Genomic DNA, 71,931 nt, shown 5'->3' with positions numbered 1-71,931 from the left:
GCCTAACCAGAGCTCTGCACAGCTGGAAATAACTTCCAGCCTTTGTATTGCAGCCTCAAGCTCAAGGCCAACATTCCATTAGCTTTTTAATTATTGTTGTACCCATGCACGAGCTTTTAGTGATGTCTGGGCTTGAACCCCTAAATCTCTTTGCTCCTCCACAGTCTCTAGCTTCTCGCCATTTAGAAAATACTCTGGTCCATCTTTCTTAGCTCCAAAGTGGATGACCTCACACTTTCCACGTTGAACTCCATCTGCCCCAGTTTTGCCCACTCGCGTAATCTCTCAATGTCCCTTTGCAACTTTCTGCTCCCATCTGCCCTACTTACAGTACCACCTAACTCAGAGTCATCAGCAAACTTGGATAAGTGGCTCTCTATTCCTTTATCCAAGTCATGTTTACATATAGTGAGAAGCTTGGAAGATCCCTGGGGCCCTCACTAATCATACCCTGCCAATTTGAGAGCATGCCCATTATCTTACGCTCTGTCTCCTACCCTCGAACCAACTCCCTGTCCAAACTAGTAGGGTGCCTCCAGTTCCCTGCGGCTCAGTTTTGTTAAGTCTCTTATGTGGGAACTTGTTGAATGTCTTCTGGAATTCCATATCAATAACATTCACAGACACTCCCTCATCTACCACATTTGGAACCACTTCAAAAAAACGCAACTAGGTTCACTAGAAATGACGCACCCTTAACATGTCCGTGCTGGCTCTCTCTGATCAGCTCACACCTGTCCAAATGCTCAGTCACATTAAATCATGGAGTGACATTTCCATTGATGTACTTGGGCAGGTGAGTATTTGATGTACATTGAAACCAATCACCATGGTTAAGCGTCTCCAAACCAAACTGAGGAATCCACCCAGGCAGTTTCTGTGGGCCTGATATGGAGAGCACACACTCTACCTGTTAGGACACACCCCATTCACTCCAGTCCACAGAGCTGGGCGAAGGCTGGCAGGGCCGAGGCTTAAAGATCCCCAAGTGTGTGCAGGGATAATGCTGGAAGTCAACCAGTTAATGGTGCAACTCCCCAGCAGAGCACTGGCACCAATACTGCTGCTTGTCCAGCTAAGACCAGCCTAACCATTAGGGCAACGATTGAGAGGACTATCTGGAACCAAGTGGGCGAATGCCAGCATTGAGTGACAGGTTTACCACTCAAAGTCCCATTTACAGCCAGGCAGGCTGAACCATGGACCATTATCAGTTCGCTTGTCATGCAATAGATTCTGGGATCTTCCTGTACATTTGAGTTAAATACTGACTTTACCAAATGAGCCTTCCAGTGATCTCCAAGCTAAACTTTCGGTGCTGTATTTTGTTTGTTCCTCTGAGAATGTGAGTGGTTCTGAGAGATGCTGAATCGGCCCATTAACCTACACAGGATGTATGTAAAACGTGGCCTCTACTCATTTCCTCCTGATACCAACCAAAGCTGCAGTGACAGATTTACCAAAGGCCACTTCCTGTTGCAGCAGGACAAACCTCTGACTGTAATCTCCCGAGTGCTGTGGAAACTGACAGGAACAAACAGATATCCAACAAACATGTTCCGTGACGGAGGCCCAGTCAGGGTGTAAGAACTGAGACCAGACTAACCACATTGAGGGTGATTTCTGAATAAGTGCAGAATGAGAATGCAGGCCAGACTGGAACTGGTGGATTTTGAACACCACAGAAGTCAATGTGTAATGGACAAAGCCCCAGGCTAAGGTTTACGATTGAGGAATTGAGTGAATTTAATCAGGAAATGGCATTGTGGGATATGATGGGACATTGGTGCGAAGGAAAATGGGACATAAACCAGTCCTGAGGCAGTCTGTGCCGATGAAGCCTCCTGACTGGGTCAGCTGACCCGAGTCGATCGTGTGGGTGCGGGTAAACTGGAAAATGTGGCTATTAATGCTGTGCAGTGGGCTGTTTTGTCGTATGGCTGTCGATCGTGAACTCGGGCACCTGACGTGAGATTCGGTTACATGAGGAAACTTGAGGCTAAATAAATAATCAATTCTTCCCACAAACAGAGTGACTGCTGCCAACGACCAGAAGCTGCACCGAAGCGATTGCGCATCAATCTGAGACCGGAAACATCGGGTTTTTATTCCGCAGAGCCACCCCCCCCCCCCCCCACCGGGCACAAGGCCCCCCCCCCGCCCCCCACCCCGGCATTTCCCCAGAGCCACCCGCCCCCCCCGACACAGAGCACCACCCCCCACCCCGCCCCCCCCCAGGGCACAGAGCCCCCCCTGGGCACAGAGCCCCCCCTGGGCACAGAACCCCCCCCCCCCCAGGCACAGAGCCCCCAGAGCCCCCCCCCCCCCCCAGGGCACAAAGCCCCCCCAGGGCACAGAGCCCCCCCCGGGCACTGTGCGCACCCCCCGGGCACAGAGCCCCCCCTGGGCACAGAGCCCCCCACCAGGGCACAGAGCCCCCCCCCCCAGGCACAGAGCCCCCCCCCCAGGGCACAGAGCCCCCCCCTCAGGTACAGATCCTCCCTCCGGGCACTGTGCGCCCCCCCCCCCCCCCGGGCACAGAACCCCCCCTCCACCGGCATTTACCCAGAGCCCCCCCCCCGGGCACAGAGCTTCACCTTGGCACAGAGCCCCACCCCCGGCATTTAAAACGTTTTTTAATCAGCCCGCTCCCTCAATGAGCCGGAAGCGCACATACACAGAATGTTTCTACACAACTTCGAGTTCGTTGGCAGCAGTCGCATCCTTAAACCAATCTATTTATTGGTGTGGTGAACTGTACTTGAGTCCAAGACGGGAATTCCCTCTCCCTGGATAGTGAGAGGATCTGGTTCATCAGAGACAGCGGTCAGGAGGGAGGAACTTCAGTCAGAGGTTCTCGAGTTCCCAACCAATGCGTGACACTCACTACAACTGCCGCGCCCAGATAGCAAATTGTCGATTTTACCAACAATTGCTGCCGGTTGCAATCTTCCAATGTCAGGCAAGTCAAGTTAAAGCCAACTCGAGCCCAAATGGAACTTACTCGTAAAAGATTCTACAAGTATGTAAAAAGAAAGCGAGTAACAAAAGTAAGCGTTGGTCCCGTAGAGGCTGGGACAGTGAAATTATATTGGTGAATAAAAAAATGGCAGAGACTTCAAACAAATAATTTGTATCTTTCTTCACAGTCAAAGACACAAAAAGCAGACCCAAAATAATGGGAACCAAGGGGCTAATAAGAGTGAGGAACTTAAAGTAATTACTATCAGTAGAGAAAAAGTACATGAGAAACTATTGAGACTAAACACCAACAAATCCCCTGGACCTGACGGCCTACATCCTAGGGTTCTAGAAGAGGAGGCTGCAGAGATAGTGATGCATTGGTTGTGATCTTCCAAAATTCCCTGGATTCTAGAACAGTCCCAGCAGATTGGAAGGGAGCAAACATAACACCGCTATTCAAGAAAGGAGAGAGAGTGAATGCAGGGAACTGTAGCACAGTTAGCCTGACATCAGTCATAGGGAAAATGGTGGAATCCATTATAAGGAAGTGACAACAGGGCAGTTAGAAAATCATGGTATGATCAGGCAGAATCAACAAAGGTTTTTGAAAGGGAAATCTTCTTTTCAAAATTCTTAGTGTTTTTTGAGGCTGTAATTCGCAGGGTAGATAAAGGAGAACTAGTGGATGTAGTTTGTTTGGATTTCGAAAAGGCATTTGATAAAAGGTTGCTACGCAATATTAGGGCTCATGGGGTTGGGGGTAATATATTAGCATGGATATAAGTTTGGTTAATCGACAGAAAAGAGAGTATGGATAAACTGGTCATTTTCTAGTTGGCAGGCTGTAACTAGTGGGATGCTGCAAGGATCAGTGCTTGGGCCTCAGCTATTTACAGTCTATATTAATGACTTGGGCCCAGTGCAATGTATCCCAGTTTGCTTAAGATACAAAGCTAGGTGGGACAGTAAGCTGTGAGGAGGATATGTTGCCTGGACTGATAAATTTTGGCTATGAAGAAAGCTTGGAAATGCTGAGTCTGTATTCTTAGCAACAGATGAGGCAAATGGGAGACCTGATTGAGGTGTATAAAATTATGAGGGGTCTGGATAGAGTGGATAGGAAGGACCTGTTTCCCTTGGCAGAGGGGTCAACAACCAGGGCGCATAGATTTAAAGTAATTGGGTGGAGGTTGAGAGGAGATATGAGGGGAAATTTCTTTACCCAGAGGATGGTGGTAGTCTAGAACTCACTGCCTATAAGGTTACTGCACAAGATAAAAGTTCATGAGGTTGGGGGTAATATATTAGCATGGATAGAGGATTGGCTAACTAACAGAAAACAGAGAGTTGGGATAAATGGGTCATTTTCCGGTTGGCAAACAGTAACTAGTGGGGTGCCGCAGGGATCAGTGCTGGGGTCTCAACTATTTACAATTTATATTAATGACTTGGATGAAGGGACTGAGTGTAATGTAGCCAAGTTTGCTGATGATTCAAAGATGGGTGGGAAAGCAGATTGTGAGGAGGACACAAAAAATCTCTGTGCCCTGGGGGGAGTGGGCTGTGTCCTGGGGTGGGGGGGCTCTGTGCCCTGGGGGGGGGGGGGGGGGGCAAACTAATTGGGTGGGCAAAAATTTGGCAGATGGAGTATAATGTGGATAATTTGGCAGAAAAAATAGAAAAACAAATTATAATTTAAATGGAGAAAAATTGCAAAGTGCTGCAGTAGAGAGGGATCTGGGGGTCCTTGTGCATGAAACACAAAAAGTGAGTATGCAAGTACAGCAAGTAATCAGGAAGCAAATGGAATGTTGGCCTTTATTGCAAGGGGGATAGATTATAAAAGCAGAGAAGTCCTGCTACAACTGTACAGGGTATTGGTGAGGTGAAACCTGGAGTACTAAGTACAGTTTTGGTCTCCGTATTTAAGGTGGAATATACTTGCATTGGAGACTGTTCAGAGAAGGTTCACTAGGTTAATTCCAGAGTTGGCTTATGGAGAGAGGTTGAGTAGATTGGGCCTATACTCATTGGAGTTCAGAAGAATGAGAAGTGATCTTATCGAAACATATAAGATAATGAGGGAGCTCGATAAGGTGGATGCAGAGAAGATATTTTCATTCATAGGGGAAACTAAAACGAAAGAACATAGTCTCAGAATAAGGGGCCACACTTTTAAAACTGAGAGGGAATTTCTTCTCTAAGAAGGTTGTAAATCTTTGGAATTCTCTGCCCCACAGGGCTGTGGATGCTGAGTCGTTGAGTATATTCAAGGCTGAGATAGACAGATTTTTGGACTCTAGGCGAATCAAGGGATCTAGGGATCGGGCAGGAAAGTAGAGTTGAGGATGTAAACCAGCCGTGATCTTATTGAACAGTGGAGCAGGCTCGATGGGCTGTATGACCTTCTCCTGCTCCTTATGTTCTTATATTGTTAAGATAGTCACTAGCTGGTGATTGGACACTGAGAAGCGTGGGCTTCAGCCCTCGCTGGGCAAACAGCCGATAACAGGAGCTCGGTGCGAGCGTCAGTTAACAGCAGAACTCACTATGATCGGTGTGAATGCACGTTACAGTCGTGTGGGCCCACATCACACCCACCAGTTGGGAGTGACGGAGCGTCAGCATTTAACTGCTTGCCTCTGAAACTGGCCATTCTCAGAGGACCATTCTTCAAGCAGCAGCCCCCGAGTTTCATTCATTGCATGAAGCAGGTGGAATGGCCCCACACACGAGCTTGCAATGTGCCAGCCAGCTTGGGATGTTGGAGACATCAAGTCCAATGCCACATTCCCAGCTTTACTCTTCACCAAATGCTCAATCCAATCCTCAGGTCCGGGGCTTTGATAAAGAGACACGGCTGCCGTGAGGCTGACTTCCCCCTGCAGGATACCAAGAAGCCGAGCCGGACTCAGCCCTCCCCTGATGTCCTCCCCACACCAGTGACCACGCACCTTCTGCTCACCTTTAATCATTGAGCTTCCATTCAACAAACCTTCCGCTTTCTGCTCCCATCTCCACTGTTTACTGTGTCTCCTAACTTAGTGTGGTCAGCAAAGCTGGATATACCGCTCTCTGTTCCTTCATCCAAGTCATTTATAAATGGAAATTTAACACTGACTGAGTCTTTGTTCCTGCCCTAGTTTAATGACACGAGGCCATGTGGAACTCACCGACAACACATCAGGCCAGTTACACTTTACCCACTGAGCCATGGGGAGGGACTTAAGTAACTTCCAACACAAGAGCTGACTTTAATGTGAACACATACTGTGAGCACTTGCTGGTGCTGACAGGGTCACTGGAACCCGGAGCTCCAATCACCCACCATAAACCACACCAACCCCGAGGAGAATTTTACATAACGCTGTAAACTGACCATTACTGTGTAGTTTAAGATGCTGCTGCACAAACGTAATGGCCCCCAGCACAGACAGACGGTTCACTCGAGATTGGATGTTTGAGGCAGTGATAAACTCATCTGTCAACATCTTTGCTGCTGGTGAGATCTGGTCTTTGGGAGGAATGATGAGTGAAATCAGACTGGTGCCGTTCCTAAAGAAACAAGCAGCTGTCAGTAATATTGAACTGGCAGAAACATTCTTTAACACAGGGGGCCCAGTCTACTACTTCATGGCAGGAATGTGGATGGTCAGCCCTGGCGATCCGGCCCATGAAGCCCAGCCACTGTGTGGGCTAGTGTTTCTCATTGACTGTGTTGTAATGTGTGAATGATGTGGGCCGGGGCTGGAAAGGGCTGTTCTCAGCACTGCTGCCTTGTTGGTGGATAAATCTTAACCCACAACCTCTGGATCCGAGAGCACCAGCGACATTTACTGAGAGCAGAGACTTCACTACATTTGTGCCTCCCGCCCCCAAGGTTCCATGGTGTGCAGCCTCGCGGCCCAATTAGAGCCAGAGCTCGGACACTCAGACTTTAACATGTGGAAAGTTGGGGAGCTCGGGACAGAACAATCGGGCACTCGGTGAAGTGGGACTGCACGGTAAAAGGACACTCGAGGTGTAGGGAGGGGGATTCTTGGTCATAATATCCCTCATTGTGTAGTGAACAGAAACGTGAGGGGTACAATCTGAGCTGTAAAGTTCTATTGTGTCAACAGCTGCTGGCACAGGCAGGATGGGCCGAATGGCTTTGTGTACTGTATGATTCTGTGATACAACTTCAGCAGCGGGTCAGGAGGAATTGGAATTGGCCACGAGGGCCTTCTTCATAAGCTACTGTTGGCAGATACCACAGTCACACTGCAGAAGGCCATCTCTGTGAGCCAGTCATTCACAACCTCGACCTGCGGCTCCAGGCAGATGTCTTACCCTCAGGACTCAAACCCAGTAGGTACTGTGCACAGAATGGCGCCGTTTAGAGGCTGGACTGTAGAGCGCAAACCCTCTCAGGGAAGAGAGAACAGGCTCCCGAGTCCGCCGAGGGGGCTAATCGAGTAGCACCATGCTGGTGTTGCGGAGGGAATCACAGGGCTCACCAGTGTCATTTTATAGACTATGTATGCAAAGGCTGTAGCACAAAGGGCCACCTCCAGCGAATGTGTAAAAGAAATATGACTCACTGTGTTGATGAAGAGTCTGCAGATGGCCATGAATCCAGCATGGATTATGAATCGATAGTCAGAGAGGCAACCCTGTCCCACGGGGAGGTACATAGCATGTTTACCTGCACCACCGAGTGTTCCCCGCTGAAGATGGAAGTCGAGATAGAGGGAGTTCCAGTCTTCATGGAAGTGGACATGGGGGTGAGCCAGTCAGTGATGAACCAAGGAGCCTTTGAGAGGCTATGGGACAATCAGGCTGAACGACCCGAGCTGGTCCCGGTTCAGGCAAAGCTGCGCACCTACACCGATGAAATTATTCCAGTCGTTGGTAGTGCAAATGTAAATGTACTCCATGATGGCACGGTGCACAAGTTACCCCTGTGGATTGTTGCAGGTGATGGACCAACTCTGCTCAGCAAAAGATGGATGGAGAAGATCCATTGGAAATGCGAAGACTTCACCCCTCTACCGATCGACGTCCTATGCGCTCAGAAACAAAGCAAGCCCTCACCTCAGGGTGGACCCGGCACCGGAGAGCAGACCAGCACGGCACCCAAGGCACGGACCACTCAGCACGACTGCGGGGAGATGATCCAGCTGAGACGACCCGAACGCACCTTCCAGGCTCCAGTGTCAGGACTCCGGAGGAAGAAAATCGGATCCAAAGGCGACTTCCCAGTTTCAGAGGCAGAACCTGGGGAGAAGAGGATCACTGCAGTCGACATTGTGGATGGAGCAAAGATGGTGCCCAAACCACGAGGTGAGGCGCTAAAGACAAAGATGGCCGCGGTCAGACCACGGGGTGCAGCGCTGATGGAGCAACATGTGGCACCAAACGGAGAAGCGGATTGGGGTAAAAAAAAAGCAAGGCTCTCTTAAAGGAGGCCTGCAACCCACTGCAACTAAAGGGACAGTTCCACATACTGAAGCGATGTAACAGTAATTGTAAGTCAGAGGAAAAAATGTAATTGATTATGTAAAATGTGTAATTGAACTGAACTGTGCACATACAACCAGCGAGAAAAAGTCGCGCGATCGCATTCGGACCCATAAAGTGCCCAGCAGAAGTACCGAAAAGTTGTGCGATACAGAGTTTCAACTGTACGCAGCCAATGCAGCGGGTAGACACCCATCGGGAGCACACAGGTCCAGCGAGCTACCCGATGCTGTAGCCTGTGTCCCGGGGACCAGAGTCATGCACCATGGAGTGTGGCCACAAACAGCCGACACACACGAGCTGCAGAGCAAGTGACCTCAGCAGGGCAATGGCACCGGTATCGATACCCTGCCCCTGATCGGCTCCATCTCTCCGGCACCCGATGGCACCAACTGCCACGAGCCGGAAGGAGCAGACTGTAGCAAGGCGCAGTCCCCAGAACACATCGCCACCAAGGCCACACTCATAGATGGAGGGTCACCCGCCACTGTTCCCCCAACGTTATCCTTCCAAGGGTACCTACAATTCTTTCTCCACTGCCCATTTTTCCCTCACCCAAAGCAGATATGTTTGGTGTTGGAAGAGATACTCCCTTCCTGGTGCCATTCCCCCTTTGCTTGGTGGGGCCTTAACTCAAGTACCGTCCCCTTGGGTGGGTTCTCCTCTGTCCCTCGGCCGCTCCTAAAAGCCAGGGTTAGTTGCCTAATCACTGACTCCTCGGTGGTGTTGGGATCCCTAGGATCGAATCACAGCTCGGCTTTGGCCCTTACTCATGGCAAGCTGTTTGCCACCAGGCTCCGGAACCAGTGTGCCCTCTCATCCCAGGTCAAGTGATCATGGTTGAGTGTCCCACTGCAGGCACTCTTGTAGACAGGCCACAGCCTGTCTGAGAAAGCTTGTGGGGTTTCCCCTGCCTGTTGCATTGTCTTCTCCATTCGGGAGAAGGGACGACCATCGTTGAGGCCCATAGCCTCCACGATTTCTTCCTGGATGGCCGCAGATGTACTTTGCCCCCTATTGGTGTTTGTGGAGAGAGACTGGTACAATCTACTGTCGAGGGAGAATAGGAGCATTTTTGCCGTTTTGGAGTCGTCGCACTCTTTGATGCCTGCCGCTTGGTCTATTTCCATAAAGTGAACCGAAGGGTCCCCTTTATGGGTGAGCTTGTCCAGGTGGGCTACCATGGTTCGAAGCTGCTGGGTGCTGTGGGGACCACGAAGTTACTTTCGAGGGGCCCTGCTGCCCCACCGAGAGTGGGCGCACCGTACTTCTGCTGCTGTACCGGGCACATCGGCCCTGGTCCCGGCCCTTGTTGTACTGGTGTCACTCCCACCTCTCCCTGCTGCCAAGCCGAGTCACAACCCGACGCCACAGGTGGTGGTGCGCTGTCCCCATCTACCCCACAAACTGTTCACCCTCCTGCTGCCTGACTGGGCTAAGCCCCAGGGCCACAGGTACTGGGTGAATGTCTCTCTCCGTTCTCCCCTCCTGCTGTCTGACCGGGCTAAGCCCCAGGGCCACAGGTACTGGGTGAATGTCCCTCTCCGTTCTCCCCTCCTGCTGCCTGACCGGGCTAAGCCCCGGGGCCACAGGTACTGGGTGAATGTCCCTCTCCGTTCTCCCCTCCTGCTGCCGGACTGGGCTAAGCCCCGGGGCCACAGGTACTGGGTGAATGTCCCTCTCCATTCTCCCCTCCTGCTGCCTGACTGGGCTAAGCCCCGGGGCCACAGGTACTGGGTGAATGTCCCTCTCCGTTCTCCCCTCCTGCTGCCTGACTGGGCTAAGCCCCAGGGCCACAGGTACTGGGTGAATGTCCCTCTCCGTTCTCCCCTCCTGCTGCCTGACTGGGCTAAGCCCCGGGGCCACAGGTCCTGGGTGAATGTCCCTCTCCGTTCTCCTCTCCTGCTGCCTTACTGGGCTAAGCCCCGGGGCCACAGGTACTGGGTGAATGTCCCTCTCCGTTCTCCCCTCCTGCTGCCTGACCGGGCTAAGCCCCGGGGCCACAGGTACTGGGTGAATGTCCCTCTCCGTTCTCCCCTCCTGCTGTCTGACTGGGCTAAGCCCCGGGGCCACAGGTACTGGGTGAATGTCCCTCTCCGTTCTCCTCTCCTGCTGCCTGACTGGGCTAAGCCCCGGGGCCACAGGTACTGGGTGAATGTCCCTCTCCGTTCTCCCATCCTGCTGCCTGACCGGGCTAAGCCCCAGGGCCACAGGTACTGGGTGAATGTCCCTCTCCATTCTCCTCTCCTGCTGCCTGACCGGGCTAAGCCCCAGGGCCACAAGTACTGGGTGAATGTCCCTCTCCGTTCTCCTCTCCTGCTGCCTGACCGGGCTAAGCCCCGGGGCCACAGGTACTGGGTGAATGTCCCTCTCTGTTCTCCTCTCCTGCTGCCTGACCGGGCTAAGCCCCGGGGCCACAGGTACTGGGTGAATGTCCCTCTCCGTTCTCCTCTCCTGCTGCCTGACCGGGCTACGCCCCGGGGCCACATGTACTGGGTGAATGTCCCTCTCCGTTCTCCCCTCCTGCTGCCTGACCGGGCTAAGCCCCGGGGCCACAGGTACTGGGTGAATGTCCCTCTCCGTTCTCCCCTCCTGCTGCCTGACTGGGCTAAGCCCCGGGGCCACAGGTACTGGGTGAATGTCCCTCTCCGTTCTCCCCTCCTGCTGCCTGACCGGGCTAAGCCCCAGGGCCACAGGTACTGGGTGAATGTCCCTCTCCGTTCTCCCCTCCTGCTGCCTGACTGGGCTAAGCCCCGGGGCCACAGGTACTGGGTGAATGTCCCTCTCCGTTCTCCCCTCCTGCTGCCTGACCGGGCTAAGACCCGGGGCCACAGGTACTGGGAGAATGTCCCTCTCCGTTCTCCCCTCCTGCTGCCTGACCGGGCTAAGCCCCAGGGCCACAGGTACTGGGTGAATGTCCCTCTCCGTTCTCCCCTCCTGCTGCCTGACTGGGCTAAGCCCCAGGGCCACAGGTACTGGGTGAATGTCCCTCTCCGTTCTCCTCTCCTGCTGCCTGACCGGGCTAAGCCCCGGGGCCACAGGTACTGGGTGAATGTCCCTCTCCGTTCTCCCCTCCTGCTGCCTGACTGGGCTAAGCCCCGGGGCCACAGGTACTGGGTGAATGTCCCTCTCCGTTCTCCTCTCCTGCTGCCTGACTGGGCTAAGCCCCGGGGCCACAGGTACTGGGTGAATGTCCCTCTCCATTCTCCCCTCCTGCTGCCTGACCGGGCTAAGCCCCAGGGCCACAGGTACTGGGTGAACGTCCCTCTCCATTCTCCTCTCCTGCTGCCTGACCGGGCTAAGCCCCGGGGCCACAGGTACTGGCTGAATATCCCTCTCCGTTCTCCTCTCCTGCTGCCTGACCGGGCTAAGCCCCGGGGCCACAGGTACTGGGTGAATGTCCCTCTCCGTTCTCCCCTCCTGCTGCCTGACCGGGCTAAGCCCCGGGGCCACAGGTACTGGGTGAATGTCCCTCTCCGTTCTCCCCTCCTGCTGCCTGAACGGGCTAAGCCCCAGGGCCACAGGTACTGGGTGAATGTCCCTCTCCGTTCTCCCCTCCTGCTGCCTAACTGGGCTAAGCCCCAGGGCCACAGGTACTGGGTGAATGTCCCTCTCCATTCTCCCCTCCTGCTGCCTGACCGGGCTAAGCCCCGGGGCCACAGGTACTGGGTGAATGTCCCTCTCCGTTCTCCCCTCCTGCTGCCTGACTGGGCTAAGCCCCGGGGCCACAGGTACTGGGTGAATGTCCCTCTCCGTTCTCCTCTCCTGCTGCCTGACTGGGCTAAGCCCCGGGGCCACAGGTACTGGGTGAATGTCCCTCTCCGTTCTCCCCTCCTGCTGCCTGACCGGGCTAAGCCCCAGGGCCACAGGTACTGGGTGAATGTCCCTCTCCATTCTCCTCTCCTGCTGCCTGACCGGGCTAAGCCCCGGGGCCACAGGTACTGGGTGAATGTCCCTCTCCGTTCTCCTCTCCTGCTGCCTGACCGGGCTAAGCCCCGGGGCCACAGGTACTGGGTGAATGTCCCTCTCCGTTCTCCCCTCCTGCTGCCTGACTGGGCTAAGCCCCGGGGCCACAGGTACTGGGTGAATGTCCCTCTCCGTTCTCCTCTCCTGCTGCCTGACCGGGCTAAGCCCCGGGGCCACAGGTACTGGGTGAATGTCCCTCTCCGTTCTCCCCTCCTGCTGCCTGACCGGGCTACGCCCCGGGGCCACAGGTACTGGGTGAATGTCCCTCTCCGTTCTCCCCTCCTGCTGCCTGACCGGGCTAAGCCCCGGGGCCACAGGTACTGGGTGAATGTCCCTCTCCGTTCTCCCCTCCTGCTGCCTGACCGGGCTAAGCTCCGGGGCCACAGGTACTGGGTGAATGTCCCTCTCCGTTCTCCCCTCCTGCTGCCTGACCGGGCTAAGCCCCGGGGCCACAGGTACTGGGTGAATGTCCCTCTCCGTTCTCCCCTCCTGCTGCCTGACCGGGCTACGCCCCGGGGCCACAGGTACTGGGTGAATGTCCCTCTCCGTTCTCCCCTCCTGCTGCCTGACCGGGCTAAGCCCCGGGGCCACAGGTACTGGGTGAATGTCCCTCTCCGTTCTCCCCTCCTGCTGCCTGACCGGGCTAAGCTCCGGGGCCACAGGTACTGGGTGAATGTCCCTCTCCGTTCTCCCCTCCTGCTGCCTGACCGGGCTAAGCTCCGGGGCCACAGGTACTGGGTGAATGTCCCTCTCCGTTCTCCCCTCCTGCTGCCTGACTGGGCTAAGCCCCGGGGCCACAGGTACTGGGTGATAGTCCCTCTCCGTTCTCCTCTCCTGCTGCCTGACCGGGCTATGCCCCGGGGCCACAGGTACTGGGTGAATGTCCCTCTCCGTTCTCCCCTCCTGCTGCATGAGCGGGCTAAGCCCCGGGGCCACAGGTACTGGGTGAATGTCCCTCTCCGTTCTCTCCTCCTGCTGCCTGACTGGGCTAAGCCCCGGGGCCACAGGTACTGGGTGAATGTCCCTCTCCGTTCTCCTCTCCTGCTGCCTGACCGGGCTAAGCCCCGGGGCCACAGGTACTGGGTGAATGTCCCTCTCCGTTCTCCTCTCCTGCTGCCTGACCGGGCTAAGCCCCGGGGCCACAGGTACTGGGTGAATGTCCCTCTCCGTTCTCCCCTCCTGCTGCCTGACTGGGCTGAGCCCCAGGGCCACAGGTACTGGGTGAATGTCCCTCTCCGTTCTAAACATAGAAACATAGAAAATAGGTGCAGGAGCAGGCCATTCAGCCCTTCTAGCCTGCACCGCCATTCAATGAGTTCATGGCTGAACATGAAACTTCAGTACCCCCTTCCTGCTTTCTCGCCATAACCCTTGATCCCCCGAGTAGTGAGGACTTCATCTAACTCCCTTTTGAATATATTTAGTGAATTGGCCTCAACTACTTTCTGTGGTAGAGAATTCCACAGGTTCACCACTCTCTGGGTGAAGAAGTTTCTCCTCATCTCGGTCCTAAATGGCTTACCCCTTATCCTCAGACTGTGACCCCTGGTTCTGGACTTCCCCAACATTGGGAACATTCTTTCTGCATCTAACCTGTCTAAACCCGTCAGAATTTTAAACGTTTCTATGAGGTCCCCTCTCATTCTTCTGAACTCCAGTGAATACAAGCCCAATTGATCCAATCTTTCTTGATAGGTCAGTCCCGCCATCCCGGGAATCAGTCTGGTGAACCTTCGCTGCACTCCCTCAATAGCAAGAATGTCCTTCCTCAAGTTAGGAGACCAAAACTGTACACAATACTCCAGGTGTGGCCTCACCAAGGCCCTGTACAACTGTAGCAACACCTCCCTGCCCCTGTATTCAAATCCCCTCGCTATGAAGGCCAACATGCCATTTGCTTTCTTAACCGCCTGCTGTACCTGCATGCCAACCTTCAATGACTGATGTACCATGACACCCAGGTCTTGTTGCACCTTCCCTTTTCCTAATCTGTCACCATTCAGATAATAGTCTGTCTCTCTGTTTTTACCACCAAAGTGGATAACCTCACATTTATCCACATTATACTTCATCTGCCATGCATTTGCCCACTCACCTAACCTATCCAAGTCACTCTGCAGCCTAATAGCATCCTCCTCGCAGCTCACACTGCCACCCAACTTAGTATCATCCGCAAATTTGGAGATACTGCATTTAATCCCCTCGTCTAAATCATTAATGTACAATGTAAACAGCTGGGGCCCCAGCACAGAACCTTGCGGCACTCCACTAGTCACTGCCTGCCATTCTGAAAAGTACCCGTTTACTCCTACTCTTTGCTTCCTGTCTGACAACCAGTTCTCAATCCACGTCAGCACACTACCCCCAATCCCATGTGCTTTAACTTTGCACATTAATCTCTTGTGTGGGACCTTGTCGAAAGCCTTCTGAAAGTCCAAATATACCACATCAACTGGTTCTCCTTTGTCCACTTTACTGGAAACATCCTCAAAAAATTCCAGAAGATTTGTCAAGCATGATTTCCCTTTCACAAATCCATGCTGACTTGGACCTATCATGTCACCATTTTCCAGATGCACTGCTATGACATCCTTAATAATTGATTCCATCATTTTACCCACTACTGAGGTCAGGCTGACCGGTCTATAATTCCCTGTTTTCTCTCTCCCTCCTTTTTTAAAAAGTGGGGTTACATTGGCTACCCTCCACTCCATAGGAACTGATCCAGAGTCAATGGAATGTTGGAAAATGACTGTCAATGCATCCGCTATTTCCAAGGCCACCTCCTTAAGTACTCTAGGATGCAGGCCATCAGGCCCTGGGGATTTATCTGCCTTCAATCCCATCAATTTCCCCAACACAATTTCCCGACTAATAAAGATTTCCCTCAGTTCCTCTTCCTTACTAGACCCTCTGACCCCTTTTATATCCGGAAGGTTGTTTGTATCCTCCTTAGTGAATACCAAACCAAAGTACTTGTTCAATTGATCCGCCATTTCTTTGTTCCCCGTTATGACTTCCCCTGATTCTGACTGCAGGGGACCTACGTTTGTCTTCACCAACCTTTTTCTCTTTACATACCTATAGAAACTTTTGCAATCCGCCTTAATGTTCCCTGCAAGCTTCTTCTCGTACTCCATTTTCCCTGTCCTAATCAAACCCTTTGTCCTCCTCTGCTGAGTTCTAAATTTCTCCCAGTCCCCAGGTTCGCTGCTATTTCTGGCCAATTTGTATGCCACTTCCTTGGCTTTAATACTATCCCTGATTTCCCTAGATAGCCACGGTTGAGCCACCTTCCCCTTTTTATTTTTACGCCAGACAGGAATGTACAATTGTTGTACTTCATCCATGCGGTCTCTAAATGTCTGCCATTGCCCATCCACAGTCAACCCCCTAAGTATCATTCGCCAATCTATCCTAGCCAATTCACGCCTCATACCTTCAAAGTTACCCTTCTTTAAGTTCTGGACCATGGTCTCTGAAATTACTGTTTCATTCTCCATCCTAATGCAGAATTCCACCATATTATGGTCACTCTTCCCCAAGGGGCCTCGCACAATGAGATTGCTAATTAATCCTCTCTCATTACACAACACCCAGTCTAAGATGGCCTCCCCCCTAGTTGGTTCCTCAACATATTGGTCTAGAAAACCATCCCTTATGCACTCCAGGAAATCCTCCTCCACCGTATTGCTTCCAGTTTGGCTAGCCCAATCTATGTGCATATTAAAGTCACCCATTATAACTGCTACACCTTTATTGCATGCACCCCTAATTTCCTGTTTGATGCCCTCCCCAACATCCCTATTACTGTTTGGAGGTCTGTACACAACTCCTACTAACGTTTTTTGCCCTTTGGTGTTCTGCAGCTCTACCCATATAGATTCCACATCATCCAAGCTAATGTCTTTCCTAACTATTGCATTAATCTCCTCTTTAACCAGCAATGCTACCCCACCTCCTTTTCCTTTTATTCTATCCTTCCTGAATGTTGAATACCCCTGAATGTTGAGTTCCCAGCCCTGATCATCCTGGAGCCACGTCTCCGTAATCCCAATCACATCATATTTGTTAACATCTATTTGCACAATTAATTCATCCACCTTATTGCGGATACTCCTTGCATTAAGACACAAAGCCTTCAGGCTTGTTTTATTAACACCCTTTGTCCTTTTAGAATTTTGCTGTACAGTGGCCCTTTTTGTTCTTTGCCTTGGGTTTCTCTGCCCTACACTTTTCCTCATCTCCTTTCTGTCTTTTGCTTTTGGCTCCTTTTTGTTTCCCTCTGTCTCCTCTCCTGCTGCCTGACCGGGCTGAGCCCCGGGGCCACAGGTACTGGGTGAATGTCCCTCTCCGTTCTCCCCTCCTGCTGCCTGACCGGGCTAAGCCCCGGGGCCACAGGTACTGGGTGAATGTCCCTCTCCGTTCTCCCCTCCTGCTGCCTGACCGGGCTAAGCCCCAGGGCCACAGGTACTGGGTGAATGTCCCTCTCCATTCTCCTCTCCTGCTGCCTGACCGGGCTAAGCCCCGGGGCCACAGGTACTGGGTGAATGTCCCTCTCCGTTCTCCCCTCCTGCTGCCTGACCGGGCTAAGCCCCGGGGCCACAGGTACTGGGTGAATGTCCCTCTCCGTTCTCCCCTCCTGCTGCCTGACCGGGCTAAGCCCCGGGGCCACAGGTACTGGGTGAATGTCCCTCTCCGTTCTCCTCTCCTGCTGCCTGACCGGGCTGAGCCCCGAGGCCACAGGTACTGGGTGAATGTCCCTCTCCGTTCTCCCCTCCTGCTGCCTGACTGGGCTAAGCCCCGGGGCCACAGGTACTGGTCGAACGGTTCCCCCCTGCTTTTCCAGGTCTGCCCGAGGCGTACTCAGGTTTATTAGGCAGAACATGCCTTTGGCCTTTGAAAGAGCAAGGTTCAGTCTCTCAATTTGCTTTTGGCAGGGACTGTGGTCTCTAGTCTCGAACCCTCTGCTGCTTGCTACTTTATAAGTGGCCTGTACATCCCATACCTTCTCCTCCTGCTCTTTAATTATCCTGGTGAGACAGGTGTTTTCCTCCCGCAACACCAGTTCTTGACCCTTCGCTTCGGTGACCTGGCACTGAAGGTAATCCTGGCGGCTTTTATGTGTTTCCACTAACCGTAGTTTCCCTTGTTTTTGCTTGCCTAACTCCTCAAATAATCTCTCCCCTATGACAGCGACTCGACTTTCTTGTTCAATTTCAGGACCTGTCGGTGTAGGCAGACTAACCATATTGCTTTCTCCACAGAGCGCTTATGGTCCTTACTCTCAGTCCATTTGGCTGCAGCGTCCACAGGATACCATGCCCCTGGTCAGCTCCACCTCTCAGGCACCCGATGGCACCAACTTCTACGAGCCTGAAGGAGCAGACTGTACCAATGCACAGTCCCCAGACCCCATCGCCACCAAGGCCATACCCATAGATGTGGGGCCCCCGCCACTGTTTCCCCAACGTAAACAGGCACCAGCCAGGATCCCAAACAAAACGACGCTCAGGCCAGCAAGTCAGCAGTTCCCTGTGTACTGCTAGATGACAGTTTCTCAGGGAGCAGCAGCGACCCGGGGCGCAGAGAAAGGACAGGGAGGTCACAGGCATCTGTGAACCGGCCCGACGCTAGGGACCACGGCAACAGCCCCGAGAGCAGGCTAGGCGAGCCAACCGGGTTCCCACTCCCAGCACTGGGCACTGAGTCACCACCAGACTGCAGGGACACAACCCAGCCGCTCTGGAACTAGCTTGTCCTCATGCACTGGTCACTGCATCAACAAGGCACCTAACGTACTTGTCGAACCACAGAACCACAAAAGAAAAATGCAAAACTCACTTTCCTGAACTTGAATGTACATGAAGGCTAGGAGACCCCATCATAATCGATGTGGGGGGGTGGGGTGGGGGTGGGGAGCGGGGAGGGGGGAGGAGAATGGAGTGGTCAGGAACACACACACACAAACAGCAACCACCAGCATGCTACTGCACCAACTACTCACCAAGTGACCCACCAAGGGTCAACCAGACAGAGCCCACATAGAGCTCAGCCCAGAGCACAGTCAATGCAGAGGCGATTTGCACTGAAAGCTCAGAGGGGAGTGATGTCTTGTATCCTACATGGCTACTGTTGGACTATCACGAGGTGTGCCACCAGAGGGCACAGCAGTGGGAGACTCATAGGTTACCTGTACAGGTGTGCCTGGCCTAGTATAAAAGGCAGGCCACCAGGTTTGATCCTCACTCTTGGAGTTAACTAATAAAGGACTAAGGTCACTACAGTTCAAGTATAACACATTGCCTCGTGGAGTCATTACTAGAGCATCTAAGGACACTACATGGGATTTTTGGCTAAGATCAATGAAGCCCTGTTTGGAAAGGGAGATTGGATTCTGTTGAGAACTTCACACAGTGCTCGAGGTGGGACTGACCGGAACTAGACACAGGACTCGAGGTGGGACTGACCTGAACTGGACACAGTACTCGAGGTGGTCTGACCAGAACTGGACACAGTACTCGAGGTGGTCTGACCAGAACTGGACACAGTACTCGAGGTGGGACTGACCAGAACTGGACACAGTACTCGAGGTGGGACTGACCAGAACTGGACACAGTACTCGAGGTGGGACTGACCAGAACTGGACACAGTACTCGAGGTGGGACTGACCTGAACTGGACACAGTACTCGAGGTGGGACTGACCTGAACTGGACACAGTACTCGAGGTGGGACTGACCAGAACTGGACACAGTACTGGAGGTGGGACTGTCCAGAATTGGACACAGCACTCGAGGTGGGACTGACCTGAACTGGACACAGTACTCGAGGTGGGACTGACCAGAACTGGACACAGCACTCGAGGTGGGACTGACCAGAACTGGACACAGTACTGGAGGTGGGACTGTCCAGAATTGGACACAGCACTCGAGGTGGGACTGACCTGAACTGGACACAGTACTCGAGGTGGTCTGACCAGAACTGGACACAGTTATAGGGGGTCGTGTGCGGGGTCAGTTTGCCTTCCCTGACCAGAGCGGTTGCGAGTCGCTCCCACTCCCTGGTTTTATTAATCAGGGTGTGATAAAGTGCAGCAGACAACTGTTTTATACAAAGAAGGTATGGATTTTATTCAAGAAAGCAAATAACACAAATACACTCCAGTAAATCTTACAAAAGGTTCTAAACAAAGGGGAATACTTTGTTACAGGTAATAAACACAACAGAAATATTTCCCACCTCCCACTTACTCTCTAGCTAAGTTAGATTCTCGGGCAGCAGGGATAATGCTCACCAGATCCTTCCTTTGACCATTAGGGCTGTTTCACGTTTTCGGGGTTCTTTGGTTATAACCTGTTTGCCTTGCCGTACCCCGGACGTGGCAGAAGACCTCTGCTGCGTATTGAAGCCAGTTGGGGCGAGTTCTTTTCTCCGATGTCGCGATGTTTCTTCCTGCGTTTTCTTGCCGTGTGCTCTCGATCTTGTTGTTCCGAAGTGCTTGGTCAGAAAAGTTATTTCTGTGATGGTCAGAATGGAGATAGCTCTCTTGGTACAATAGGCTCTTAATTATACTCGGAGAGCATGTTTAATCTTCGCACCAAATCTAATGTTTCTTTTGTTTCAGTTTTGCTGCCCAGCTAACTGAAACTTGATTAAGTTTTAATCTGGCATTGATAGACTTTTCTGAGTTGATGAGCTCTTGTCCATTGTGATAGCACTGCTTTTTGTTGCTTCCAGAAGTCTGGCCTGAGCCAGATATTTCTATGCCTGTTGAAAAGGTGTTGGAATATTTATGTGACATTTGGGTCCTCTGGGTGGGGTGGATAATGTTTCTTCTGTGGTCGATTGTTAAAATGTAAATGTCTTCTCGGGGCAGGTTTCGGGGGTAAACAGTACCGAGACAATTTGATTAGCTCCAAACTGGCCTTTTAGAGATTGACCCCACCCCTTTTCTTGCAGACCCAACATTCACCTTTTAAAAATCCCAAACTTTGTTAAAACGCGTAGATTTCTTCCATAAGCATTTTATGATCCCAAACTTTCTGTTTGATAGTCCCAAATTGAAATTCCTTTTCAATGAGTCTAAACACTGAGGGGTGTCCATGAATTTTGCAATCCTACAGTCCCCTCTGTGATACTCTACATGCTAGAGTGTTAGCTAGGTGAGCAAAATTCCTGATTCCCGAGGGTCAACCTTCCCCTGTAATTTACTTAGCTAAACCCAAACGTACATTCCCCTTTGAAATGTATTACTGTTTACAGGTAAATTCAGTCATAAGTTACATTACAGTATAGAGGGGGTCCAACGCCCCTCCATTACTCCAGTTTCACAAAAATACACAGTAAAACACACACAGTAAAAACCTTTTAATACTTGACCTCTGCGTTTTTTTTTATAGCAGGTGGAATCTAAACCGCACCTCACCGGGTGACTGCGAATTTTCTGCAGTGTCCTATCATATTTTGTGTTTTCTTCCCTGATACAACCCTTAAGTTCAGCTCAGGCTCGTCCAGCGCCCTCTAGTGCCGGGACCGACAACCTCTGCCTCTCACCCTGCAGGTAGTACACCATAGATAAAGAATCGTCGCGAGTTGGCAAACAGCTAAAACATGGGAAGCTATTCTGATCCCGGCAGGGACCTCTGTATTTCTGAAAATATCCCACCAGGGTGGAACTGTGATTTCCGAAATCTCGCACCCTTTCTCAATTGTTTTTTGTTCTAAAGTATAGAAATGTTTCTGTGATACTTCTACAGCTTTCAGTAGGGCGGTAAGATGTTTGGGTAGAGGGGGGATTTTATATCCGAAATATGCAATATGGTCTTGCAGGTTTGTTATGTTGTCACTTACAGTGAGGTGAACAGTAGAGGGGTCAGGAATGGGGACAATCCGTTCCTGGGCCACTTCAACTTCTACCTCAGGTTTAAAACAGAAACTACTGTCACTCACCGGACACCAGATGTGCTGTCCATGCTAGTAGTGGGGCGCACTTGTGGTGACACAATATGTCCCACCTCCTGTACATGCTACCTGTGGAGGAACATGGTCTTGTGCCATCACTTCCATGGTGCAATTGATAGGACCCACGCCTGCAGAAGCAAACCCAAATTCTGATCGAGCAAAACCATTCAAGTGCTGGGACACAGTATTACATGTGCACCCTGGCTCTGGCATCCGGAGAGGTCAATGCCTGTCATAGCATGCTCCCACTTTATGACATACGGCGGGACTGCTTTAAAACAAACATGCACTCCTCCGCGAATGACCCCGATATTCTCAACCCTGGCTGGGGTGACCCGCCCATTACCGGCATCCTTCATCTGGAGTTGTACATCATCCATGCTATTAACAATACCCGTTCCGTACTGAACACTGTGGCTGTATCGTTCCAGATCCCTATTCTCTGCCTCCTGGACCCCACACTATTCCCAATATTCAGATCACAAAGCTGTTCTTTATCTGCATTTCCATAGTCCAGTCCTTATGATTCCTGAAACATCATTTTTAACAGAGCTTCATAAAGCTTCTCCGTCTTCTTCGGGCACCACACAGGCAGGTGGACTTCAGTCAGGTTCAGGATCACGGATGCCACGGAGTAGTGCACGTTCTGAAACAAAACTTTGTCAGTGGAGATTAACACCAACCCATTCTCCAGACCCTTGGTGGTGATGGGACATCTATCTACAGCTGTCTGTACCATCGGGGCTCTGGGCAGGGGCTTCCTGGTGTATGAGATGAGCTCTGTGGCGTTGATGGTGTTCGGGGGATTTGGGATCACACAGACATTAGGCCTCAAACCCACACAGACAAGACAGACAAAACATGACATGGATCCCTTGTTTCTCCTTCCACTACCTTTCTCAACACAATCTTGTATCACAGGTCCTTCTCCAGTTATTCACATTTTTTCATCTTTAAATCAATTTAGCTAAGTTAAATGTCCAGCCTGATACGTCCTTACTACACAGTATAATTGCACATGAGGCCCATACTTGAGAGAAGGTCACTCTGTGACCAGTTACCTTTCTTACCCAGGCCTCAAGTGATGAAGGTGGGTGGAGCTTCCCCTTTTATGCCTGAAAATCCAGGTTAGGAGTGTCTCCCACAAGTTCACCCCCTTGTGGTCAATGTTCTCAAGGTGTACAACTTAGGTCAGCTTATACATGGGCTACACTGATAGTTGAATACATGACATCACTTCCCCCGCAAAGTCTTATTGGGATCACAGGTTAAGTCTCTCTGGTGGTTTACGCTCCCTTGTAGAGCGCCTGAATTGGGGCTCCGGTTGTTGGGCGCTGGCTTGAGTGTCTGCTGTTTACGGTGTCACAGTGACTGGGCTCTCCTCCACTTGGTTCTGGTGTTCGGTCACCTGTGGTGGAGTAATCTCTACGTCGTGTTCTTCCTCTGCTTCTTCTATGGGGTTTCTGAACCTCATTTTTGTTTGATTCACGTGTTTGTGGCAGATTTCTCCATTGGTAAGTTTAACGACCAAAACCCTATTCCCCTCTTTGGCAATCACAGTGCCTGCAAACCATTTGGGCCCTGCAGCGTAATTAAGGACAAAAACAGGGTGATTGACATCAATACATTACGCCCTCGCATTCCTGTCATGGTAGTCACATTGTGATTGATGCCTACTCTCAACAATTTCTTTCATAGTGGGGTGTATAAGGGATAACCTGGTTTTGAGCATCCTTTTCATTAGCAGCTCTGCGGGTGGAACCCCTGTGAGTGAGTGTGGTCGGGATCTATTGGCCAAAAGGAGGCATGATAAGCGGCTTTGTAGGGAACCCCCTTAGATTCTGAGCATCCCCTGTTTGATTATCTACACTGCTCGTTCTGCCTGGCCGTTTGAGGCAGGCGTGAACGGTGCCGTTCTGACATGGTTGATTCCATTGCCTGCCATGAAGTCCTGAAATTCAGTGCTAGTGAAGCACGGGCCATTGTCGCTGACCAAGACATCCGGTAGACCGTGGGCGGCGAACATTGTCCGTAGATTTTCTACCATGGCAGAGGATGTGCTTGAATCTAAAATGGTACACTCAATCCATTTGGAGTAGGCGTCTACTACAACCAAAAACATTTTTCCCATGAAAGGACCTACGTAGTCCACATGGATGTGTGACCATGGCTTGGCAGGCCAGGACCAGGGGCTAAGGGGGGGCTTCTCTGGGCGCGTTGCCCAGCTGAGCACACGTGTTGCACCTGCGAACACAAAGTTCCAGGTCTGCATCTATCCCTGGCCACCAAACGTGTGACCTGGCAATTGCCTTCATCATGACAGTGCCCGGGTGCTCATTGTGAAGTTCTCTGATAAACACCTCTCTGCCCTTCTGGGGCATGACTACTCGGTTTCCCCACAGTAGGCAATCGGCCTGAATCGAGAGTTCATCCTTGCGCCTGTAAAATGGTTTAAATTTCTCAGGGTATGCCCCATACGTGGCTGCCCAGTCCCCAGTCAGGACACATTTCTTAACTAAAGACAGTAGCGGGTCTTTATTTGTCCAGACTTTAACCTGACGGGCTGTCACAGGTGAGCCTTCGCTTTCGAAAGCTTCAACAGCCATGACCATCTCAGCAGCATGCTCGGTTGCCCCCTCAGTGGTGGCTGGTGGGAGCCTGCTGAGTGCAACGGCGCAGTTTTCAGTGCCCGGTCTGTGCCGAATTGTGTAGTCATAGGCGGCTAACGTGAGTGCCCACCTCTGTATGCGGGCTGATGAATTCGCATTTATGGCCTTGTTGTCGGCCAAGAGGGATGTTAGGGGTTTGTGATCTGTCTCCAGATCTCCAAATTTCCTGCCAAACAGGTACTGGTGCATTTTTTTTTACTGCATATACACATGCTAGTGCGTCCTTTTCTGCCATCCCATAGCCCCTTTCTGCCTGGGACAGACTTCTGGAGGCATAAGCTACCGGCTGTAACTGACCATTGGCATTGACATGCTGCAACACACACCCGACCCCATAGGATGACGCATCGCACGTTAAAACAAGTTTCTTACACGGATCATATAACGTTATAAGTTTGTTGGAGCATCACAAATTACGTGCTCTATCAAAAGCCCTTTCCTGGCTGTCCCCCCAGAAAACAATCACGACCTTTGCGTAGGAGCACGTGTAGCGGCTCTAACAGCGTGCTCAATTTGGAAAGAAAGTTGCCAAAATAGTTCAGGAGCCGCAGGAACGAACACAGCTCCGTCATGTTACGGGGTCTGGGTGCTCTCTGGATCGCTTCGTTTTGGACGTAGTGGGTCTGATCCCATTTGCTGCTACCCTCCTCCCCAGGAATTCTACCTCTGGAGCTAAGAAGACGCACTTCGCCTTTTTCAGTCGCAGCCCTACCCGGTCCAGTCTGCGTAGCACCTCCTCCAGGTTGTGGAGGTGTTCTTCAGTATCTTCGACCCGTGATGAGGATGTCGTGTTGAAAAACCACCGTAGTTGGAATTGACTTGAGGAGGCTTTCCATATTTCGCTGAAAGATCGCAGCGGCAGAACGAATCCCGAACGGACATCTGTGAAACTCAAACAACCCCTTGTGTGTCGTGATGGTGGTCAGCTTCTTCGACTCACTCGCCAGCTCCTGGGACATGTAAGCTGAGGTCAGGTCCAATTTTGAAAAACGTTTGCCACCGGATAGCATCGCAAAGATGTCCTCCGCTCTTGGTAGCGGGTACTGGTCTTGGAGTGATACCCGATTGATGGTGGCCTTGTAATCACCACATATCCTGACCGACCCATCCACCTTGAGCACCGGCAGATCGGGCTCGCCCAGTCACTGAATTTGACTGATGAGATGATGCCTTCCCTCAGCAGGCGGTCCAATTCGCATTCTATCTTTTCCCGCATCATGTACGGCACCGCTCTGGCCTTGTAACGTACTGGCCTGGCGTCCGGGTTTATGTGTATCACTACCTTGGCCCCCATGAAAGTGCCGATGCCGGGTTGAAATAATGAGTCAAATTTGTCCAGGACCTGTGAGCATGATACTCGCTCCACAGAAGAAATTGCATTGACATCACCCCATTTCCAGTTCATGACAACAAGCCAACTCCTCCCAGTAGTGCGGGACCGTCCCCCGGGGCTATCCAGAATGGCAATCTGTTCTCCGAATCTTTGTGTGTCACGACTACCGTGGCGCTGCCTAGCACCGGATTGATCTCCTTTGTATATGTCCGTAGCTGTGTGTCAATCGGCGATAATTTTGGCCTCCTGGCCTTGGACACCCACAACCTTTCGAACTGTTTGATACTCATCAGGGACTGGCTGGCCCCCATGTCTAGCTCCATTGATACTGGGATGCCATTGAGGTCACTTTCATCATTATCGGTGGCGTCCTGATATATGAACTGTATGTGTGCTCCACATGAACTCGCTGAACTTCAGCTTCCAGCGATTTCGCACAGTATTCATTTGGCCTCGAAGGGCTTACATCGGGCCCGTCCTCCTCGTACATCAACCTGGCTGCAGGCTTCCTGCACATACACACCACGTAACTGCTGATGTTGCAGTTTCTGCAAGTATATTGCTGATACCTGCAGGTTCTGGCTGGGTGCTTGCCTCCACATCTCCAGCATGAGCTGGAGGCCCTGTGGTTGGAAACAAAAGGTCCATTACCCATCGATCGTCTCTGACTGTCTCTGTAACTGTCCTTAAGCGCACCATTAACAGGTGTTGATGGCCCCATTACTGGCCACATTGTCTATTGCGATGGCATGAATCACCGTTCAGCTAGCCATTGTCTCTGTTGAATTCCCTCTTTGGGTTCGACTACATGCTGGGGCATGTCCGATTGCCCTTGTCTGCCTAGAGAACTGTGTGCCGTGTTAACAATGTTGACTCCCTGGTCGTTTGCTGCATTTGAGCCAAGATTTTCGGCATACATCATTCTGGTCTCTTCCTCCCCTGAGATAAATGTCTGGGCTATCAGAGCCGCCGCTTCCAAGGTCAAGTCTTTGGTCTCAATCAGTTTCCTGAAAACCCCAGCGTGCCCGATGCCCTCAATAAAAAAGTCTCGCAACATCTCTGCTCTGCATGCATCTGGGAACTTACATAGGCTCGCCATTCGCCGGAGATCTGCCACGAAGTCTGGAACGCTTTGTCATTCACGCCGCCGGTGCGTGTAAAACCGGTGTCTCGCCATGTGCATGCTGCTCGCCGGTTTAAGGTGTTCCCCGATCAACTTACTGAGCTCTTCGAACGTCTTGTCCGCCGGTTTCTCTGACACTAGTAGGTCCTTCATCAGGGAGTACCTTCTGGATCCACAAACCATCAGGAGATGAGCCCTACATTTGTCGGCCGAATCCTGTCCCAACCATTGCTTAGTGACAAAACTTTGCTGTCGTCTCTCAATAAAGTCGTCCCAATCATCACCAACACAGTACCTCTCTTCTGTGCTGCTAGTGGCCATGCTCGCGTGGTTTAAATCCCAGTTTCTCGTCACCAATGATATGTCCTTACTATACAGTATAAATGCACACGAGGCCCATACTTGAGAGTAGGTCACTCTGAGATCAGTTACCTTTATTACCAAGACCTCAAGTGATGAAGGTGGGTGGAGCTTCCCCTTTTATACCTGAAAGTCCAGGTTAGGAGTGTCTCCCACAAGTTCACCCCCTTGTGGTCGATGTTCTCAAGGTGTACAACTTAGGTCAGCTTATACATGGGTTACAATGATAATTGAATACATGACACAGCCTTTGTGATCTAAATGACTGGAATTCACTGCCCCATCAAGTTCAGCTACACCTTGAGGTCATTTCCCTATCAATCAATTACACCTCTCCGGTAATTGCCTGCTTGAAAGAAAAAGAAAAGAACATCCATTGTGGCTTTTCTGTCTGGCCAATGGGTTAATTTATCCAGCTATTTTCTCTTACTGTCACTGAGGGAAAACATCCACTCAAAATGTAACTTAAAATATAACATCAACATTTTAGAAATGCTCGGAATAATTATTTCACTCTTGACAAAGTGTTGCTTTCTGCTTGTACAGAGTGTTACCTTTTTTTAAAGTTCGACAAACACGCATATTACTGCGTGGTACCACGCATACTAATAGCTTACACATTACACTGGTTCTCTCCTTCATGCACACAGCCTTTTCTCCACTGGTCACATTCTTGAATTGGTCAGAACATTTTTATTTTAAAAATACCAAATATATGTCCGGAACTAGAGGTTTTTCACACAATTTAAACCAACCAAAATTCCACCATGGCCATAATGAAAGTTTGGTTTTCCAGGTTAATTAACCTCAATTCCACATTAATTCAAACCAATTTAAAACTAACCAATGCCGGTTGAAAAAACTTTACAGACACACACACACTTAAAGACAAGTTACAAACCATCCACATGCTTTTAATTTTACCATTCACACTGAAACATCAGAGATTTTTGGTCCAGCATTTCCCCACCTGTGCCCATGCTGTAATGCAGCCACTAAAATTTGTACTGGGTCATCGGCTGCCTTCCTGTGGCTCTGTTTTGCCTCAGCACCCTCGTAACCTGTCTTCCCTCCTTTCGGGAGCCTACAATTCCGGCTCCAGTGTCCCAAATTCCCACAGTTATAACACTCTTGGGATTGTCTCCCTGTGCCCGTCGTGTTCCCAGCGTGTAGGGTGTATAAATCTGCTTTGTCTACGTTGCCAAAATCTAACTCGGAACATTTCTTGACCATTTCTCAGAGTAGGGCCTGGTATAGCTGCTCCGTTTCCTTCGAGCACCATGCAGGTAAGGGTACTTCTGTAAGGTTTAAGATGACTGAAGCTGCTGCATAGTGTACCCCCTGGTATTCCATGATGTCACCTCTGACCCGTAGTCGCCCCCATTTGGGCGAGCAGGAGCAAGGCCCCTCTCATCATCCGGTTCCTTCCCAATCGGGACACAAAATAGATAGCCTTGCCCTTGAGAAAAACAGTTCTCTGGCTTGGCAAACATGATCCAGTTCTACAATCCAAATTAAACTTTAAAATTTTAAAATTTCTAAAATCTAAACATAACTCCCAAAAATATTTAAAACACCCTTAAAATCGTACAGTAACACTATGTACATTCGCCACCCGTCTCCGGGTGGCCAGGCTAAATCCTGTTCTGTTCCTTCCTTTTGCAGCCTCTGGGCAGCTTGTATGGCTGGATGTAAGGTGGTCTGTACCGCAGGACCCGGAGAACTGGGGGTTTCCCGAAGTCCCAGATGATCGGGGGAACGGCCCCTCCAGTACTACAGCACATGACCCCATTCTGTGTAGCTGCTGGGTCCATGTCGTTCCCTGTGGGTTCCGCGCAGCCTGAGGCTGCAGGCTGGGGACTCTCAGTTGGTGGCTGGTCCACCACTACCTCTCCCGTGAGTCCCTCACCACCGAAGGCTGCTGGCTGGGGGTCCCTGTCTGTAGAACGGTTCACTGTTCCCAATGGTAGTGTGATGGAGAACGACCCAGCCTGTTCGTTCCCTGTGAAACCCACCAGACTGTACGGGACCCCGTTAGATAGAGCGGAGGCGACTGGGTTATCTGCGTATACAATGGTGCTTGAGGCTCCAGTATCGAGCAGATAGGTCTCTGTCACCTTCTCCCCCTCCATCTTAACGCACGGTCCCTTCTATGCATTGTATTCAAGGGGTCACAGGTACACAGGCAGTGCCGTTTCTAGTCATGGGTTGGGATTTGACAGGGCAGATGGGGTTTCCCTCCCCATGGCTGTAGCTACTTTCCCTGGACCGCCCAATATGGACCGGAGCGCGGCCAAGAACTCCTCGAAGTAGGAGGGAGAGTTCTGCACTCCGGGTCCGGGTCCGGCTTTTTGTGCAGCTGCTGGGGGTTCCTTAGCTACGTTATCCTTCCAAGGGTTCCTACAATCCTTTCTCCAATGCCCACTTTTCCCACACCCAAAGCAGTTATGTTTGGTGTCGGAAGAGATACCCCCTTCCTGGTGCCATTCCCCCTTTGCTTGGTGGGGCCTTAACTCATGTACCCTCCCCTTGGGTGGGTTCTCCTCCGTCCCTCGGCCGCTCCTAAAAGCCAGGGTTAGTTGCCTAATCACTGACTCCTCGGTGGTGTTGGGATCCCTAGGATCAAATCACAGCTTGGCTTTGGCCTTCACCCGTGGCAAGCTGTTTGGCACCAGGCTCCGAAACCAGTGGGCCCTCTCATCCCGGGAAAGGGTGTGGGGTTTCCCCTGTCTGTTGCATTGTCAACTCCACTCGGGAGAAGGGACTACCATCGTTGAGGCCCATAGCCTCCAGGATTTCTTCCTGCATGGCTGCAGATGTACTTTGCCCCCTATTGGTGTTTGTGGAGAGAGACTGGTACAATCTACTGTCGAGGGAGAATAGGAGCATTTTTGCCGTTTTGGAGTCGTCGCACTCATTGATGCCTGCCGCTTGGTCTATTTCCAGAAAGTGAACCGAAGGGTCCCCTTTATGGGTGAGCTTGTCCAGGTGGGCTACCATGGTTTGAAGCTGCTGGGTGCTGTGGGGACCACGAAGTTACTTTCGAGGGGCCCTGCTGCCCCACCGAGAGTGGGCGCACCGTACTTCTGCTGCCGTACCGGGCACATCGGCCCTGGTCCCGGCCCTTGTTGTACTGGTGTCACTCCCACCTCTCCCTGCTGCCAAGCCGAGTCACAACCCGACGCCACAGGTGGTGGTGCACTGTCCCCATCTACCCCACAAACTGTTCACCCTCCTGCTGCCTGACTGGGCTAAGCCCCAGGGCCACAGGTACTGGGTGAATGTCTCTCTCCGTTCTCCCCTCCTGCTGCCTGACTGGGCTAAGCCCCGGGGCCACAGGTACTGGGTGAATGTCCCTCTCCGTTCTCCCCTCCTGCTGCCTGACTGGGCTAAGCCCCAGGGCCACAGGTACTGGGTGAATGTCCCTCTCCGTTCTCCCCTCCTGCTGCCTGACTGGGCTAAGCCCCGGGGCCACAAGTACTGGGTGAATGTCTCTCTCCGTTCTCCCCTCCTGCTGCCTGACTGGGCTAAGCCCCGGGGCCACAGGTACTGGGTGAATGTCCCTCTCCGTTCTCCCCTCCTGCTGCCTGACTGGGCTAAGCCCCGGGGCCACAGGTACTGGGTGAATGTCCCTCTCCGTTCTCCCCTCCTGCTGCCTGACTGGGCTAAGCCCCGGGGCCACAGGTACTGGGTGAATGTCCCTCTCCGTTCTCCCCTCCTGCTGCCTGACTGGGCTAAGCCCCGGGGCCACAGGAACTGGGTGAATGTCCCTCTCCGTTCTCCCCTCCTGCTGCCTGACTGGGCTAAGCCCCGGGGCCACAGGTACTGGGTGAATGTCCCTCTCCGTTCTCCCCTCCTGCTGCCTGACCGGGCTAAGCCCCGGGGCCACAGGTACTGGGTGAATGTCCCTCTCCGTTCTCCCCTCCTGCTGCCTGACCGGGCTAAGCCCCAGGGCCACAGGTACTGGGTGAATGTCCCTCTCCGTTCTCCCCTCCTGCTGCCTGACTGGGCTAAGCCCCGGGGCCACAGGTACTGGGTGAATGTCCCTCTCCATTCTCCCCTCCTGCTGCCTGACCGGGCTAAGCCCCGGGGCCACAGGTACTGGGTGAATGTCCCTCTCCGTTCTCCCCTCCTGCTGCCTGACCGGGCTAAGCCCCGGGGCCACAGGTACTGGGTGAATGTCCCTCTCCGTTCTCCCCTCCTGCTGCCTGACTGGGCTAAGCCCCAGGGCCACAGGTACTGGGTGAATGTCCCTCTCTGTTCTCCCCTCCTGCTGCCTGACTGGGCTAAGCCCCGGGGCCACAGGTACTGGGTGAATGTCCCTCTCCGTTCTCCCCTCCTGCTGCCTGACCGGGCTAAGCCCCAGGGCCACAGGTACTGGGTGAATGTCCCTCTCCGTTCTCCCCTCCTGCTGCCTGACCGGGCTAAGCCCCGGGGCCACAGGTACTGGTTGAATGTCCCTCTCCGTTCTCCCCTCCTGCTGCCTGACTGGGCTAAGCCCCGGGGCCACAGGTACTGGGTGAATGTCCCTCTCCGTTCTCCCCTCCTGCTGCCTGACTGGGCTAAGCCCCGGGGCCACAGGTACTGGGTGAATGTCCCTCTCCGTTCTCCCCTCCTGCTGCCTGACTGGGCTAAGCCCCGGAGCCACAGGTACTGGTTGAACGGTTCCCCCCTGCTTTTCCAGGTCTGCCCGAGGCGTACTCGGGTTTATTAGGCAGAACATGCCTTTGGCCTTTGAAAGAGCAAGGTTCAGTCTCTCAATTTGCTTTTGGCAGGGACCGTGGTTACCAGTCTCGAACCCTCTGCTGCTTGCTACCTTATAAGTGGCCTGTACATCCCTTACCTTCTCCTCTTGCTCTTTAATTATCCTGGTGAGGGGGGTGTTTTCCTCCCGCAACACCAGCTCTTGACCCTTTGCTTCGGTGACCTGGCACTGAAGGTAATCCTGGCAGTTTCTATGTGTTTCCACTAACCGCAGTTTCCCTTGTTTTGCTTGCCTAACTCCTCAAATAATCTCTCCCCCATGATAGCTCTGGCACTCGAGTGTCCCTCGGACTCCCTGAGGCCTGCCTCCAGCGACTCGACTTTCTTGTCCAATTGCTGGACCTGTCGGTGTAGGCAGACTAACCATATTGCTTTCTCCACAGTGCGCTTAAGGTCCTTACTCTAAGTCCATTTGGCTGCAGCGTCCACAGGATACCATGCCCCTGGTCAGCTCCACCTCTCAGGCACCCGATGGCATCAACTTCCACGAGCCTGAAGGAGCAGACTGTACCAATGCGCAGTCCCCAGACCCCATCGCCACCAAGGCCATACCCATAGATGTGGGGCCCCCGCCACTGTTTCCCCAACGGAAACAGGCACCAGCCAGGATCCCAAACAAAACGACACTCAGGCCAGCAAGTCAGCAGTTCCCTGTGCACTGCTCGATGACAGTTTCTCAGGGAGCAGCAGCGACCCGGGGCGCAGAGAAAGGACAGGGAGGTCACAGGCATCTGTGAACCGGCCCGACGCTAGGGACCACGGCAACAGCCCCGAGAGCAGGCTAGGCGAGCCAACCAGGTTCCCACTCCCAGCACTGGGCACTGAGTCACAACCAGACTGCAGGGACACAACCCAGCCGCTCTGGAACTAGCTTGTCCTCACGCACTGGTCACTGCATCAACAAGGCACCTAACGTACTTGTCGAACCACAGAACCACAAAAGAAAAATGCAAAACTCACTTTCCTGAACTTGAATGTACATGAAGGCTAGGAGACCCCATCATAATCGATGTGGGGGGGTGGGGTGGGGGTGGGGATCGGGGAGGGGAGGTAGAATGGAGTGGTCAGGGACACACACACACAAACAGCAACCACCAGCATGCTACTGCACCAACTACTCACCCAAGATTGAAGTGACCCACCAATGGTCAACCAGACAGAGCCCACGTAGAGCTAAGCCCAGAGCACAGTCAATGCAGAGGCGATTTGCACTGAAGGCTCAGGGGGGAGTGATGTCTTGTATCCTACATGGCTACTGTTGGACTATCACGAGGTGTGCCACCAGAGGGCACAGCAGTGGGAGACTTGTAGGTTACCTGTACAGGTGTGCCTGGCCTAGTATAAAAGGCAGGCCACCAGGTGTGATCCTCGCTCTGGAGTTAACTAATAAAGGACTAAGGTCACTACAGTTCAAGTATAACACATTGCCTCGTGGAGTCATTACTGGAGCATCTAAGGACAATACAAGGGATTTTTGGCTAAGATCAATAACATAGAAAATATCGAAAATAGGTGCAGGAGGTGGCCATTCGGCCCTTCGGGCCTGCAGCGTCATTCAATGAGTTCATGAGTAAAGCCCAGTTTGGAAAGGGAGATTGGATTCTGTTGAGAATTGGACACAGTACTCGAGGTGGGACTGACCAGAACTGGACACAGTACTTGAGGTGGGACTGACCAGAACTGGACACAGTACTTGAGGTGGGACTGACCAGAACTGGACACAGTACTCGAGGTGGGTCTGACCAGAACTGGACACAGTACTCAAGGTGGGACTGACCAGAACTGGACACAGTACTCAAGTTGGGACTGACCAGAACTGGACACATTACTCGAGGTGGGACTGACCAGAACTGGACACAGTACTTGAGGTGGGACTGACCAGAACTGGACACAGTACTCGAGGTGGGTCTGACCAGAACTGGACACAGTACTACAGTACTCGAGGTGGGACTGACCAGAACTGGACACAGTACTCAAGTTGGGACTAACCAGAACTGGACACATTACTCGAGGTGGGACTGACCTGAACTGGACACACTGCTCGAGGTGGTCTGACCAGAACTGGACACAGTTATAGGGGGTGGTGTGCGGGGTCAGTTTGCCTTCCCTGACCAGAGCGGTTGCGAGTCGCTCCCACTCCCTGGTTTTATTAATCAGGGTGTGATAAAGTGCAGCAGACAACTGTTTTATACAAAGAAGGTATGGATTTTATTCAAGAAATCAAATAATACAAATATACTCCAGTAAAACTGTAAAATGTTGCAAAAGGTTCTAAACAAAGGGGAATACTTTGTTACAGGTAATAAACACAACAGAAATACCTCCCACCTCCCACTTACTCTCTAGCTAAGTTAGATTCTTGGGCAGCAGGGATAATGCTCACCAGATCCTTCCTTTGACCGTTAGGGCTGTTTCACGGTTTCGGGGTTCTTTGGTTATAGCCGGTTTGCCTTGCCATACCCCAGACATGGCAGAAGACCTCTGCTGCGTATTGAAGCCAGTTGGGGCGAGTTCTTTTCTCCGATGTCGCGATGTTTCTTCCTGCGTTTTCTTGCCGTGTGCTCTCGATCTTGTTGTTCCGAAGTGCTTGGTCAGAAAAGTTATTTCTGTGATGGTCAGGATGGAGATCGCTCTCTTGGTACGATAGGCCCTTAATTATACTCGGAGAGCCTGTTTAATCTTCGCACCAAATCTAACGTTTCTTTTGTTTTAGTTTTGCTGCCCAGCTAACTGAAACTTGATTAAGTTTTAATCTGGCATTGATAGACTTTTCTGAGTTGATGAGCTCTTGTCCATTGTGATAGCACTGCTTTTTGTTGCTTCCAGAAGTCTGGCCTGAGCCAGATATTTCTATGCCTGTTGAAAAGGTTTTGGAATATGTATGTGACATTTGGGTCCTCTGGGTGGGGTGGATAATGTTTCTTCCGTGGTCGATTGTTCAAATGTAAATGTCTTCTCGGGGCAGATTTCGGTGGTAAACAGTTCCCAGACAATTTGATTAGCTCCAATGTCCAAACTGGTCTTTTGGAGATTGACCCCACCCCTTCTCTTGCAGACCCAACATTCACCTTTTAAAAATCACAAACTTGGTTAAAATACGTAGATTTCTTCCATAAGCATTTTAGGATCCCAAACTTTCTGTTTGATAGTCCCAAATTGAATTTCCTTTTCAATGAGTCCAAACACTGAGAGGTTTCCATGAATTTTGCAATCCTACACAGTACTCGAGGTGGACTGACCAGAACTGGACACAGTACTCGAGGTGGGACTGACCAGAAGTGGACACAGTACTCAGGGTGGGTCTGAGCAGAACTGGACACAGTACTCGAGGTAGGACTGACCAGAGCCCTGTAGTTTGATTCTGATTTCCTCTGACCTGATTCTCCTGTTTTGGATTAATGGTCAAACATTATTCTGTCTTTGTTGCTACATCTCTGCGTTGGTTGGACATGTTTGGTGTTGAGTTTATTGAGACTTGGAGCCTCTGCTGTTTTGCTTTTTCCATCTCTTTTTGCCCCTCTGATGAACCTTTAACCTTTTTGTATATTTTTCTATTCCACCCGGAGAACTCCTCCCCCTTCCTCTCTGCAGGGTTTGTAACGTTTATTTTTCCTTTTTATACTAGTTTTAATTTGCTTGTTAGTCTATTTTGGGTCTGGTCTGAGTTGATCAGTTTTGGGTCTGTGTTTACTGAGCCCAGCTTGCTGTATTCTGCCTCCAGATTGTAGAACTACAATCTTATTTTTCTGATTATTGTTGTGAACTGTGACTGCAGGCCTGAAGTGTTGGTCTTCAGCCAAAGTGAGTCATCAAAGTGAAACTAACATTGTCATTTACTGCACTGAGTATTTATAAGAACTTCACTTCCTGCTCTGGTTCCTCACTCTCTCCGGCACTGTGTGAATTTGCTTCAGGAGCTGTAGCAATGGAGCTCGGAGCTTTAGAGGCTGAATTAACCTGTGCTGTGTGTCTCCACGTGTACCAGGATCCTGTGGCATTACCCTGTCTGCACAGTTTCTGTATGAAATGTATTGAGGGAGTTTGGACCCAGACAGCAGGCCCAGGAGGGTTTGAGTGTCCTCAATGTCGTCGGAAATTTAACCCCAAGCCCAGTCTGGAGAGAAACTTCACGCTGTGTAATATCGTGGAAAAATACGACAAGTCACAGCTTTCTGCTGATTCAGCCCATGTCATGTGCGATTACTGCATTGACAATCAATCCCCAGCTGTGAAGACGTGTCTTATTTGTTTTTCTTCCTTTTGTTCCATTCACATAAAACGACATCTGCTGAACAAGGCTTTAAATGGACACACCCTAATCGAGCCTGTGACTGACCTTACAGACAGACAGTGTCCTGACCATAAGAAAGTCCTTGAGTTCTTCTGTAAAGATGATGCAGAGTGTGTGTGTGGTTCCTGTATAATAACAGGGAAACATAAATCGCATACACTGCTGAGTCTGGATCAGGCACAAGCTGCAATTAAGGTGAGTGACACAATTCCTGATATTAAATACAGAAACCTAGAAGTTACCTGGAATGCTGATGTCTAGCCAAATTTAATGGCAGGACCTTATTGGAATTATTTCACTCTGTTTACCATCCGGCAGTCAACCATATTGTGAAGATGAGCTCTGGCAGGCAGGAAATCCTGCGGGACAAGGCAGGAGCTGGGGAATGCTGGGGGCGGTCCTGGTCAATCAAAAATCAGGGCTCTGTGGGTTGGAGGGAGAGGGGGTGGAAAACGGTGATCAGAGCACGGTGGAGAGATTGTGGGGGGAGGGCGAGATTACTGGGGGAGAGATTGATGGGGACAGATTGCTGGGAGAGGGACTGAGGGGGACATAGATTGTTGGGGGTGAGAGATTGCTGGGAGAGAGATTGGTGGTGGGAGAAATTGAGGGAGGAGAGAGATTGTTGGGGAGAGAGATGGTGAAGGAGAGATTGAGGAGGGAGAAAGATGATGAGGGAGAGATTGAGGAGGAGAGAGATTGCCGTGGGGGGAGCTATGGTGAGGGAGAGATTGACGTGCGAGAGAGATGGCAGGCAGGATACCCACCCTCCCTTGCTGCCCCCGCCCCACCACCCCCCCCTCCCGCTCACTGATATTGTAAATGGTTCTCTCTCCTCAGGGACTGTTCACTCCCTTTCAAATCTGCTGTCATCACTCCCTCCTCAAAAAAATCTCACCTTGACCCCCTCGGTCCTTGCAAACTACCGTCCCATCATAGCATCCCTTTCCTCGCCAAAGTTGTTGTACGTGTTGTCGCCTCCCAAATCCGTGCCCATCATTCCAGTAACTCCATGTTTGACCCTCTCCCATCTGGTTTCCGCCTCTGTCACAGCTCTTAAACAGCCCGACTAAAAAGTTCCAAATGACATCCTCTGTGATGATGACCCTGGTGCACTATCCCTCCTCATCCTTCTCCACCTCTCTGCAGCCTTTGACACGGTGTCACACCATCCTCCTCCAATGCCTATCCTCTGTTGTCCAGCTGAGTGGGACTGCCCTCACCTGATTCCAACCTTACCGATCCAGTCATAGCCAAAGGATCTGCTACAATGGCTTCTCTTCCCACTCCCGCACCATTACCTCTGGAGTCCCCCATGGATCTTCACTTGTCCCCTTCCTATTTCTCATCTACATGATGTCCCTCGGCGACATCATCCAAAAATCACAACGTCAGGTTCCACATATACGGTGAGACACCCAGCTCTACCTCACCAAAGCCTCTCTCAACCCCTCCACTGCCTCTGATTGATCACGCTGCTTGCTCAACATCCAGCCCTGAAAGGACCTGGCAGTGGGATCAGAATCGGTAAATGCAAAATGAAATAAAAAGAGGCATGAATTTGTCAGAAAGCATCAACATGCTGATATTAAATATAGGAGCAACAATTTCCCCCTTGGGAGCACAGTATATAAGCAGGCCACCGATGAGGTACCTGCACTCTGGAGTCTTATTAAAGGAGCTAAGGTCACACTTGCTCATTGTAGACAGTACTCAGTTTCATCCTTTATTGTGAACGTATCAATTGGCGACAAGGAAACGAACAACCACGTAAAAATGCAAAGAACAGTTGGTATCCTGGAGAACTTCTCAGAAGGGGATGATTGGGAGGCCTTCATAGAGAGACTCGACCAATACTTTGTGCCAACAAGCTGGAATGAGACGAGAACGCTGCCAAAGGAAGGGCGATTCTCCTAACTGTCTGTGGGGCAACAACCTATGGCCTCATGAAGAATCTCCTAGCTCCGGCAAAACCAATAGCTAAATCCTATGAAGAATTGGGTACGCTGGTCTGGGAGCACCTAAATCCTAAGGAAAGTGTTTTGATGGCGAGATATCGGTTCGACACGTCAACGGTTGGAGAGCCATGTCGCCGAACTAAGGCACCTTGCAGGACATTGCGAATTTGAGGGATTCATAGAACAAATGCTTAGAGTCTTTTTGTACTGGGCATTGGCCATGAGGCAATCCTTCGCAAACTGTTGACTGTTGAAACTCCGAATCTAAGTAAAGCCATAACGATAGTCCAGGCATTTATGTCCACCAGCGACAACAAACAGATTTCGCAGAGTACTGTGCAAAAAGTAACGTCGTTTTCAAGCAGGAATATACATGGCAGAAGGTACACGCCGGCTGCTGCTGCCCGACCTCAGATGACCCAGAGTTCGCCATCAATCGTTAATGCGAGGCAGTTAACACCTTGTTGGCACTGTGCAGGTGATCATCGGCCCCATCAATACCGCTTCAAGCACTATGCGTGCAACGGTTGCAGAACAATGGGACACCTCCAGCGAATGTGCAGGGAAGCTGCAAACCCTGCAAGCCCTGCAAACCACCACGTTGCAGAGGAAGATTGATCCACTGTGGATCAGGCTGAATTGGAAACCCATACAGGGAAATTGGAGTCTCGTACTGAGGAAGCAGAAGTGTACGGGGTGCACACATTCACCACAAAATGTCCACCAATAATGTTGAAAGTTGAACTGAAAGGAATTCCAGTATTGATGGAACTGGACATGGGTGCGAGTCAGTCCATAATGAGTAAAAAGGCCTTCGACAGGCTGTGGGGCAAAAAGGCACACAGGCCCAAGCTCAGGCCCATTCACACCAAACTAAGGACTTACACCAAGGAGATGTCAAAGTCCTCTATTATGGAGCAGTACACGAACTCCCGCTGTGGATTGTGCCAGGCAATGACCCCACAATATTTGGCAGAAGCTGGCTGGGTAAAATCCGCTGGAACTGGGACGACATCCAAGCGCTTTCGTCTGTCGACGACGCCTCATGTTCCCAGGTTCTGAGCAGATTTCCAGCGTTGTTTGAGCCTGGCATTGGAAGCTTCTCGGAGGCGAAAGTTCAGATCCATTTGGTTCCCGGTACACGACCCATCCACCACAAGGCACAGGCGGTACCGTATATGATGCGTGAGAAAGTGGAAATTGAGCTGGACAGGCTGCAGCGAGAAGGCATCATCGCGCCGGTGGAATTCAACAAGTGGGCTAGTCCGTTTGTCCCGGTACTTAAAGAGGACGGCACGGTCAGAATTTGTGGGGTCTATAAAGTAACAATTAACCATTTTTCACTACAGGACCAGTACCCGCTACCCAAGGCAGACGACCTATTTGCGACCCTGGCTGGAGGGAAGACGTTCACCAAACTGGACCTGACCTCGGCCTACATGACGTAAGAGCTGGAGGAGTCTTCGAAAGGCTTCACCTGCATCAACATGCACAAAGGTCTGTTCATCTATAACAGATGCCCGTTCGGGATTCGGTCGGCCGCGGCAATCTTCCAACGAAACATGGAGAGCCTGCTAAAGTCAGTTCCTCGCACCGTGGTTTTCCAGGATGACATACTGGTTACAGGTCGGGACACCATTTGAAGAATCTGGAAGAGGTCCTTAGTCGGTTGGATCACGTGGGGCTCAGGTTGAAACGCTCGAAGTGTGCTTTCCTGGTGCAGGAGGTCAAGTTCTTGGGAAGAAGCATCGCAGCAGACAGCATCAGACCCACCGATGCCAAGACGGAGGCCATCAAGAACGCGCCGAGACCACAGAACGTGACGGAGCTACGGTCATTCCTGGGACTCCTTAACTATTTCAGTAATTTCCTACCTGGGTTAAGCACCCTGCTAGAACCCCTACATGCTGTGCATGCGAGACGACTGGGTATGGGGGACTTCACAAGAGGCTGCCTTCAAGAAAGCCAGAAATCTGTTGTGTTCAAACAAACTGCTTGTCCTGTATAACCCTTGTAAAAGATTAGTGCTAGCTTGCGATGCGTCGTCATACGGGGTCGGGTGTGTGTGACAACAGGCTAATGAAGCGGGGATTTTACAACCAGTCGCTTATGCGTCCAGGAGTTTGTCCAAAGTCGAAAGGCCTACAGCATGATTGAAAAAGAGGCTCTGGCATGCGTTTACGGGATAAAGAAAATGCACCAGTACTTATTTGGCCTCAAGTTTGAGCTTGAAACTGAACATAAGCCGCTCACATCGCTGTTCTCTGAGAGCAAAGGGATTAACACCAATGCCTCTGCCCGCATCCAAAGATGGGCGCTCACACTGTCGGCATACAACTATGTAATCCGCCACAGACCGGGCACAGAGAACTGCGCAGATTCTCTCAGTCGGCTGCCATTGCCCACCACCGGGGTGGAAATGGCACAGCCAGTGGACTTGCTCATGGTAGTGGATGCATTCGAAAACAAAAAGTCCCCCATTACGGCCTGCCAGATCAGGATCTGGACCAGCCAGGATCCTTTACTGTCCTTGGTAAAAAAACTGTGTCCCGGCGGAGATGCAGAAGGTGATTAAGCCATTCCACAGGCTCAAAGATGAAATGTCCCTGCAGGCGGATTGTCTGTTGTGGGGCAATTGCGAGGTCTTGCCCAAGAAAGGCAGAGATACGTTCATATGTGAACTGCACAGCACCCACCCAGGCATTGTAATGATGAAAGCCATAGCCAGATCCCATGTATGGTGGCCTGGCATCGACTCAGATTTAGAGTCATGTGTGCGCCAATGCAACACTTGCTCTCAGCTGACGAATGCACCCAGAGAGGCACTGCTAAGTTTGTGGTCGTGGCCATCCAAACTGTGGTCAAGGATCCACGTGGACGATGCGGGCCCATTTCTAGCCAAAATGTTTTTGGTTGTCCTGGACGCTTACTCAAAATGGATTGAATGTGCAATAATGTCTGTAAGCACGTCCATGGCCACTATTGAAAGCCTATGAGCCATATTTGCCATGCACGGCCTGCCTGTTGTCCTAGTCAGCAACAATGGGCCGTGTTTCACCAGTGCTGAATTCAAGGAATTCATGACCCGCAATGGGATCAAGCATGTCACATCTGCCCCGTTCAAGCCCGCATCCAACAGCCAGGCTGAACCTGCAGTTCAGACCATCAAGCAAAGCCTGAAACGTGTGTCGGAAAGCTCCCTGCAGACCCGGCTGTCCCGAGTGCTGCTCAGCTACCGCACCAGACCCCACTCACTCACCGGGGTTCCCCCAGGCGAGCTGCTCATGAAAAGGCCGCTAAAAACAAGGCTCTCTCTTGTCCACCCTGATCTCCATGATCACGTCGAGGGCAAGCGGCATCAACAAAGTGTGTACCATGACCGCCAAATTTTGTCACGCGATTTTAAGGTCAATGATCTTGTGTTTGTACTCAATTATGGACATGGTCCCAAATGGCTCGCTGGCACGGTCATAACCAAAGAGGGGAGTAGGGTGTTTCAGGTCAAATTGGCCAATGGACTAGCGTACAGAAAACATTTGGACCAAATCAAATTGTGGTTCACCAACAGCTACAAACAACCCGATGAAAACACCACCAACTTTGACCCTCCAACACACACACAAGTGGAACTGACATCATAGTTGACCACGAAGCCGAACTCACCATCCCCAGCAGCCCAGTGAAGAACTAACCAACTCACCCACACCCGCATTTGTACCGAGACGATCGACAAGGGAGCGTAATGCCCCAGATCGGCTCACCTTGTAAATAAGTGTACTATTGACTTCACGGGGAGTGATGTTATGTATTTAACCCCTTGTAACCTGTATTACATACCACCAGAGGGCCTACCTGTTGGAGTCCCAAGGAGTCCCAACATCCCTTGGGAGTACAGTATATAAGCAGGCTACCCACAAGCTACCTGCACTGTGGAGTCTTATTCAAGCAGCTAAGGTCACGCTTGCTTATTGTACACAGTACTCAGTTTCATCCTTTATTGTGAATGTATCAGTAACGATGATACAGGAACAACTCAAAATTAAAAAGAACATCCTCACAGCCAGACACCGGTTCTACACCCACCGGCAGCCTGAAGGCCAAGAAATCGCAAACTATGCTGCAGACCTCAGACGATTGACTGCACCGTGTGATTTTGGCGAGCACCTCACCGAAGCACTGTGGGACATCTTCGTTCTTGGAATGGGCCACGAGGGCTTTCTCCACAAGCTGCTCTCTGCGGACACCACGGTCACCCTGCAGAAGGCAATTAACATGAGCCAGGCGTTCATGATCTCGGCCTGCGATTCCAAGCGGATGTCTCACCCCCAGGACTCTAACCCGGCAAGTACTGTTAACCAACTGGCGCCTTTTAGAGGCAGGGTTGCTGCAAACAGTTTCTCTCAAGGAAGAGAGAACAGAACCCCGAGTCCCGCAACCCTGAGTCCGCCACATGGGGCCAATCGGCTAACCCCATGCTGGCACTGTGGAGGAAACCACAGGGCCCACCAGTGCTGCTATAAAGACTATACATGCAAAGGCTGTAACACGAAGGGCCACCTCTAGCGAATGTGCAAGAGAAATCGTACTCACTGAGTCGATGAAAAGTTGGCTGATCATCTGGACTCCAGCGACGATGAAGAGAGAGTCCATGAGGCAGCTCAGCCCCAAGATGAGGTGTATGGAGTGTTTACCTGCACCACCGAGAGTTCCCTGTTGAAAATGGAAGTCGAAATCAACGGTGTTCCAGTCACAATGGAGGTGGACACAGGGGCGAGCTAGTCACTGATGAATCAGGCGGCCTTTGAGAAACTCTGGGACAATCCAGTCGAACGACCTAAAATGATCCCGATCCAAGTGAAGATCACCTATACAAACGACACCATCCCAGTCGTTGGCAGCGTGGATGTCCAGGTGTCCCATGACGGCACAATACACAAGTTACCTTTGTGGATCATTGCTCGTGATGGTCCAACGCTGTTAGGAAGAATATGGATGAAAAAGATCCGTTGGAGCTGGGAAAACCTCCAACCTCCAACGATCGACGTCCTCCGCGGCCCCGAAGTTGGATCAGCACAGCACCTGAAAAACCAGCCACTCAACCCGACTGCATGGAGACGACCCAGACCGCTCAACCTAACAGCGAGATGATCCAGCCACAACGACCCAACCTCACCTTCCAGGCTCCAGTGGCAGGACTCCGGAGGTAGAAAATCGGCGCAGAAAGCAATTTTCCTGCTTCCATGGCAGAACCTGGGGAGAAAAGGATCACCTGAAGTAAAGATGGCGGCGGCTAGACCACGAGGGGCAGCGTTGATGGAGCAACACGTGATGCCGAGCAGCAAACCGGATTGAGGTAAAGATTGCAAGGCCCTCTTAAAGGAGACCGGCAACCCATCACAATTAAAGGGACAGTTCCACTCTTCATACAGCGATGCCGGTGACACATATGTAAGAGATGTAATTGACAAATTCAAGTTTGTAAATGTAACTAACCATGATAAGTCGGGCGATTGTGGTCGGAACCAATGTATTGCGAGAGTAAATGAAGTGATGATGTGCGATGCCGGGATTTACAAGCGTGCCGACAAAACCAAGGGCAACCTCGCGTCGGAAGCACCCAGGTCCAGCGGGCAATCCGACCATGTAGCCTGCACCTCCGGGACCAATGTGATGTCCCAGGGAGCGTGGCCACACACAGAGGGAGCATACCAGCTGCAGGGCCAGCGATCAGCAGATGGCAAAGGCACCATTACTGGCACCCTGCCCCTGATCGGCCCTACCTCTCTGGCCACCAGGGGCCAGTACCGGGAGCAAGAGGCTAGCACCCTCCAGCTTTCCCAACGGGACCTACGATGACCAGGCTCCCACTATCGCTGAAGGGCAGCAAAAAGACACAGCAGCCCTCAACGGAGGACAGGGAGGCCACACACCTGTGGCTCTGCCCACCACTAGGCAACGGCAAAGGCCCCGAGACTCAGCCAGGTGAGCGATCGGAGCCCACCCAGCTGGCAGGGCGCGCAGCACCACCATCCGACAACCTGGGCACAGTCCGGTCACTGTGAAACTAGCATCCTCACCCACCTGCACCCACACAACCCAGGGGCAAGACTGTGATACCACGTATGTACCTTACCTGTAAAATATACTTGTTCCACTACTGCAGAACCCAAACAGTGATGTAATTAATCCCATGCCTTTTTTTTTTTCCTTTTTTTCTGTGCGTGTATGTACATGCAGGTGTTGAGCCACACACGTGGTCTATGTATGGGCGGGGGGGGGGGAATGGATATATGTAGCCAAGGACACACATGGATCATACCCAGAACCCGCTCAACCCCCACTGCAACCTCAAACCGCCCACTGCTGACCATTTCCCAATGTTGTGGCAATAAGGACTTGGGGGTCAACAGGGAGAGAGCCATGCCAAAGCTTAGACAAGGTGCAAGGGTTTTGGGCACTCAAGTCTAAGGCCCGAGCACATACTGCAAAGGCCAGTGGCACAAGGCTTAGGGGAGAGTGATGTTGAGCATGTATAACGTAAGTATATTCCCTGTACATTCAATGTACAGTTACATAAGACTACTGGATGTACCTTCACACTGTATACACTGTGCTTGTACCACCAGAGGGTGCAACTGGTGGAGACCTCGGGGTCCCCTGTACACAACAGGTAACCAGGTATAAAAGGGAGCTCACCATGCTGTATCCTCACTCAGGAGCTGTAATAAATGGACTAAGGTCACCACAGTTCAAGTACAATACCTTGCCTCGTGGAGTCATTACTAGAGTGCTTATAGACACAATAATATACATGTGTGTGTGTTTGTTAAATTGATAGACAGACAGCTAAATGCTGTTCATCCAATCGCTCTCTTCACGATGGTTTATTTTTGACTCACCCCTGAGGCTTTTAATGTCAGATCAATCTTCTTCCATATCAATTTCTCCCTGTGGCCAGCTTAGCATTTGCGATTGTGTTTGTACCTTTGGTCCACTTGTGTTGATCATTCTGTGTGTGCCTGTCTGCTCCACTTTCAGTCTCAGACTGAAATCGCATGTCATTACCGGCCCCAGAATATGTGGTAATGCAAGGACTTCTCACTGAGCTGCAACACTTGTATTGTGATTCTAAATCTGCAGCAGGATGCTGATTAATCCGTCCAATCCATTCTGAAAGGTAAACTCTTCAGTTTCTGCCAGGTTATTGCACAGAGCCTGGATTGACACCTAGGTTTTGATCACTAGTTACAGGATCACTGGGATCTGGCCGGCCAATCGGTCTCTGCAACTACATGGGTTTTTAGCTGTTACTGGGCTTAGGACGCCGATTCTGGGTCAGTCTCCACACTAATTTTATTCTGTGAGCAGATTAATTAGGAATATTCGGGGTTAATATTATGACAGTAATTTGTTATTACCTCGAAGATGCCACAATGAAAGTTGCTGAGCCACTTTGATTATTATGAATAATTTGAAACTGATATTATTGCGATTTAAAGATATAAGAAACATACAGCACTTGGACAATTCCCAGATTGGACTCAGTTTCCACCAACGCATCTTTACACAGAGAAAACACTTGTGTTGTGTTATGGGTGGTGGTGGGGAATTTTTATAATATGGGAGGGGCCTCAGAAGCAAAGAGTTTGACAACACCCCATTCTATGCCTGAAGCTGTGGGATTTCACCTCTCCACCTCTCCGTTAAGACAATCATCAAAACCTACCTCAACAACATTTTGTCACCTGTCCGAAAGTCTCCTTTGGCTTGGTGTCAATTTTTGTCTGATTACGCTCCTGTGAAGCACTTTAGGATGTTTTACGACATTAAAATCTCAATATAAAAGCAGGTTCTGACTTTAAACACTTTCCAATTGCCTTTACAGGAAGAATTGGAGAGAGAAACCGAGAAGCTTCGGGGAGTCCAGCAGAATTGTTCCAGCAAACAGCGAGACTTGGGGAGATCAGAAGCTGAAATAAAGGTCGGGAAAAGTGGAGCTGGATTTAGAAAGGGTTTGTCTCCCCGCTGAGTCAATGAACACATCAGAAACAGGCTTCCAAACCGGGCTGGTTGTGTTGGGGCTGAGTCACTGATTACACGGAGTTCCCGTGTGTTTGATGTGAGGGGAACTGCTTAACTCTACCTGCCCCTCCCAGGGAATATTATTGCATCACTTAGGTACCTGTGCCTATGGATTTTATACACAGGCCCGCTCGTCCTACCATCCCGATCCATCTCCAGTACCTCACCCAATGAGTGAGTCCAATAATCCGTCCATCATTTTAAATACCTCAATTATGTTCGCTGATGATTGCACAGTGTTCAGGGCCATTCGCAATTCCTCAGATATTCGAGCAGTTCATGCCCGCATGCAGCAAAACCGGAACAACATTCAGGCTTGGGCTGATAAGTGGCAAGTAACATTCGCACCACACAAGTGTCAGGCAATGACTATCTCCAACAAGCGAGAGTCTAACCACTGCTCCTTGATATTCAACAAGATTACCATCACTGAGTCTCCCACCATCAACATCCTGGGGATTACCATTGACCAGAACCTTAACTGGACCAGCCACATAAATACTGTGGCAGCAAGAGCGGGTCAGAGGCTGGGTATTCTGTGGGAAGTGTCTCACCTCCAGACTCCCCAAAGCCTTTCCACCATCTACAAGGCATAAGTCAGGAGTGTGATGGAATACTCTCCACTTGCTTGGATGAGTGCTGCTCCAACAACACTCAAGAAGCTCGACACCATCGAGGACAAAGCAGCCTGCTTAATCTGAACCCCATCCACCATCTCAAACATTAACTCCCTCCATCATTGATGCACCATGGCTGCAGTGTGTACCATCTACAAGATGCACTGCAAGAACTCACCAAGGCTTCTTCAGCAGCACCTCCCAAACCCTGACCGTGACCACCTAGTAGGACAAGGGCAGCAAGCGCATGGGAGCACCATCACCTGCAAGTTCCCCTCCAAGTCACACATCATCCTGATTTGGAAATATGTCGCCGTTCCTTCATCATCGTTGGAACTCCCTCCCTAATAACACTGTGGCTGTACCTTCACCACACAGACTGCAGCGGTTCAAGAAGCGGTCACCAGCATCTTCTCAAGGGCAATTAGGGATGGGCAATAAATGCTGACCTTGCCAGCGACACCCACATGCTATGAAGGAGTAAAAAACAAAAAATGCTCTTACATTTAACCTCAAGGTAACACTGGTTAAACTCTGTTTCCTCTCCCAGTAGACACCCCCACTGCCAGTAGACACCCCCACTGCTTGTCTATCTTTAACGGGCGATCGAGTGGTGATCTAAACAAACTGTCCCGTCCCTGGAAAGTGCCGTGTGCTCAGGGTAACACTGTGTGGAAGGGCCGTTTGTAATGAGAGTTGGTTTGGGTTTCAGACACGAATCAAGGAGCTGAAAGGAAAGCTATCGAAGAGCTTCTCTGAATGGAGGAGACAGCTGGAAGAAGATGAAGAATACGCACTGAAACTGATCGATGAGGAGGGGCTCCGAGCTCTCGCACAGATTAGAGGCTGTTCTGAAGCATTAAACAAGAGGATAGAACAGATTACATTAATAGATGGAGAAACCCAGAGTCTGCTACAGAGGGACCCTCTCTCCTTTATTCAGGTACATCTTCAATATAAACAGGGCCATGGCTGGGGAATGGGGCCTTTCTGTGAGGCTGGTGTGAGGGCTGAATTGTTTGAAGATTGTTGGTGGGGCCCAGCATTGGTGCTGCCCCCTCAGCCCTGCCCTCGGAGTGTTGGTGTCCCCTCAGCTCTGCCCTCGGAGTGTTGGTGTCCACTCAGCCCTGCCCTCTGAGTGTTGGTGCTCCCTCAGCCCATCCTTCTGAGTGTTGGTGTCCCCTCAGCCCTGCCCTCGGTCGGTGCCCCCTCAGCTCTACCCTCGAAGTGTCGATGCCCCCTCAGCCCTGCCCTCGGAGTGTTGGTGCCCCCTCAGCCCTGCCCTCTGAGTATTGGTGTCCCTTCAGCCCGGCCCTTGGAGTATCGGTGCCCCCTCAGCCCTGCCCTCTGAGTATTGGTGTCCCCTCAGCCCTGCCCTCTGAGTGTTGGTGCCCCCTCAGCCCTGCCCTCTGAGTGTTGGTGCCCCTTCAGCCCGGCCCTTGGAGTATCGGTGCCCCCTCAGCCCTGCCTTCGGAGTGTCGCTGCCCCCTCAGCCCTGCCTTCGGAGTGTTGGTGCCCCCTCAGCCCTACCCTCGGGGTGTCGATGCCCCCTCAGCCCTGCCCTCGGAGTGTTGGTGCCCCCTCAGCCCTGCCCTCGGAGTGTTGGTGCCCCCTCAGCCCTGCCTTCGGAGTGTTGGTGCCCCCTCAGCCCGGCCCTCAGAGTGTCGGTGCCCCCTCAGCCCTGCCCTCGGAGTGTCGGTGCCCCCTCAGCCCTGCCCTCGGAGTGTTGGTGTCCTCTCAGCCCTGCCCTCGGAGTGTCGGTGCCCTCTCAGCCCTGCCCTCGGAGTGTTGGTGCTGTCCCAGGATGGAGTGCAGTGAAATGTGAGATTATTCCCCATTCCTGTTGTAAAGTCCTGACTCTAATGTACAGACTTACACGAGACACATGCTGAAGTCAAGGTCACTCAGGACCTGCACCTTTAATTCCAGCTATCCAGTGCCGCACTTGCCTGAGACCTCCCTTTATATACCTCAGTGGGACAGGTATGGAGTGTCTCCTGCAAGTGCACCCCTAGTGGTAAGGTATGCTTATCGTTACAGGTCATATCCAGTTAAGTCATGTATAGCATGGTAAGATACAGTTATATACAGTAATGTGAGGTACATGACATCACCCTCCCCAAAGGTCTAATTGCCTTTATAGATTCAGTCTCTCAGGTGGTCTGCGCTCTCGCATGGAGCGTCTTAGTTGTGGTTCAGTTGTTTGCCTTGGTGCCTGTTTTTCGTTCGGTGTGATTGCTGGTATCTCGCCTGGGCTGTCTGTTTCGTTCGGTGTGATTGCTGGTATCTCACCTGGGCTGTCTGTTGCGACTGCCCTTTCCTCAGGTTGTTCCACCTGTCTGTCCACCAGGTGTGATGTGAGTTCCACATTGTAGTCTGCCTCTGGCTCTTCAGTGTTATCAGTGAATCTACTTTTTACTTAGTCTACATGCCTCCAGCAGGTTTGGCCATTATCCATTTGTCCAACCAGTAGCCTGTTTCCCTCTTTGTCTGTTACTGTCCCTGCAAGCCATTTGGGACCCCGGCCATAGTTCAGCACAAACACTTTATCCCCTATCTCATTCCACCTCCCCCTCGAATTTCGGTCATGGTATTCAGTTAGCTTTTGACGCTTAGCCTCAACAATTTCATGCATGTCTGGGAGGATTAACGAGAGCCTGGTCTTTAAGGTTCGTTTCGTCAATAGTTGTGCAGCGGGAACCCCAGTCAACGAATGCGGACGAGATCTGTATGCCAGCAGCAGTCGCGACAGGTGGCTCTGCAGCGTGGGACCTTGGATTCTGAGCATGCCTTGTTTAATGATCTGCACTGCTCGCTCCACCTGGCCATTGGAGGCCGGCTTGAAAGGTGCCGTCTTAACATGATTTATACCGTGGTCAACTATAAAATCGTGAAATTCTGTGCTGTTGAAGCACGGACCATTATCACTGACCAACATGTCAGAAATGCGGTGCGTTGCAAACATGGTTCTAAGGCTCTCCATAGTGGTGGAGGTGGTGCTCGAGTTCAAAATGATGCACTCGATCCATTTTGAAAATGCATCAACGACTACGAGGAACATTTTGCCCATGAATGGGCCCGCATAGTCTACATGCACCCGCGACCACGGTTTGGTGGGCCAGGGCCAGGGGCTTAGGGGGGCCTCACTGGGGGCATTACTGAGTTGGGCACAAATGGTGCTCCGACAGATGCAGATCTCCAAGTCCACGTCAATGCCAGGCCACCGGCCGTGGGATCTGGCTATGGCCTTCATAAGGACGATCCCCGGGTGCTCGCGATGGAGCTCCCAGACAAACGCCTCCCTGCTTCGTAAGGGCATAACTACTCGGCTGCCCCATATCAGGCAGTCTGCCTGTAGTGAAAATTCATGCATGCGCCTATGGAAGGGTTTGACTTCCTCGGGGCAGGCATCGCGAGCCTCTGCCCAGTCACCGATTAAAACGCATCTTTTAACTAGAGATAACGTGGGGTCGCTGGTCATCCAGGCGCTGATTTGGCGAGCCGTCATGGGCGAACCTGTGGATTCAAAGGCATTGATTGTCATGACCATCTCACAGTCCTGTTCGTCAGACCCTTCTGTGGTTGCCAGGGGTAGCCTGCTAAGCGCGTCGGCACAGTTGTCTGTGCCTGGTCTATGCCTTATCGTGTAGTCATAAGCCGCCAGCATACGTGCCCATCACTGAATGCGTGCCGAGGCGTTGGCGTTGATTTCCTTGCACTCGGATAGTAGGGACATGAGGGGTTTGTGGTCAGTTTCTAACACAAACTTGGCCCCGAAAAGGTATTGATGCATTTTTTTGACACCGTATATGCATGCGAGCGCCTCCTTCTCAACCATAACGTACCCACGCTCCGCCCGCGAAAGTGACCTGGAGGCATCAGCAACAGGCTACAATTTACCCGCATCATTGACGTGCTGTAAAATGCACCCGACCCCGCATTACACGTAAGGACTAACTTTTTACCTGGGTCAAAAAAGGCTAAAACACTCTTGGAATATAGAATGTTGCGTGCCTTATTGAAGGCGCGTTCTTGGGCGTCCCCCCAAAACCAATCACACCCCTTTCTGAGTAGCATGTGGAGAGGCTCCAGCAGCGTGCTCAAGTTCTGCATAAAGTTCCCAAAGTAATTGAGTAGCCCGAGAAAGGCGCGCAGTTCCGAAACATTCCGGGGCCTGGGTGCCAGGCAAATCGCTTCGGTTTTGGATTCGGTTGGGCGGATTCCATCAGCGGCAATCCTTCTGCCCAAAAATTCAACCTCAGGCATGAGAAACAGACACTTGGATTTCTTAACACTTCGGCCTACCCGATCCAATCGACTTCGTACTTCCTCAAGATTGCGGAGGTGAGAGTCGGTGTTCCTGCCCATGATGAGTATGTCATCTTGAAACACAACCGTCCCCGGGATGGACTTGAGCAGACTCTCCATGTTGCGCTGGAATATAGCAGCTGCCGACCTGATGCGAATGGGCATCGATTGTACACAAAAAGGCCTCGATGTGTGTTGATGGTGGTGAGTAGCTTAGACTCTTCGGTCAGTTCTTGCGTCATATACGCAGATGTGAGGTCAAGTTTTGAGAAAAGTTTTCCTCCAGCCAACGTGGCAAATAGGTCCTCCGCTCTGGGCAGCGGGTATTGGTCCTGTAGGGAGACTCTGTTTATGGTAGACTTGTAATCCCCACAGATTCGCACGGATCCATCAGGCTTCATGACGGGGACGATGGGGCTTGCCCAGTCGCTGAATTCCACGGGAGAAATTATGCCTTCCCGCAGAAGCCGGTCCAGTTCATTTTCAATCTTTTCCCTCATCACATAAGGCACAGCTCTAGCCTTGTGATGGACCGGTCTGGCATTCTGTGTGATGTAGATTCTAACTTTAGCCCCTTTGAAGGTGCCCACACCTGGCTGAAAGAGATGTTCAAAACGGCTTAGAACTGTTGAGCAGGAGGTCCGTTCCTCTGACGACATGGCGTGAACATCATCCCATTTCCAATTAAGTTCTACTAGCCAGCTTCTCCCCAACAGGGCTGGGAGATCCCCGGAGACAATCCACAGGGAAAGTCGGGGCACCATCCCTTTGTGTGTGACTGAGAGCATGGCGCTGCCAAGGACTGGGACGATTTCTTTAGTATAGGTCCTTAGTTTGGTATTGGTCTTTGTGAGTTTTGGTCTGTTGCTTTTTGTGCGGCCACAGCTGTTCAAATTGTTGAACGCTCATGAGGGATTGACTGGCCCCCGTATCCAGTTCCATGTTGACGGGTATCCCGTTGAGTAGAACCCTCATCATAATTGGAGGCGTCTTGGTGTAAGAACAGTGGACATTGATCGTGTTAACCCTCTGTACCTCAGTGTCACGTGCACTGTTCTGGTCCGCTTTCTGACCCTTCCAATTTGTATACCAGCCGAGCTGCTGTTTTTCTGCACATGCGAGCCAGATGCCCTGTATAGTTGCAGTTTCCGCAAATGGCATGCTGAAATCGACACACCCTGGTTGAGTGCCTTTCCCCACATCTCCAACACAGACCGTTTCCATTGTTTCCGAAGGATGAGCTGTGTCTGGCTGATCTCCCTTGAGCTTCTCTCAATCTGTTGTTGATTGCTCACATTGTGGGTTGATGAGGTGTGATCGGCCGTTCATGTGGCATTTGATTTTGATGGCTTCTGGCGCCACTGTCTGCTGTTGGAGGCCTGCTCTCCTGCCTTTGTCTGTGTGTGGGGGTAGCTGTTTGTTTCACAATGTGAACCCCTTGTTTCGATGCCTCGTTGGTTGTCGTACCCAAAGTATAGATCAGCCTCGTTTCTTCTTCGTCTGCCAAGAACGTCTGTACGACCAGTGCTGCTGCCACTAAAGTCAAGTTCTTAGTCTCTATAAGCTTTCGGAATAGGCCTGCGTGGCCTATTCCTTCAATAAAAAATTCTCTCAGTACTTCTCTCCTTAGTTCATCGGGGAACTCACATGAACTAGCCAGCCTCCGAAGTTCCGCCATGAAGTCGGGTAAGCTTTGGCCCACACAGCGTCTGTAGTTGTAGAACCTGTGTTTGGCCATGTGTAGGCTGCTCGCTGGCTTCAGGTGGTCTCTCACCAGCGTGCTCAACTCCTCAAACGACTTGCTTGCTGGTTTCTTGGGTGCCAGCAGGTCTTTCATTAAAGTGTATGTTTTCGAGCCACAGCTGGTCAAGAGATGGGCTCTTCTCTTGTCTGCCTTATCGTCGCCCAGCCAGTCTTTGGTCACAAAGCTTTGCTGGAGCCTTTCTATAAAGTCATCCCAATTGTCTCCAGCATTGTATTTCTCATCTGAGCTGTTGGTAGCCATTCTGTGGATTCTGGGATCCCGTAACTCGTCGCCACTGTTAAGTCCTGACGCTAACGTACTGACTTACACGAGACACATGCTGAAGTCAAGGTCACTCAGGACCTGCACCTTTAATTCCAGCTCTCCAGTGCCGCACTTGCCTGAGACCTCCCTTTATATACCTCAGTCGGACAGGTATGGAGTGTTTCCTGCAAGTGCACCCCTGGTGGTAAGGTATGCTTATTGTTACAGGTCATATCCAGTTACAGTCATGTATAGCATGGTAAGATATAGTTATATACAGTAACGTGAGATACATGAAATCTGTGACTGGCCCCACCTACTGTTACACACTGAACTCTTTACTCTCAATCCCAAATTCACCGTTTGTTTCCGTTGGATGTTGGTTTGTTCGTTGACTGATTTGATCTCCTCTCTTTATTCACAGAACTCGAAGCAGCTCCTTTCCAGGTAAGTCCCTCTCCGTCACACAGTACCTGCTGCTGATAGGGAACCTTCACCTGTATCTGGGAGAAGAGTGAAAGTAGAATCACGGCTTGGAAACCTTCCCAGATAAGGAGCTTTAAAATGGTGGGAATATTGAGTGATGTGTAACTGGGGCCTGAGGGGTTCTTGGCTCAGGCAGCCTGTGGGAAATGGCAGTGACATGGGCTGTTCCATCGGTGTGTCGAGCTTCTCAGGAAGCTGTTAGACAGGAAGTGAGAGAGAGAGAAAACTGCAGTAACCTGTATCTAACCGAGGCTTCCTAAAGGCTCCATGTGTGTCAGTGACAGCTTTATTCCATTGGGTCAGTAAGTGCTGTGTGATTGGCTTGTTCTATCAACCAGTCCATGGAGAATGAGGAGAGGGTCAGGTCCCAGTGTCAGGGTGACAGTAAAATGTGTTGTGATTGGCTCATTCTATCCACGAACAGAGAAATGAGTGGGTGCTGAGATGTCCCAGTTATGTCAGTGTCCCTGGACACTCTGACCCCGATATTACCGGGGAGGGTGCGGGGGATACCATTAACCTGGGAAGGTCAGGGACGTGGAGACCCTGTCGGTAATTGACGACCTGGCAGGTGGACGGAGCGAAACAAGCGGCAAGAGGCCGCAGCTGGGGATACACCCGTGGGGGCGTTCCCCGTCACTCAGTACAGAGGGAAGCAGAGGCTCCGGGGTGGTGGGAGAGGCCCCAGGGCGGGTGCAGCTGAGGGAGGCCAAAGGCTTCCTTGTGAGGCCTGGGGCTCTCCTGCTCCTCTGGGCCCACAAGCTAAAAGGAGCAGATCTTTAGCACTTATCTTGGCCAGTCGGCTCCTCCCGTCTCGGATCTGCTGCCGGGGAGCCGACAGCACAGGCCTCCCCCTGACCCACACTCACATTTCACCCACCGCCCCCATTATATCCTCAGGCTCACACTTTCCATTGTTCATTAGGCCCCGCCTGCCCTTCGCAGGAGCCTCGTCGATGGCCTGATTTGTGTTTGTTAAAATTGGAATAGCTGGGAACGGGGTCGGGCTGGGGTCATGAAAACATAAGAACTAGGAGCAGGAGTAAGCCATTGGGCCCCTCGAGCCTGCTCCGCCATTCAATAAGTTAATTGCTGATCTGACCTTGGACTCAACTCTACTTCTCTACCCATTCCCCATAACCCTTGCCTCCTTTCTCTTTCAAAAACCTGTTTATCTCCACCTTAAATATACTCAGTGACCCAGCCTCCACAGCTCTCTGAGGTAGAGATTTCTAAAGATTCACAACCCTCTGGGAGACGAAATTCCTCCTAATTTCCGGTTTAAATTTGAGACCCCTTATTCTGAAACTATGCCCCCTAGTTCTAGATTCCCTCATGAGGGGAAACATCCTCTCCGTATATACCCTGTCAAGCCCCCTCAGAATCTTAGATGTTTCAGTAAGATCCCCTCTCATTCTTCTAAACTCCAATAAGTATAGACCCAACCTGCTCAACCTTTCTTCATAAGACTACCCTCTCATCTCAGGAATCTAACTCGTGAACCTTCTCTGAACGACCTCCAAAGCAAGAATATCCCTCCTTAAATAAGGAGACCAAAACTGTACGCTGTACTCCAGGTGTGGTCTCACCAACACCCTGTACAGTTGTCGCAGGACTTCCTTACTTTTATACTTCATCTCCCTTGCAATAAAGGTCAATGTTCCATTTGCCTTCCTATTTACTTGCTGTATCTACATGCTAACATTTTGTGTTTCATGTACAAGGACCCCTCGGTCTCTCAGCATTTTGTAATCTCTTCCCATTTAAATAATAATTTGCTTTTTTACTTCTACCAAAGTGGATAACCTCACATTTTCCCACATCATACTCCATCTGCCAAATTTTGCCCACTCACTTCGCCTATGTATATCTCTATGCAGATTCTTTATGTCCCCCATACCATATGCTTTCCCACCTATCTTTGTATCATCAGCAAATTTGACTACATTACACTCTGTCCTTTCATCCAAGTCATTAATATAGATTGTAAATAGTTGAGGCCCCAGCACTGATCCCTGTGGCACCCCACCAGTTACAATTTGCCAGCCTTAAAATGACCCATTTATCGCGACTCCTGTTTTTCTGTTAGTTAGCCAATATCTATCCATGCTAATAGATTACCCCAACTCCATGGGCTCTTGTGAAGTAACCTTTCACGTGGTACCTGATCAAATGTCTTCCAGAAATTCAAATACACCACATCTACTGCTTTCCCTTTACCCACCCTGCTCGTCACGTCCTCAACAAATTCCAGCAAATTTCTCAAACATGATTTCCCTTTCAGAAAACCATGCTGACTCTGCTTGACTGTATTCTAACTTTCTAAATGTCCTGCTACTACTTCCTTGATAATGGACTCCAGCATTTTCCCAATGACAGATGTTAGGCTAACTGGTCTGTAGTTGCCTGTTTTCTGTCTCCCTCCTTTTTTAAATAAGGGCGTTACATTTACATTTTTCTCGTCCATTGTACCTCTCCAGAATCCAGGGAATTTTGGTAGATTACATTCAATGCAGCCACTATCTCTGCAGCCACTTCTGTCAAGACCCGAGGATGCAGGCCATCAGGTCTAGGGGGCCTGTCCACCTTTAGTCCCATTATTTTGCCGAGTACTTTTTCTCTAGTGATAGTGATTGCTTTTAGCTCCCCTCTCCAAATAGCCCCTTGATTATCAATTATTGGGATGGGTTACTCGATCCCGATGTTTTAACCCCCTACCCTGTCCCACCCGTCGGGGAGCGCGGGGTTAAAATCGAGACATCTGTGAGGGAATACCACCAACCCCAGGTCCCTGGGAGGCTGTTCCTTCTCCTCTCCTCACTTCACATGATTGTAGTGAGTGTGTTCCTGCAGAGAGCGGGGCACAGACTGGAGACCCTCGGGATAATAATAATGATCAATAATGGAAAGATGAGGCTCCAGTACAGAGAAACTGGACTGAACACAGACGGCTTTGAAAATCACAAACTGAGCTGAAGTGTCAGCAAACCAGGATCCCACTGCACGTGTGGAGATCAGTGTGAATGTAGGGAGACGGCAAATCCCGGGATTCTGCCATTTTCAGGATGGGTTGCTGCGGGGTGTCAGTACGAGCATTAGAAGGGGGGCAGCTTGTTGCATTGATCACTCGATCCCCTTTGGGTTTCTGATCTGAAATGTCCCCACTAATAAAAACATTCTCTCCTCTTTCATTCCAGAGTGACGGAGACTCAGAGAGTCACAGACCCAGATGTTCCAGCGCTCACCCTGAACCTGCCCAATATATCGCAACTTATCCAGGAGAGGCTGAATGGATGGGAAAAGTACCACTTAGACATATTGGGAATCATCAGTATGATGGTGTAGCTTTTCTCCAATATAAGGGACTGAGAGCAGGTGGGGTTAGTTGTGTTCAGACCACTGGGAATATCCCGAACTTTAATATCAGCTCCCTGTGTCTGTGGATCAGGAGCCTGAGATTAATCCTCAGTCCCCAGTGACACCTGCTTTAAACATTCCTCACTGTAATGGGCCAGAGTTTCACCCACCATGGGCCAGGTAGGGGCGGAGTTACACAATGCCAATCATACCACAAATAGTGGGGAACCAAGGGACTAATAAGAGTGAGGAACTTAAAGTAATTAATGTCAGTAGAGAAAAAGTACTTGAGAAACTAATCGAACTAAAAGAGACAAATCCCCTGGACTGATGGCCCATATCCAAGGGTTCTAAAAGAGGTGGCTGCAAAGATAGTGGATGCATTGGTTGTGATCTAGAACGGTCCCAGCAGATTGGAAGGTACAAATATAACTCCTCTATTCAAGAAAGGAGGGAGAGAGAAAACAAGGAATTACAAGCCAGTCAGTCTGACATCAGTCGTCGGGAAAATGCTGGAATCCATTATTAATGAAGTGGTAATGGGGCACTTAGAAAATTATAGTATGATTAGGTGGTTTTATGAAAGGGAAATTGCCGTAAATAAATTTATTAGAGTTTTCTGAGGATGTAACTAGCAGGGTGGATAAAGGGGAACCAGAGGATGTAATATATTTGGATTTCCAAAACGCATTCAATAAAGTGCCACATAAAAGTTTACAATGCAAGATAAGGACTCATGGGATTGGGGGCAATATATTTGCATGGATAGAGGATTGGTTAATGCACAAAAAAGAGAATGGGATAAACGGGTCATTTTCAAGTTGACAGTCTGTAACTAGTGGGGTGCCGCAAGGATCAGTGCTTGGGCCTCAGCTATTTACAATCTATATTAATGACTTAGATGAAAGGACTAAGTGCAATGTATCTGAATTTAGTGACAATACAAAGGTAGGTGGGAAAATAAGCTGTGAGGAGGAAACAAAGAGCCTGTAAAGGGATACAGACAGGTTAAGTGAGTGGGCAATATCGTGGCAGATGGAGTACAATGTGAGGAAATGTGAGATTATTCACTTTGGTAGGAGTTATAGAAAAACAGAATACTTTTTTAATGCTGAGAAACTATTAAATGTCGGTGTTCAGAGAGATTTAGGTGTCTTTGTTCAGGAAACACAGAAAGTTAGCATACAGGTACAGCAAGCAATTGGGAAGGCAAATGGCACGTTGGCCTTTATTGCAAGTGGGTTGGAGTACAAGAATAAGGAAGTCTTATTACAATTGTACAGGGATTTGGTGAGACCACACCTGGAGTACTGTGCATAGTTGTGGTCTCCTTGTCTGAGAAAGGACATACAACCGGACGGTCTGCACCTGGGCAGGACCAGAACCAATGTCCTAGGGGGAGTGTTTGCTAGTGCTGTTGGGGAGGAGTTAAACTAATATGGCAGGCGAATGGGAACCGATGCAGGGAGGCAGAGGGAAATAAATGGGAGACAGAGGCAAAAGATAGAAAGGAGAATAGTAAAAGTGGAGACAGAGAAACCCAAGGCAAAAAATAAAAAGGTCCACATTACAGCAAAATTTTAAAAGGGCAAAGTGTGTTAAAAAGACATCCTGAAGGCTCTGTGCCTCAATGCGAGGAGTATTCAGAATAAGGTGGACGAATTAACTGCACAGGTAGCAGTTAATGGATGTGATGTAATTGGCTCCAGGATGACCAAGGCTGGGAACTCAACATCCAGGGGTATTCAACATTTAGGAAGGATAGACAGAAAGGAAAAGGAGGCAGGGTGGCAATACTGGTTAAAGAGGAAATTAATGCAATAGTAAGGAAGGACATTAGCTTGGATGATGTGGAATCGGTATGGGTGGAGCTACAGAATATCAAAGGGCAGAAAACACTGGTGGGAGTTGTGTACAGACCACCAAACAGTAGTAGTGAGGTTGGGGACAGCATCAAACAAGAAATAAGGGATGTGTGCAATAAAGGTACAGCAGTTATCATGGGCAACTTTAATTTACATATAGATTGGGCTAACCAAACTGGTAGCAATGCGGTGGAGGAAGATTTCCTGGAATGTATTAGCGATGGTTTTCTTGACCAATATGTCGAGGAACCAACTAGAGAGCTGGCCATCCTGGACTGGATGATGTGTAATGAGAAGGAACTAATTAGCAATCTTGTTGTGCGAGGCCCCTTGGGGAAGAGTGACCATAATATGATAGAATTCTTTATTAAGATGGAGAGTGACAGTTAATTCAGAAACTAGGGTCCTGAACTTAAGGAAAGGTAACTGCGACAGCATGAGGCGTGAATTGGCTAGAATAGACTAGCAAATGATACTTAAAGGGTTGACGGTGGATAGACAATGGCAAACATTTATAGATCACATGGATGAACTTCAACAATTGTACATCCCTGTCTGGAGTAAAAATAAAACAGGGAAGGTGGCTCAACCGTGGCTAACAAGGGAAATTAAGGATAGTGTTAGATCCAAGGAAGAGGCATATAAATTGGCCAAAAAAAGCAGCAAACCTGAGGACTGGGAGAAATTTAGAATTCAGCAAAGAAGGACAAAGGGTTTAATTAGGAGGGGGAAAATAGAGTACGATAGGAAGTTTGCCGGGAACATAAAAACTGACTGCAAAAGCTTCTATACTTATGTAAAGAGAAAAAGATTAGTGAAGACAAACATAGGTCCCTTGCAGGTGAATTTATAATGGGAAACAAAGAAATGGCAGACCAATTGAACAAATACTTTGGTTCTGTCTTCACGAAGGAAGACACAAATAACCTTCCAGATGTACGAGGGGACCGAGAGTCTAGAGAGAAGGAGGAACTGAAGGATATCCTTATTAGGCAGGAAATTGTGATGGGGAAATTGATGGGATTGATTGTCTGCATCCCAGAGTACTTAAGCAAGTGGCCCTAGAAATACTGGATGCATTGGTGATCATTTTCCAACAGTCTAGCAACTCGGGATCAGTTCCTATGGACTGGAGGGTAGCTAATGCAACACCACTTTTTAAAAAAGGAGGGAAATAGAAAACAGGTAATTATAGACCGGTTAGCCTGACATCAGCAGTGGGGAAAATGTTCGAATTAATTATTAAAGACGAAATAGCAGCGCATTTGTAAAGCAGTGACAGGATTGGTCCAAGTCAGCATGGATTTATGAAAGGGAAATCATGCTTGACAAATCTTCTGGAATTTTTTGAGGATGTAACGAGTAGAGTGGACAAGGGAGAACCAGTGGAAGTGGTGTATTTGGACTTTCAAAAGGCCTTTGACAAGGTCCCACATAAGAGATTGGTGTGCAAAATCAAAGCACATTGTATTGGGGGTAATGTACTGGCGTGGATAGAGAATTGGTTTGCAGACAGGAAGCAGAGAGTCGGGATAACCGGGTCCTTTTCGGAATGGGAGGCAGTGACTAGTGGAGTGCCGCAGGGCTCAGTGCTGGGACCCCAGCTCTTTACAATATACATTAATGATTTGGATGAAGGAATTGAATGTAATATCTCCAAGTTTGCAGATGACACTAAACTGGGTGGCGGTGTGAGCTGTGAGGAGGATGCTAAAAGGCTGCAGGGTGATTTGGACAGGTTAGGTGAGTGGGCAAATGCATGGCAGATGCAGTATAATGTGGATAAATGTGATGTTATCCACTTTGGAGGCAATAACACGAAGGCAGAATATTATCTGAATGGCGGAAGATTAGGAAAAGGGGAGGTGCAACGAGACCTGGGTGTCATGGTTCATCAGTCATTGAAAGTTGACCTGCAGGTACAACAGGCGGTGAAGAAGGCAAATGGCATGTTGACCTTCATAGCTAGGGGATTTGAGTATAGGAGCAGGGAGGTCTTACTGCAATTGTACAGGGCCCTGGTGAGGCCTCACCTGAAATATTGTGTTCAGTATTGGTCTCCTAATCTGAGGAAGGATGTTCTTGCTATTGAGGGAGTGCAGCGAAGGTTCACCAGGCTGATTCCAGGGATGGCTGGACTGACGTATGAGGAGAGACTGGATCAACTGGGCCCTTATACACTGGAGTTTAGAAGGATGCGAGGGGATCTCATAGAAACGTATAAGATTCTATGGGACAGGTTAGATGCGGGAAGAATGTTCCCGATGTTGGGGAAGTCCAGAACCAGGGGTCACAGTCTTAGGATTAGTGGTAGGCCATTGAGGACTGAGATGAGGAGAAACTTCTTCACTCAGAGAGATGTTAACCTGTGGAATTCCCTGCTGCAGAGAGTTGTTGATGCCAGTTCATTGGATATATTCAAGAGGGAGTTAGATATGGGCCTTACGGCTAAAGGGATCGAGGGGTATGGAGAGAAAGCAGGAAAGGGGTACTAAGGTGAATGATCAACCATGATCTTATTGAATGGTGGTGCAGGCTCGAAGGGCCGAATGGCCTACTCCTGCACCTATTTTCTCTGTTTCTATGTTTCTATGCCTGAGAGGCGGTGTAACGGAGGTTCACCAGATTGATCCCTGGGATGAGAGGGTTGTCCTATGAGGAGAGATTGAGTAGATTGGGCCGATACTCTCTGGTATTTAGAACAATGAGAGGTGATCTCATTAAAACATATAGGGTCCAAATTTGGTGAAACCCAAGTTCCTCCCGTTTTTCGGCAATCCCCGGGCGGTGCTTACTTTTTTACCATCCGTTGAGGCCGGGTGGGTGGGAGTTTCATCCTGCTTTTCTTGGCGATAGCGGGAACGGAGTGCAGCTGGCGGAGGAGGCTATCGACTCGGGAATCTTCAGCTCCCAAGTAGTGCGCATGTGCAGGCGACTGTCAAGCTCCGCCCCCTTGAGAGGCACCGATGAGATCCAGAGACTGCTGTGGGGGAGGGGGGAGAGATTGCTGTGGGGAGAGGGGGATGGGGGGAGATCGCTGTGGCGGGGAGCAAGATCGCTGTGGGGCGGGGGAGAGAGATCACTGTGGGGAGGGGGGGGGAGAGATCACTGTGGGGGGGGGGAGAGATCGCTGTGGGGAGACAGAGGGGGGGAGAGATCGCTGTGGGGGAGGAGGGGGAGAGATCGCTGTGGGGGGGAAGAGATCGCTGTGGGGTGGAGAGATCACTGTGGGGGGGAGAGAGATCACTGTGGGGGGGGGGAGAGATCACTGTCAGAGGGGAGAGATCACTGTGGGGGGGAGAGATCACTGTGCAGGGAGGAGAGATCACTGTGGGGGGGAGAGAGATCACTGTCAGAGGGGAGAGATCACTGTGGGGGGGAGAGATCACTGTGCAGGGAGGAGAGATCGCTGTGGGGGGGAGAGAGATCACTGTGGGGGGGGGAGGGATCACTGTGGGGGGGAGAGAGATCACTGTGGGGGGATGGGGGGAGAGATCACTGTGAGGGGGAGAGAGATCACTGTGAGGGGGAGAGAGATCACTGTGGGGGGGGGGAGGGATCACTGTGGGGGGGAGGGATCACTGTGGGGGGGAGAGAGATCACTGTGGGGGGATGGGGGGAGAGATCACTGTAGGGGGAGAGAGATTACTGTGGGGGGGGAGGGATCACTGTGGGGGGGAGAGAGATCACTGTGGGGGGATGGGGGGAGAGATCACTGTGAGGGGGGGAGAGATCACTGTCAGAGGGGAGAGATCACTGTGGGGGGGAGAGATCACTGTGCAGGGAGGAGAGATCACTGTGGCGGGGAGAGATCACTGTGCAGGGGGGAGAGATCACTGTGGGGGGGAGAGATCACTGTGCAGGGAGGAGAGATCACTGTGGCGGGGAGAGATCACTGTGCAGGGGGAGAGATCACTGTGGGGGGATGGGGGGAGAGATCACTGTGAGGGGGGGAGAGATCACTGTCAGAGGGGAGAGATCACTGTGGGGGGGAGAGATCACTGTGCAGGGAGGAGAGATCACTGTGGCGGGGAGAGATCACTGTGCAGGGGGGAGAGATCACTGTGGGGGGGAGAGATCACTGTGGGGGAAGGGGAGTGTCATGTATTCAACCAGCATTGTAACCCATGTATAAACTGACCTAAGTTGTACACCGTGAGAACACTGACCACTAGGTGGGAGACACTCCTAACCTGGACCTTCAGGTATAAAAGGGGAAGCTCCATCCACCTTCATCACTTGAGTGCTAAGGAATAAAGGACAGGTCACAGACTGACCTTCTCTCAAGCATGGGCCTCGTGTGCATTTATACTGTGTAGTAAGGACGTATCAAATGGCGACAAGAAACTGGGATTTAAACCACGCGAGCATGGCCACTAGCAGAACAGACAAGAGGTACTGTGTTAAGGAATGGTTGGGACAGAGATTCAACATTGTTAAAGCAGCACACAGTTCTCCAGGCAGACAAGGGCAGTCAGGCATGCCCCAACATGTAGTCGAACCCAGAGGGGGAGTTCGACAGAGACAATGGCAAGCTGAACAGTGATTCACGCCATTGCAAGGGACAATGCGGCCAGTAATGGGGCCATCAACACCTGTTAATGGTGCACTCAAGGACAATAACAGGGGCAGTCAGGAACGATCGACTGGCAAGGGACCTTTTGTTTCAAACCGCAACTCATGCTGGAGGCGTGGAGGCATACATTCAGCCGGAGTTTGCAGAGATGAGCAAAATACCTGCAGAAATTGCAGAAATGGATACGGGGGGAAATCGCTGGAAGCTGAAGTTCAGCGAGTTCATGTGGAGCACGTATACAGTTCATACACCAGGACGCCACCGATAATGATGAAAGTGCTCCTCAATGGCATCCCAGTATCAATCGAGTTAGACACGGGTGCCAGCCAGTCCCTGATGGGTATCAAACAGTTCGAAAAGTTGTGGGCATCCAAGGCCAGGAGGCCAAAATTATCGCCGATTGACGCACAGCTACGAACTTACACAAAGCAGATCATTCCGGTGCTAGGCAGCGCCACGGTAGTCGTGACCCACAAAGATTCAGAGAACAGGTTGCCACTCTGGATTGTCCCAGGGGACGGTCCCGCACTACTGGGGAGGAGTTGGCTTGCTGTCATGAACTGGAAATGGGGCGATGTCAATGCAATTTCCTCTGTGGAGCGAGTATCATGCTCACAGATCCTGGACAAATTTGACTCATTATTTCAACCCGGCATTGGCACTTTCATGGGGGCCAAGGTAGTGATTAACAAAAACCAGGACGCCAGACCAGTATACCACAAGGCCAGAGCGGTGCCGTACGTAATGCGGGAAAAGATAGAAGGCGAATTGGACCGCCTGTTGAGGGAAGGCATCATCTTGCCAGTCGAATTCAGTGACTGGGCGAGCCCGATTGTTCCGGTGTTCAAGGCGGATGGGTCGGTCAGGATATGTGGCGATTACAAGGCCACCATCAATCGGGTGTCACTCCAAGACCAGTACCCGCTACCGAGAGCGGAGGACCTCTTTGCGACGCTATCCGGTGGCAAACTTTTTTCAAAATTGGACCTGACCTCAGCTCACATGACCCAGGAGCTGGCGAGTGAGTCGAAGAAGCTGACCACCATCACGACACACAAGGGGTTGTTTGAGTACAACAGATGTCCGTTCGGGATTCGCTCGGCCACCGCGTTCTTCCAACGAAATATGGAAAGCCTCCTCAAGTCGATTCCAGGGACGGTGGTTTTTCAGGATGACATCCTCATTACGGGTTACGATACTGAAGAACACCTCCACAACCTGGAGGAGGTGCTACGCAGACTGAACCGGGTAGGTCTGCGACTGAAAAAGGCGAAGTGCGTCTTCCAAGCTCCAGAGGTAGAATTCCTGGGGATGAGGGTAGCAGCAGATGGGATCAGCCTGACTGCATCCAAGAAGGAAGCGATCCAGAGAGCACCCAGACCCCGTAACACGACGGAGCTGCGTTCGTTCCTGTGGCTCCTGAACTATTTTGGTAACTTTCTTCCCAAATTGAGCACGCTGCTAGAGCCGCTACACGTGCTCCTACGCAAAGGTCGTGAATGGGTTTGGGGGGACAGCCAGGAAAGGGCTTTTAATAGAGCACGCAATTTGTTATGTTCCAACAATCTGTTAACGCTATATGACCCATGTAAGAAACTTGTGTTAACGTGCGATGCGTCGTCCTATGGTGTCGGGTGTATGCTGCAGCATGTCAATGCCAAGGGTCAGTTACAGCCGGTAGCTTATGCCTCCAGGAGTCTGTCCCAGGCAGAAAGGGGCTACGGGATGGTAGAAAAGGAGGCGTTCCCATGTGTGTATGCGGTAAAGAAAATGCACCAGTACCTGTTTGGCAGGAAATTTGAGCTGGAGACAGATCACAAACCCCTAACGTCCCTTTTGGCCGACAACAAGGCCATAAATGCAAACGCATCGGCCCGCATACAGAGGTGGGCATTCACGTTAGCTGCCTATGACTGCACAATTCGGCACAGACTGGGCACCGAAAACTCAGCAGGCTCCCGCTAGCCACCACTGAGCGGGCGACCGAGCATGGTACTGAGATGGTCATGGTTGTTGAAGCTTTCGGAAGCGAAGGCTCACCCGTGACAGCCTGTCAGATTAAAGTCTGGACAAATAGAGACCTGCTATTGTCTCTAGTCAAGAAATGTGTCCTGAATGGGGACTGGGCAGCCACGTACAGGGCATGCCCTGAGGAATTTAAACCATTTCACAGGCGCAGGGACGGACTCTCGATTCAGGCCGATTGCCTACTGTGGGGAAACCGCGTAGTCATACCCCAGATGGGCAGAGAGGTGTTCATCAGAGAACTCCACAATGGGCACCCGGGCATTGTCACGATGAAGGCAATTGCCAGGTCACACGTTTGGTGGCTAGGGATAGACACAGATCTGGAACTTCGTGTTCGCAGGTGCAACACGTGTGCCCAGCTGGGCCATGCGCCCAGGGAAGCCCCCCTTAGCCCCTGGCCATGGCCCCGCCAAGCCTTGGTCACGCATCCATGTGGACTACGCAGGTCCTTTCATGGGGAAAATGTTTTTGGTTGTAGTAGACGCCTACTCCAAATGGATCGAGTGTGACATTTTAAATTTAAGCACATCCTCTGCCACGGTAGAAAGTCTACGGGCAATGTTTGCCGCCCACGGTCTACCGGACATCTTGGTCAGCGACAATGGCCCGTGCTTCACAAGCAGTGAATTCCAGGACTTCATGGCAGGCAATGGAATTAACCATGTTAGAACGGCACCGTTCAAGCCAGCCTCAAACGGCCAGGCAGAACGAGCAGTGCAGATAATCAAACAGGGGATGCTCAGATTCCAAGGGGGTTTGCTACAAACCCGCTTATCACGCCTCCTGTTGGCCTACAGATCCCGACCACACTCGCTCACAGGGGTTCCAGCCGCAGAGCTACTAATGAAAAGGACGCTCAAAACCCGATTATCCCTTATACACCCCACCATGAAAGAAATTGTCGATAGCATGCGCCAGTCACAATATGACTACCATGACAGGAATGCGAGGGCGCGATGTATTGATGTAAATGATCCTGTTTTTGTCCTCAACTACGCTGCAGGGCCCAAATGGCTCGCAGGCACTGTGGTTGCCAAAGAGGGAAATAGGATTCTGGTAGTTAAACTTACCAATGGACAAATCTGCCGCAAACATGTGGATCAAACAAAAAGGAGGTTCAGCAACCCCATAGAAGAAGCAGAGGAAGAACATGATATAGAGTACACTCCACCACAGGAGACCGAACACCGGAACCAAAGGGAGGAGAGCCCAGTCACTGTGGGCAGTCCGGACAGGCCTGAGGCACTGCAAACAGCAGACACTCAGGCCAGCGCCCAACAACTGGAGCCCCAACTCAGGCGCTCTACAAGGGAGCGTAAACTACCAGAGAGACTCAACCTGTGATCCCAATTAGACTTTGGGGGGAAGGTGATGTCATGTATTCAACCAGCATTGTAACCCATGTATAAACTGACCTAAGTTGTACACCATGAGAACACTGACCACTAGTTGGTGGGAGACACTCCTAACCTGGACCTACAGGTATAAAAGGGGAAGCTCCACCCACCTTCATCACTTGAGTGCTAAGGAATAAAGGACAGGTCACAGACTGACCTTCTCTCAAGCATGGGCCTCGTGTGCATTTATACTGTGTAGTAAGGACGTATCAGGGAGATCACTGGGGGGCGGGGGAGAGATCGCTATGGGGCGGGGGGGAGAGATCACTGTGGGGGGGAGAGATCACTGGGGGGCGGGAGGGAGATCACAGTGGGGGGGGAGAGATCGCTGTGGCGGGGGGGAGATCACTGTGTGGGGGGGGAGAGATCACTGTGGGGGGTGAGATCACTGTGCGGGGGAGAGATCACTGTGGGGGGGAGAGATCACTGTGGGGGAAGGGGAGATCACTGGGGGGCGGGGGGAGATCACTGTGAGGGGGAGAGATCACTGTGGGGGGGAGAGATCACTGGGGGGTTGGGGGAGATCACTGTGGGGGGGGATCACTGTGGGGGGGAGAGATCACTGTGGGGGGGGAGGGGAGAGAGCACTGTGGGGGAGGGGGGAGAGATCACTGTGGGGGAGGGGGGAGAGATAGCTGTGGGGGACGGGGGAGAGATCGCTGTGGGGGAGAGAGAGATCGCTGTGGGGCAGAGAGAGACCGCTGTGTGGTGGGGGAGAGATCACTGTGAGGTGGGGAGAGAGATCGCTGTGGGGGGAGAGAGATCGCTGTGGGGGGGGAGAGATCACTGTGGTGGAAGGGGAGATCACTGGGGGGGTGGGGAGATCACTGTGAGGGGGGGAGAGATCACTGTGGGGGGGGAGATCACTGGAGGGCGGGGGGGGGAGATCACTGTGGTGGGGGGAGAGATCACTGTGGGGGGGAGAGATCACTGGGGGGCGGGGGGGAGATCACTTGGGGGGGAGGGGAGAGATCGCTGTGGGGGGGGAAATCACTGTGGGGGAGGGGGGAGAGATCACTGTGGGGGAGGGGGGAGAGATCACTGTTGGGGGAGAGATCACTGTGGGGGAGGGGGAGAGATCGCTGTGGGGGGAGAGGAGAGAGCACTGTGGGGGAGGGGGAGAGATCGCTGCGGGGGAGGGGAGAGATCGCTGTGGTGGGAGGGGAGAGAGCGCTGTGTGTGGGAGAGAGATCACTGTGTGGGGGGAGAGATCACTGTGGGGGGAGAGGAGAGAGCACTGTGGGGGAGGGGGGAGAGATCGCTGTGGTGGGAGGGGAGAGAGCGCTGTGTGGGGGAGAGAGATCACTGTGTGGGGAGAGAAGATCACTGTGGGGGGAGGGGAGGGAGCGCTGTGGGGGAGGGGGGAGAGATCGCTGTGGGGGGGAGAGAGCGCTGTGGGGGGAGAGAGATCACTGTGGGGGGAGGGGAGAGATCACTGTGGGGGGAGGGGAGAGAGCGCTGTGGGGGGGAGAGAGATCACTGTGGGGGGAGGGGAGAGATCACTGTGGGGGGAGGGGAGAGAGCACTGTGGGGGGGAGAGAGATGACTGTGGGGGGAGGGGAGAGATCACTGTGGGGGGAGGGGAGAGAGCGCTGTGGGGGGAGAGAGATCACTGTCGGGGGGGAGAGATCGCTGGGTGGGGGGAGATCGCTGTGGGGGGGAGAGATCACTGTCGGGGGGGAGAGATCGCTGGGTGGGGGGAGATCGCTGTGGGGGGGAGAGATCGCTGTCGGGGGGGAGAGATCGCTGGGTGGGGGGAGATCGCTGTGGGGGGGTAGAGATCACTGTGGGGGGGAGAGATCACTGGGGGGGCGGGGGGGAGATCACTGTGGGGGGGGGAGAGATCGCTGTGGGGGAGGAGAGATCACTGTGGCGGAGGGGGGAGAGATCACTGTGGGGGAGGGGGGAGAGATCACTGTGGGGGAGGGGGGAGAGATCACTGTGGGGGGAGACGAGAGAGCGCTGTGGGTGAGGGGGGAGAGATGACTGTGGGGGGAGGGGAGAGAGCGCTGTGGTGGGGGCAGATCACTGTGCGGAGGGAGATCGCTGTTGGCGGGGAGAGATCGCTGTGGCGGGGAGAGATCGCTGGGTGGGGGGAGATCGCTGTGGGGGGGGGGAGAGAGATCACTGTGGCGGCGGGGGCGGGAAAGAGATCGCTGTCGGGGGTGAAGAGATCGCTGTGAGGAGGTAGAGACACTGGGGGCTGAGAGAGACTGGGTGGTGAGTGAGACTGCGGGGGAGGAGAGCTTGGAGAGGTGGGGAGACTGTGGGGAGGAGAGACTGTAGCAGGTGGGGGGGAGAGAGAGACTGGGGGCGGTGAGAGAGACTAAAATGCGTGAGACTAGTGAGTGAGAGAGACTAAAGGAGTAAATAAGGCTTTATTAAACCATTTGTATTATTGCCTAACATTAGAAAATACTACATTCCATTAAAAAATATATCAAACTGTGGAGAACTATACAGATCTGTGTAATATCAAACAAACCTGTCAGATCTGTGTCCATACGCCCACTAGACTTGCTTTTTCAGGACGGGATTAAGGTTCGGTGGTAAACGGATCTTCATGATGAAACTTCCATTTTGGGCGGTAATATATGGGCGGATTGTATCAAATACCGCGACGCGGTAATGACTGGAATTTAACACCGGGCGGTATCTGGGTGGTAAATGTGTTTTTTTAGACGAAACTTCTATTTCTGGCTGGTAATTGGGCGGTAGTGGGCATTAGTGGGATGTAAGTTGTTGAATTTCGGGCCTATAGGATTCAGCGGGGGAATTGATTGGTAGATGCTGAGAGGTTGTTTCCCCTGGCTGGAGAGTCTAGAACTAGGGGGCAAAGTCTCAGAATAAGGGGTCAGCCATTTAAATCTGAGATGATGAGGAATTTCTTCACTCCGAGGGTTGTGAATCTTTGGAATTCTCTACCCTAAAGGGCTGTGGATGCTGAATCATTGAGTATATTCAAGGCTGAGATAGATTCAAGTGGAATCAAGGGATATGGATGTCATGTATTCAACTGTCATTGTAACCCATGTATAAGCTGACCTAAGTTGTTCACCTTGAGAACATTGACCACAGGGGACGAACTTGTGGGAGACACTCCTAACCTGGACTTTCCGGTATAAAAGGGGAAACTCCACCCACCGTCTGTCTCTTGAGGTCTTGGTAATAAAGGTAACTGGTCACAGAGTGATCTTCTCTCAAGTATGGGCTTCGTGTGCATTTATACTGTATAGTAAGGACATATTAATGGGGACTGGGCGGGAAAGTGAAGTTGAGATCGACGATTAGCCATGATCTTATTGAAGACGCGAAGGCCCATATGGCCTACTCCTGCTCCTAATTCTTATGTTCTTATGTTTAATATGGGGAAGTCCAGAACCAGGGGTCACAGTCTTAGGATAAGGGGTAAGCCATTTAGGACCGAGATGAGGAGAAACTTCTTCACCCAGAGAGTGGTGAACCTGTGGAATTCTCCACCACAGAAAGTTGTTGAGGCCAATTCACTAAATATATTCAAAAAGGAGTTAGATGTAGTCCTTAGTACTAGGGGGATCAAGGGGTATGGCGAGAAAGCAGAAATGGGGTACTGAAGTTGCACGTTCAGCCATGAACTCATTGAATGGCGGTGCAGGCTCGAAGGGCCAAATGGCCTACTCCTGCACCTATTTTCTATGTTTCTATGTTAATCAGAGTATCTCTTAAAGGGACACCGTTCCTCACAGGGCTGTCAGTAGTATTAAAGAGGTAAGTAAAAAAAAAGGACGACTTGCATTTATATAGCGCCTTTCACAACCTCAGGACGTCCCAAAGTGCTTTACAGACAATGAAGTCCTATTTTTAAAGGATAGTCACTGTTGTAATGCAGGAATATATAAGTATGGAATATATAACCCCCTCCCCATCGAGTAATATGAAGGAGGCGGGACCTCGCTGTGTCACAATTCCCAAGCACCGGGTGCGTTGTTTACAGGGCCAGCTTCCACCAAATACAGGGGCCATCGACTGTAAGTCCTCCCCCACACATTACAGCCAGTACTGATATTGTGGGGTTGTAACTGTGAGGATGTGGGATGTGTTGTGTGCTGGTGAATCCCTACATTGTGTCTGGGAGAACGTGTGTACAGTGCCAGGGCTTGTGTGATTGAACTAACTGCGACTGTGTGTCTGACTGCAGTGTTAGCCCTGAGAGTACAGCACTGGGACCCACACACTGCTAGTGAACAGGGATACTGATCGAAGGTCATTGATTTAACATGGGAAGAAACCAGTCTCACAGGTAATATGGTGCTGACATTGTGTGGGAAATACTGACACTCGAACCCTGCAGCTGTCAATCATTGATCTGAGTGGAATAACCCTGTCTGACCAATCTCTTCTCTCCTCTCTAGGGCAAAGGTCACCGATGGGCCTGGATCCAAAGACAGCAAACTGGGACTTGGTTCTGTCTGATGATCTGAGATCAGTAACTTGGACTGGACAGGAACAGCCCTACCCACCTCACCCAGAGAGGTTTAAAGACCATCCCCAAGTCCTCTGCTCCCAGAGCTTCTCCTCAGGATCCCATTCCTGGGATGTGGAGACTGATGGGAATGACTGGGGATTAGGGATTGTGTGTGGGAGTGTAGAGAGGGAGGGGGGAGGGTCTTTCCTTTGGGGCAGCAGTAAATCCTGGGGTTTATATTATGGTGGTATTTTTGATGTTATTTATCTCTGGGCCCAGCACAATTCCCAGGACACTCGCCTCCAACGGATCCATTCTACGAGCAGGATCCGAGTTCAGTTGGACTACGAGGCTGGGACTGTGTCATTTCACGAGGTTACTGACTCACTGACACATTTACACACATTTCAAACCACATTTACTGAACCCGTGTTTCCAGCATTTTATTGTGGAAACAAATCCCTAAAACTATTAAATTAATCCTGATATCGGAGACTCGGTGATGTCACCCGGTTCGCGAATTGGATGATGTCATTTCTGGTTTTGGATGGACCTCTTAAATGGATCATTGTCGGGTTGGAGTCTCGAATGGTGACATTTCTTGGTTCCCTCTGATGATGTAATGTCCAGGTATGTCCCTCTGATTATATCATTTCCTGGTCCCCCTGATGATGTCACTTCCTGGTCTGGGGCTCTGATGATGTCATTTCTGGGTCTGTCCTCTGTTGATGTCACATACAGGCCTGCCCCTCAATGATGACATTTCCCGGTATGCCCCTGTGATGATGTCATGTCTGGGTCTCCCACTCTGACCCTGTCATGTCTGAATCTCCACCTCTGATGATGTCATGTCGGGTCTCCTCAGTCTAAT

General features: G+C 51.1%; 1 protein-coding gene across 1 annotated transcript; it reads left to right on the top strand.

Annotated features, from left to right (window-relative positions):
• Window positions 1-35,568: 35,568 nt before the first annotated feature.
• LOC139263070 (E3 ubiquitin/ISG15 ligase TRIM25-like) lies at window positions 35,569-71,068 on the top strand. Its single transcript, XM_070878609.1, has 6 exons — window positions 35,569-36,129; window positions 45,778-45,873; window positions 47,304-47,534; window positions 53,332-53,354; window positions 56,591-56,734; window positions 71,008-71,068. Exons 1-6 carry the CDS (start codon window positions 35,569-35,571, stop codon window positions 71,066-71,068), a joined length of 1,116 nt encoding a protein of 371 aa, XP_070734710.1.
• The last annotated feature ends 863 nt before the right edge of the window (window positions 71,069-71,931 follow it).

This window comes from Pristiophorus japonicus, chromosome 4, assembly GCF_044704955.1.
Source record: "Pristiophorus japonicus isolate sPriJap1 chromosome 4, sPriJap1.hap1, whole genome shotgun sequence".
NCBI classification, from domain to species: Eukaryota; Metazoa; Chordata; class Chondrichthyes; family Pristiophoridae; genus Pristiophorus; species Pristiophorus japonicus.
This window is presented reverse-complemented; position numbering and strand designations above follow the sequence as displayed.

Coding starts and splice junctions, on each gene's coding strand:
- LOC139263070 (XM_070878609.1), top strand. CDS start 35,569: ATGGAGCTCGGAGCTTTAGAGGCTGAATTAACCTGTGCTGTGTGTCTC. Junction 47,535..53,331: donor ACCCTCTCTCCTTTATTCAG/GTACATCTTCAA, acceptor CTTTATTCACAG/AACTCGAAGCAGCTCCTTTC. Junction 53,355..56,590: donor TCGAAGCAGCTCCTTTCCAG/GTAAGTCCCTCT, acceptor CTTTCATTCCAG/AGTGACGGAGACTCAGAGAG.